At 43.5% G+C, this 71,799-nt stretch overlaps 4 protein-coding genes and 3 long non-coding RNA genes across 7 annotated transcripts in view; 2 read left to right on the forward strand and 5 right to left on the reverse strand.

The window, feature by feature from the left end:
- The window catches only part of LOC123726777 (uncharacterized), a 1,647-nt gene extending 1,499 nt beyond the window's left edge, over positions 1-148 (reverse strand). Inside the window, exon 1 of the long non-coding RNA XR_006758919.1 lies at positions 40-148. This is a non-coding gene — a long non-coding RNA (uncharacterized lncRNA). The remainder of the gene's footprint in view (positions 1-39) is intronic.
- Positions 149-150: 2 nt separating this feature from the next.
- LOC123726776 (zona pellucida sperm-binding protein 3-like) lies at positions 151-3,118 on the reverse strand (the record flags this gene model as incomplete). The annotated part of the gene is made up of 8 exons (XM_045694777.1): positions 2,628-3,118; positions 2,419-2,534; positions 2,226-2,329; positions 1,229-1,406; positions 933-1,050; positions 698-783; positions 377-573; positions 151-215 (listed from the first exon to the last, which is right to left on the reverse strand). Coding segments are annotated over exons 1-8 (1,278 nt in total), but the record flags the coding sequence as incomplete, so codon positions are not given.
- A 4,941-nt stretch (positions 3,119-8,059) lies between these two features.
- Positions 8,060-9,695, reverse strand: LOC123726778 (uncharacterized). Its single transcript, XR_006758920.1, has 4 exons — positions 9,597-9,695; positions 8,892-9,026; positions 8,689-8,817; positions 8,060-8,315 (listed from the first exon to the last, which is right to left on the reverse strand). It is a non-coding gene; the product is annotated as an uncharacterized lncRNA (long non-coding RNA).
- LOC106570258 (zona pellucida sperm-binding protein 3-like) lies at positions 9,693-12,683 on the reverse strand. The gene is made up of 8 exons (XM_045693699.1): positions 12,193-12,683; positions 11,976-12,091; positions 11,783-11,886; positions 10,786-10,963; positions 10,489-10,606; positions 10,254-10,339; positions 9,934-10,130; positions 9,693-9,772 (listed from the first exon to the last, which is right to left on the reverse strand). Exons 1-8 carry the CDS (start codon positions 12,604-12,606, stop codon positions 9,693-9,695), a joined length of 1,293 nt encoding a protein of 430 aa, XP_045549655.1. The 5' UTR covers positions 12,607-12,683.
- Positions 12,684-18,830: 6,147 nt separating this feature from the next.
- Positions 18,831-50,950, forward strand: LOC106570259 (cAMP-dependent protein kinase inhibitor alpha). Its single transcript, XM_014142374.2, has 3 exons — positions 18,831-19,076; positions 50,129-50,304; positions 50,513-50,950. The coding sequence occupies exons 2-3, from the start codon at positions 50,160-50,162 to the stop codon at positions 50,593-50,595; spliced, it is 228 nt and encodes a 75-aa protein (XP_013997849.1). The 5' UTR covers positions 18,831-19,076; positions 50,129-50,159; the 3' UTR covers positions 50,596-50,950.
- A 19,857-nt stretch (positions 50,951-70,807) lies between these two features.
- Positions 70,808-71,799, reverse strand: part of LOC123726779 (uncharacterized) — a 2,157-nt gene continuing 1,165 nt past the window's right edge. The window contains exon 2 of the long non-coding RNA XR_006758921.1: positions 70,808-71,006. This is a non-coding gene — a long non-coding RNA (uncharacterized lncRNA). The remainder of the gene's footprint in view (positions 71,007-71,799) is intronic.
- Positions 71,421-71,799, forward strand: part of LOC106570260 (stathmin) — a 7,916-nt gene continuing 7,537 nt past the window's right edge. Inside the window, exon 1 of the mRNA XM_014142376.2 lies at positions 71,421-71,561. The gene's annotated coding sequence lies outside the window, so the exon portion shown is untranslated. The remainder of the gene's footprint in view (positions 71,562-71,799) is intronic.

The raw sequence follows: 71,799 nt of genomic DNA on the forward strand, positions 1-71,799 counted from the left end.
CATAAGGAATAAGATTATGCCATGTCAGAGTCAAATTACCTCTCTTGAAGTCCATGCCACTCCAACGACTGCCAGGTGATACGGGCTTCCTGTCCCCTGTTGAGGCAGGGAAGCCAGGTATATCGATACCTCCACTCATCCGTGGGATAGAGATGTACGCTTCTGTTTACTTGGGAGGACCATTATGGGGCCCAAAGTAGTATCCTGGCCCCATACTAAAAGGACAACACATTCATTAAACACACCTTTGCAGTCAAGACACTTTCAATTAGTCTTCCCTCAATTTCCATCTCAACCATATTGGAGAAGGTCCCAGCCCTGCAATGTGTTTTGAGAAGGTAGTGACAGAATAGAGGGATTAAGATGTCAAATACACCTTTCTTGGCCTTCATCCCAATACTCCAATTGTCACCAGAGACTGGGGGTTTGTTGCGGTAGATACGAGGTTCAAGTTGGCTACCACCTAGTCTTGGACTGAGGGGACGTTGTGCTGGAGCTTGATCAACCCCCTTCTGTCTACTCAGGCTTAGACAATGCCCACATAGCAAATCATTCTCATCAGCAGACCTCCATCTGAAATGTATGAAAGATCTACTCATGGACCAAGAACACACCATTTTTTTTAAAATGCTATGGTTATTCCAGTGAATAGGTCACAGCCCAGTAACAGTAGCTAAGGAAATGTGACTTATCCCACCTGCCATCAATGAAGGAGCATGCCTTGTTGCTAGGCTCTGCATGGTCCATGACAGGGACTGCCATAAGGTGGCAGGTGATGTACAGCTGTAAAAAAAACAGGATGAGCAAAACAAAGATGCAGAATCACAGTAGCCTACATAATGTCTGTAAATTATGTAACTGTAGAATAATTTTACTACAGTAGCCGTAATGGCCTCTACAATATCTGTTCTTTTTTTAAATACCGCCCTCACCTCTGCCCCGTCCTCCTGGTAGAACCTAAAGGCATCAATGTGGAACCCGAGCTCGTTGTCCTGGGTTCTACGCATGAAACCAGAGCGGGAACCAGGCAGCTGGGAATCCGTCAAGCACCTGGAGGGAGATACATATTGGGGCATCTTCCTTAGTAACCAATTAAGAAGTCTCAAAGAAACCGCCAAGCACCAGTTGACTACTTTAAAAATGGTGGAAGCCCTCAAATGGCATATTCTATCGTTCTCTACGGGCCAGCCGGAGAATAGTCGTTCTAAGCCATTTTCCCCCTGCTTACCCATCACTCTCAATGAAGACATATCTAGGGACAGAGTTGCTATCAGGGTCCAGTGTGGCCACGCAGCTGCTAACAAACACCCTGAGCCTGGTGTGGTGAGCAACCCTGACAGACGCCTCAATGTTGATGGGATCACCCAGGAAGTAGACTCCAGAACCCCGCTCATAGAGCCAGTCACCTGGAAAGGAAATGGCAGTAAAGACAGGTTATCCAATAATGAACTAAAGGAGCCTAACATTACTCCTTATAGTCCAAGGACCATCTGTTTAGATGTGAATTGGCCCTGGCAGCTAAAGCCTCTATTGCAGTATAGTTCAAGAAACAAAGCCCTCTTGCATATCGCATCAAAATCACTTCACACGCGCAACACTTAGTTACTCTACACCATTTAGTTGTAGCCGACAGTATTTCAGTGACAACACGTTTGTGGCGTCAATCTTCCGTTTATACACAGGTGTTTGAAGATGCAGATAACTAATTAGCACAGGTACGCCTCTGTCTTCTGTATGTCAACCATTAACAAGCACTGTCACATGGAAATATGTCCGTGTGGGAGGGAACCCTATAAAAACGTGTAGTAATTGAACTTTCTTTGAAAATGTGTCGCTGATGTGAAAGACCGTACTGCAAGCGATGCGTTTTAAAGTTACGAACGCGAGTCGCTATTAAAACTACCCCGGCCAGAACTTATTGTCAATAGGCGCTAAACTAGTGAGCATCTAATATTGGATTCAAATGAGGGGTTTGTTAACAGGGCCATGTTTAGTATGCAAACTGTATAACGTTGCAGATAGAAGTGTCCCCCATAAGTTGTCTGATGTGATTCCGTATTTTGCATGTCAGAAGAGCATTTGTGCTACATAGTACATTTATATTTGAACATTCAATTCACGGGTTTTACCAAGCTTCTGGGAGAGCGCCATTGTACCCTTTAGATTATCTGAATGTTCAACAAAATAGTACCCTGCGAAGTGCAGCCCAGGATTCATATACCCACTTGTCATAAGCTTCAATGAGAACTGCAGGGTGTCTTCAGCAGACACTGTGGCGGTGAAAGGGATCCAGGTCGGCTGGAGAGAATAACTGTCCAAACTGTACTTCCTGAAACAGAAAGTACAGGCCGGTAAATAAACCAATAGGTCAACGCAGGATTCATATGATCATCATACAACAGTATAGCCTAAACTCACCTTTCATAATGACACTCAATTGGGATTACAGCACCAACCATTCGAATAACCCCATCTGGTGTGGTTCTGGGTGTATATCTGAGGAGGTTTGTGTAGATCAATGAGTCTTCGGTTATCTGTGGATTCACAAAGCAGCATTTAAGAGAAGGTTGTTTCAAGAAGTCAACTACTAGAGAAAAAAAAAAAATATATATATATAGGTATATTACCAGGTTCTTGGTTCCACAGTCCGAAAGTGCTGCAAATATTCTGTACTCATCTCCGGCTGCTGACGCTGTTGCCCTACAGGGCTCTTGGTCTTGGTACTGTTCAACTCCAAGTCGCAGGTCATCCACGTCGATTAGATTACCGAGTTGAAACAGATCAGCCTTCACGACTATCTCCATGTAGTCTGAATGGCACGTCACAGCGACAGTTTCTACTCGAATTGGCCTTGAAACTGTTTGTTGGAGTGGAGGCTGTTTAAAGCGGGGACGATTGTCAAATTGCGGTGTTCGCCTTGGAAGTTGTTGCCATGTGTCAGTGCTATAAGTATATGACAAAGCAGGAGAGATTAAGAAGTTTTCCACAAGTAAAAACCAAACCAGTTGCTTGAACAATAACCTGAGCGCGTTTGCCATCATGAGTCCCACGCCAACAACTACTGTGACTCTGTAGGTTAGAGGACAGCGTGCCTCTGCTATGCTACAATTGATGAAACAGAGGTAGCTTTTAACAACCAACCAGGCTGCACACCTGGGCTGGATTACGCCCTAATTGGGCCTTGCATCTGATTAGTCAAGATCTTTAATTGGCACGCATGTTCAAATCAAATCACATTTTATTTGTCACGTACACATGGTTAGCAGATGTTAATGCGAGTGTAGCGAAATGCTTGTGCTTCTGGTTCCGACAGTGCAGGAATATCTAACAAGTAATCTAACAGTTCCCCAACAACTACAACTAATACACACAAATCTAAAAGGGGTGAATGAGAATATGTACATATAAATATATGGATGAACGATGGCCAAGGTGCAATAGATGGTATAAAATACAGTACATAAATATGATATGAGTAATGTCATATTACACCATGAGTCGTTAATCATGAAGCATACACCTCCGTCCTTCCTCTTCCCAGAGAGGTGTTTATCTCTGTCGGCGCGATGCATGGAGAAATCCGATGGCTGAACCGATTCCGACAACATATCCCGAGAGAGCCATGTTTCCGTGAAACAGAGAATGTTACAATCTCTGATCTCTTTCTGAAAGGCAACCCTTTCTCGAATTTTGTCTACCTTGTTGTCAAGACACTGGACATTGGCAGGTAGTATACTCGGGAGCGGTGGGCGATGTGCACTTTTACGGAGCCTGACCAGGAGGCCGCTCCGTCTGCCCTTTCCGGCGCTCTTGGGTCAGCTTCTGGGATCAGATCAATTGTCCTGGGTGGTGGTCCAAACAGAGGATCCGCTTCGGGAAAGTCATATTCCTGGTCGTAATGTTGGTAAATTGGCGTCACTCTTACATCCAGTAGTTCTTCCCGGCTGTATGTAATAAGACTTAAGACTTCCTGGGGTAAGAAATAATACATTAAAAAAACCAAATACTGCATAGTTTCCTAAGGACTCGAAGCGAGCCGACCATCTCTGTCGGCACCATCAGAGGAACGCGTTCTTGTTTGCCACGTTCCTCTGCCCAGGCGTGGCACGTGATACGTGGCAGATCTTAAAACGCCTGGATACGTATTTTACATATCAGCTAACACATCATATGTTATAGCAATCTGTAGTGACGGGAAACCAAATCTTTCTGTAGGCTTCAGCGCTTTCACCAAATTGGGCCCAAAAACGGTTAATTACTCGGAGGTCATTGTCTGTTCACAATGCACATTAGTGACATCTGCTGGTCAGCAATAAATATTTTAGATTCTTCAAAGTAGCCACCCTTTGCCTTGATGACACCTTTGCACACTCTTGGCATTCTCTCAACCAGCTTCACCTGGATGTTTTTTCTTGAAGAAGTCTTGAAGGAGTTCCCACATATGCTGAGCACTTGTTGGCTGCTTTTCCTTCACTCTGCGGTCCAACTCATCCCAAACCATCTCAATTGGGTTGAGGTCGGGTGATTGTTGAGGCCAGGTCATCTGATGCAGCACTCCATCACTCTCCTTCTTGTTCAAATAGCCCTTACACAGCCTGGAGGTGTGTTGGGTCATTGCCCTGTTGAAAAACAAATGATAGTCCCACTGAGCGCAAACCAGATGGGATGGCTTATTGCTGCAGAATGCTGAGTTAGCCATGCTGGTTAAGTGTGCCTTGAATTCTAAATAAATCACAGACAGTGTCACCAGCAAAGCACCATCACACCTCCTCCTCCATGCTTCACGGTGGGAACCACACGTGGAGATTTCCGTTCACCTACTCTGTGTCTGACAAAATCGCGGCGGTTGGAACCAAAAATCTCATATTTGACCCATTGCTCGTGTTTCTTGGCCCAAACAAGTCTCTTCTTCTTATTGGTGTCCTTTTGTAGTGGTTTCTTTGCAGCAATTCGACCATGAAGGCCTGATTAACGCAGTCTCCTCTGAACAGTTGATGTTGAGATGTGTCTGTTACTTGAACTCTGTGAAGCATTTATTTGGGCTGCAATTTCTAAGGCTGGTAAGTCTAATAAACTTATCCTCTGCAGCAAAGGTAACTCTGGGTCTTCCTTTCCTGTGGCGGTCCTCACGAGAGCCAGTTTCATCATAGCGCTTTATGGTTCTTGCGACTGCACTTGAAGAAATGTTCAAAGTTCTTGAAATGTTCCAGATTGACTGACCTTCATGTCTTAAAGTAATGACGTCCTTTCTCTTTGCTTATTTGAGCTGTTCTTGCCATAATATGGACTTGGTCTTTCACCAAATTGGGCTATCTTCTGTATACCACCCCTACCTTGTCACAACACAACTGATTGGCTCAAACGCATTAAGGAAAGAAATTCCACAAATGAACTTTTAACAAGGTGGCAGGTAGCCTAGTGGTTAGAGCGTTGGACTTGTAACCGAAAGGTTGCAAGATCGAATCCCCGAGCTGACAAGGTAAAAATCTGTCGTTCTGCCGCTGAACAAGGCAGTTAACCCAGTGTTCCTAGGCCATCATTGAAAATAAGAATGTGTTCTTATCTGGCTTGCCTAGTTAAATAAAGGTAGAAAAAAAGGTACACCTGTTGATTGAAATGCATTCCAGGTGACTACCTCATGAAGCTAGGTGAGAGAATGCCAACAGTGTGCAATGCTATCATCAAGGTGGCTACTTTGAAGAATATAAAATATATTTGGATTTGTTTAACACCTTTTTGGTTATTCCATGTGTTATTTCATAGTTTTGCTGTCTTCAGTATGATTCTACAATGTAGAAAATAGTAAAAAATTAAGAAAAACCCTTGAATGAGTAGGTGTGTCCAAACTTTTGACTGGTACTGTATATATGTATAAACCTTTTTTGGTCGGGGGCCCCTAAGCGACCGCTTATGTCTGGAGCTGGCCCTGACCTTCCAAGGTGGTTTGAAATCAGATACAAATTTGATTCCCGGCCATGCGACTTGTGTCTAGCGATCAAATCTGATCTATTTGCCCTCGTGGTTTATAGACTGCTATTTTACATATCTTGTTGCTTGCTAGTTACTCGGTTGACAGTTTGACAAGAACATGTATTGCTTACAGACAAATTAGTGAATGTGCTAGAAAGCTACCTAGCTAGCTAGTTGACTGCTGTGGCGAGCCATAAAGGACTCGTATTGAAAATAGTTTCACTTTCCTTTGAGGCTTTAAGTGTTCTAACACTATGACTTTGAACATTCAAAGTAACTGGGAACATCCATGGTAGGCTTTGTTGTCACCTTAGCTTGGAGAGTCAGCATTCCAAAACAACACAGCAGCACCCACCCGTAGCACGTGCTCCAGCAGGTATATTTCACTGGTCACCCCCAAAGCCAATTCCTCATTTGGTCGCCTTTCGTTCCAGTTCTCTGCTGCCAATGACTGGAACGAATTGCAAAAGTCACTGAAGCTGGAGACTCATATCTCCCTCACTAACTTTAAGCACCAGCTGTCAGTGCAGCTCACAGATCACTGCACCTGTACATAGCTCATCTGTAAATAGCCCATCCAACTACCTCATCCCCATACTGTTATATTTTGTTGGTCCTTCGCACCCCAGTATCTCTACTTGCACATCTCACTCGTGTTTAATTGCTAAATTGTAATTATTTTGCCACTATGGCCTATTTATTGCCTTACCTCCCTTGCACAAATTGTATATTGACTTTTTTTCCTATTGTGTTATTGACTGCATGTTTGATTATTCCATGTGTAACTCTGTGTTGTCTCACTGCTTTGCTTTATCTTGGCCAGGTTGCAGTTGTAAATGAGAACTTGTTCTCAACTAGCCTACCTGGTTCAAAAGGTGAAATACATTTATTTTTTAAGACAGATGTGAGCACTAGGCCTTGCAGTGTGGCCTAAAAGGCAAAACCGATCCATTGATAAGCTGTTCTATCCTCCGATGCGCTTTGGGAATATGGGCCTAGAACCCTAAGGCCATTGGCTGCATTTAAACAGGCAGCCCAATTCTGATCCTTTTTCACTAATTGGCCTTTTGACATCCGATCTGAAAAAACATTTTGCGATTGGTCTTGACCAATTAGTAGAAAAAGATCAGAATTGTGCTGCCTGTCTAAATGCAGCCATATAAATTGTGTGAATTGGCACCCGATAATTTCTCATCTCTTGTTGAAATCAGAATAGGTGCTGTGGCAATCTCGTGTGCATTTCTGACCGTAGCGCCTGCCCAACTAGATGCTTAAGCGTTGCATCCAGTGGTTGTGCCGCGTCCAACAGTGCATCAGATTGCTGTATGTGGTTACCCGAGTTAAATACATTACCAGGCATTTTAAGATCTGGCATACATCTGCAATGTAGTCAGGGAGGAACTTGACCAAAGCCTTTCCATTGACTTTGAGGCTAGGCGTACACCAGACTAAACCCAAAAACTTGGGTTTTAGCACCAAATTATCCTTGTGGTTAATAATGGAAGTCTCACAACAACCAAAAAATAAAAAATAGGGGGCGGGGTTTAAGGAAAAGGACCAGTTAGAAATGCCAGTGCCGATTTCTGGTTCCAGGCCGCCAGTGGAGGTTGAGGGAAGAACGGCGCGAATGGCAAACACGGGTTTGATACCATTCCACTGCAGTTACCACAAGCCCGGTCTCCCCAATTAAGGGGCCACCAACCTCCTGTGCAGTCCACCCCTTCCTCAGACCCTTTATAGCCGGAGTTCACATTGCAAGCCCAATTTCTCAGAATGCCCTGTAACTTACATGCTCAATCAGGAACCTTGGGACAGAGTCCCATTAATCCAGGATGTGCTGTCTGGCTATGCAAACACCAATACAGACCAAAGACTACGCTAGGAAATGTCAGTTGGCAGCAACATGCAACAGTGAAGGGGCTCCATACCAAGTGCAACATTCTTGTTGGTTGAGCCTACTACTGAATATGCCCCCTGATCATGTGTTGCCCTTCTACATTGCTGGGCACTCACTTTAACAAATGAAGGCAATATTTCAGATTACTCTAGCATGTAGTGCATAATGGTGAAGACAGAAAGTCAGTCGAAGTAGCATTAAATCATTTATTTTTCAAAGAGATTAACAGGCATCATCTCAGTGTTGTGGTAGTCTCTTCACTGGTTGAGTTCGCCAGGAGCAGATGTGGTGGTGCTTATGTCACTTTGTTGTAGGGGCATCCTCCTTGTGTGCTGGGACATCAGGACTGGCACCAACCTCAGTGAGTTGGAGTGTGCTGCTGCTTGGAGCAAGTCTATTATGGGCCACCACGACAACAGCGCCTTCCAGTTCTAGAAATAGATATGGACTGGGAACATATTCCTTCTTTATGAAACCACATCAAAAGCTCTGAAGTCAGATATTTAAAAGTGATACTGGCAAGTGCCATGTGCAGGTTGACATTTATTGAGACGGTATTGTCCTGGAGGCAGAACTTAGCGATTACCACTAGATGGAAAGTCAAAGTTGGCTACATTGTAACAATGTATGCTTTTTTGGTTTTAATTTAATGTTAAGCATTAGGGTTGGCAGTGAGGTTAATGTTTAAAAATCATATTTTATTACTTTGTGGCTGTGCCAGCTAGTGAACATTCTGCGGAGCCATCCCAATAAGTGCTAACCTGCTTGCCATGTGCAGGTTATTTCCCTCTAAAATAGCAGTACCATCATCCCATACATACCCTTTCAATAGGTTCCAATCTCATTCTGATCCTTCTCTTCACCCAGACCCTCTTTCTCTGTGGTAACCTCAAGGTCTCCAATGGGCTCAGGTGTAGGAATCAACTCAGGGTCTGGGGTGGCCTCCAGCTCTGAGAACAGACTATTTAGCACAGAGCCTACATGCAATTATCATACATGCAAAACAGTAAAGTACAGTCATTACCTCTTTGGGCAATTAGTTCTTTCTGCTTGATGAAGCCATCATATGTTGCAGAGCTAACGAGACCGTGCTTGTTGTTGGGTCCGACCCTCGGGCCCAAGGGACTAGCCGCATTTTGGGATTGGGCGAAATAAGGTCCTGGAATTAAATGTAACAGATTAACACAGCCAGTGTTGGCAGAATTGCTAGCCTATAGGGATAGGAAAAGACAGGTGTCCGAAGTGGCACCCGATGACCTATAGAGTGCACTACTTTTGGCCAGTGCATCATGGTCTGGGCAATAGTCGAGACATCCTGGTTGCCTCCCACACATTTTAAAAAACTGGCTTCACACTTCTGTACCTACTGGAATGCGAGTTTGGCATAAGTCTGCCTATGTCACTACCTGATCCGCTTGAATACATACAAAATAGTAGCTGCAAGATGGAGATCAGTTCTTTTTAATGAGTGCATTATGCAAGTGGCTAGTTTGCCTCAACTACCTTCACTAAAACCACTGCAAAGGTATTCCCTGCAAAATTTGGTTTCAAATCATGACGTTCTGCTATGTCTGCCTCGTGATTTGTTGGGAGAAGTTGCCAAACGAGTCAGTCATTGAAGCCAGACCCTAGTCACTGCTGTTGCCTAGGGTTGGGTTATCAAGACTACCTGTTCAAAGGTAGTGCACTACATAAGGAATAAGATTATGCCATGTCAGAGTCAAATTACCTCTCTTGAAGTCCATGCCACTCCAACGACTGCCAGGTGATACGGGCTTCCTGTCCCCTGTTGAGGCAGGGAAGCCAGGTATATCGATACCTCCACTCATCCGTGAGATAGAGATGTACGCTTCTGTTTACTTGGGAGGACCATTATGGGGCCCAAAGTAGTATCCTGGCCCCATACTAAAAGGACAACACATTCATTAAACACACCTTTGCAGTCAAGACACTTTCAATTAGTCTTCCCTCAATTTCCATCTCAACCATATTGGAGAAGGTCCCAGCCCTGCAATGTGTTTTGAGAAGGTAGTGACAGAATAGAGGGATTAAGATGTCAAATACACCTTTCTTGGCCTTCATCCCAATACTCCAATTGTCACCAGAGACTGGGGGTTTGTTGCGGTAGATACGAGGTTCAAGTTGGCTACCACCTAGTCTTGGACTGAGGGGACGTTGTGCTGGAGCTTGATCAACCCCCTTCTGTCTACTCAGGCTTAGACAATGCCCACATAGCAAATCATTCTCATCAGCAGACCTCCATCTGAAATGTATGAAAGATCTACTCATGGACCAAGAACACACCATTTTTTTAAAATGCTATGGTTATTCCAGTGAATAGGTCACAGCCCAGTAACAGTAGCTAAGGAAATGTGACTTATCCCACCTGCCATCAATGAAGGAGCATGCCTTGTTGCTAGGCTCTGCATGGTCCATGACAGGGACTGCCATAAGGTGGCAGGTGATGTACAGCTGTAAAAAAAACAGGATGAGCAAAACAAAGATGCAGAATCACAGTAGCCTACATAATGTCTGTAAATTATGTAACTGTAGAATAATTTTACTACAGTAGCCGTAATGGCCTCTACAATATCTGTTCTTTTTTTAAATACCGCCCTCACCTCTGCCCCGTCCTCCTGGTAGAACCTAAAGGCATCAATGTGGAACCCGAGCTCGTTGTCCTGGGTTCTACGCATGAAACCAGAGCGGGAACCAGGCAGCTGGGAATCCGTCAAGCACCTGGAGGGAGATACATATTGGGGCATCTTCCTTAGTAACCAATTAAGAAGTCTCAAAGAAACCGCCAAGCACCAGTTGACTACTTTAAAAATGGTGGAAGCCCTCAAATGGCATATTCTATCGTTCTCTACGGGCCAGCCGGAGAATAGTCGTTCTAAGCCATTTTCCCCCCTGCTTACCCATCACTCTCAATGAAGACATATCTAGGGACAGAGTTGCTATCAGGGTCCAGTGTGGCCACGCAGCTGCTAACAAACACCCTGAGCCTGGTGTGGTGAGCAACCCTGACAGACGCCTCAATGTTGATGGGATCACCCAGGAAGTAGACTCCAGAACCCCGCTCATAGAGCCAGTCACCTGGAAAGGAAATGGCAGTAAAGACAGGTTATCCAATAATGAACTAAAGGAGCCTAACATTACTCCTTATAGTCCAAGGACCATCTGTTTAGATGTGAATTGGCCCTGGCAGCTAAAGCCTCTATTGCAGTATAGTTCAAGAAACAAAGCCCTCTTGCATATCGCATCAAAATCACTTCACACGCGCAACACTTAGTTACTCTACACCATTTAGTTGTAGCCGACAGTATTTCAGTGACAACACGTTTGTGGCGTCAATCTTCCGTTTATACACAGGTGTTTGAAGACGCAGATAACTAATTAGCACAGGTACGCCTCTGTCTTCTGTATGTCAACCATTAACAAGCACTGTCACATGGAAATATGTCCGTGTGGGAGGGAACCCTATAAAAACGTGTAGTAATTGAACTTTCTTTGAAAATGTGTCGCTGATGTGAAAGACCGTACTGCAAGCGATGCGTTTTAAAGTTACGAACGCGAGTCGCTATTAAAACTACCCCGGCCAGAACTTATTGTCAATAGGCGCTAAACTAGTGAGCATCTAATATTGGATTCAAATGAGGGGTTTGTTAACAGGGCCATGTTTAGTATGCAAACTGTATAACGTTGCAGATAGAAGTGTCCCCCATAAGTTGTCTGATGTGATTCCGTATTTTGCATGTCAGAAGAGCATTTGTGCTACATAGTACATTTATATTTGAACATTCAATTCACGGGTTTTACCAAGCTTCTGGGAGAGCGCCATTGTACCCTTTAGATTATCTGAATGTTCAACAAAATAGTACCCTGCGAAGTGCAGCCCAGGATTCATATACCCACTTGTCATAAGCTTCAATGAGAACTGCAGGGTGTCTTCAGCAGACACTGTGGCGGTGAAAGGGATCCAGGTCGGCTGGAGAGAATAACTGTCCAAACTGTACTTCCTGAAACAGAAAGTACAGGCCGGTAAATAAACCAATAGGTCAACGCAGGATTCATATGATCATCATACAACAGTATAGCCTAAACTCACCTTTCATAATGACACTCAATTGGGATTACAGCACCAACCATTCGAATAACCCCATCTGGTGTGGTTCTGGGTGTATATCTGAGGAGGTTTGTGTAGATCAATGAGTCTTCGGTTATCTGTGGATTCACAAAGCAGCATTTAAGAGAAGGTTGTTTCAAGAAGTCAACTACTAGAGAAAAAAAAAAAATATATATATATATATATATAGGTATATTACCAGGTTCTTGGTTCCACAGTCCGAAAGTGCTGCAAATATTCTGTACTCATCTCCGGCTGCTGACGCTGTTGCCCTACAGGGCTCTTGGTCTTGGTACTGTTCAACTCCAAGTCGCAGGTCATCCACGTCGATTAGATTACCGAGTTGAAACAGATCAGCCTTCACGACTATCTCCATGTAGTCTGAATGGCACGTCACAGCGACAGTTTCTACTCGAATTGGCCTTGAAACTGTTTGTTGGAGTGGAGGCTGTTTAAAGCGGGGACGATTGTCAAATTGCGGTGTTCGCCTTGGAAGTTGTTGCCATGTGTCAGTGCTATAAGTATATGACAAAGCAGGAGAGATTAAGAAGTTTTCCACAAGTAAAAACCAAACCAGTTGCTTGAACAATAACCTGAGCGCGTTTGCCATCATGAGTCCCACGCCAACAACTACTGTGACTCTGTAGGTTAGAGGACAGCGTGCCTCTGCTATGCTACAATTGATGAAACAGAGGTAGCTTTTAACAACCAACCAGGCTGCACACCTGGGCTGGATTACGCCCTAATTGGGCCTTGCATCTGATTAGTCAAGATCTTTAATTGGCACGCATGTTCAAATCAAATCACATTTTATTTGTCACGTACACATGGTTAGCAGATGTTAATGCGAGTGTAGCGAAATGCTTGTGCTTCTGGTTCCGACAGTGCAGGAATATCTAACAAGTAATCTAACAGTTCCCCAACAACTACAACTAATACACACAAATCTAAAAGGGGTGAATGAGAATATGTACATATAAATATATGGATGAACGATGGCCAAGGTGCAATAGATGGTATGAAATACAGTACATAAATATGATATGAGTAATGTAAGATATGTAAACATTATTAAGTGGCATGGTTTAAAGTGACTAGTGATTGGGTCTCCATGTAGGCAGCAGCCTCTCTGAGTTAGTGACTGCTGTTTAGCAGTCTGATGGCCTTGAGATAGAAACTGTTCTTCAGTCCCTCGGACCCATCTTCAATGCACATGTACTGACCTCACCTTCTGGATGGTAGCGGTGTGAACAGGCAGTGGCTCGGGTGGCTGTTGTCTTTGATTATCAGTTTTTTTGCCTTCCTGAGGTTGAAGAGGCGCTGTTGCGCCTTCTTCACCACACTGTCAGTGTGGGTGGACCATTTCAGTTTGTCGTTGATGTGTACGCCGAGGAACTTAAAACGTTCCACTTTCTTCACTGTTGTCCCTTCGATGTAGGTGGTGGGGGTGCTCCCTCTGCTGTTTCCTGAAGTCCACGATCTTCTCCTTTTTTTTGTTGACGTTGAGTGAGAAGGTGTTTTCCTGACACCACACTCCGAGTGCCCTCACCTCCTCCCTGTAGGCTGCCTCGTCGTTTTTGGTAATCAAGCCCACTACTGTTGTGTCGTCTGCAAACTTGATGGTTCTGTTGGAAGCGTGCATGGCCACGCCGTCGTGGGTGAACAGGGAGTACAGGAGGGGGCTGAGCACGCACCCGTGTGGGGCCCCAGTGTTCAGGGTCAGCGAGGTAGAGATGTTGTTTCTTACATTCACCACCTGGGGGTGGCCCGTCAGAAAGTCCAGGACCCAATTGCACAGGCGGGGTTGAGGCCCAGGGCCTCCAGCTTGACGATGAGCTTGGATGGTACTATGGTGTTGAATGCTGAGCTGTAGTCAATGAACATCATTCTTACATAGGTATTCCTCTTGTCCAGATGGGATAGGGAAGTGTGCAGTGTGATGGCGATTGCATCGTCTGTGGACCTGTTTGGGCGGTATGCAAACTGAAGTGGGTCTAGGGTGGCCGGAAGGTGGAGATGATATGATCCTTGACTAGTCTCTTAAAGCACTACAGGATGACAGAAGTGAGTGCTACGGGGCGGTAGTCATTTAGTTCAGTTATCTTTGCCTTCTGGGGAATAGGAACAATGGTGGCCATCTTGAAGCATGTGGGGACAGCAGACTGGGATAGGGAGCGATTGAATATGTCTGTAAACACACCAGCCAGCTGGTTTGCGCATGCTCTGAGGACGCGGCTAGGTATTCCGTCTGGGCCAGCAGCCCTGCGAGGGTTAACACGTTTAAATGTTTTACTCACGTCGGCCACGGAGAAGGAGAGACGCGGCACAGTTCTTGTTAGCGGCCCGTGGCGGTGGCACTGTATTATCCTCAAAGCGGGCAAAGAAGGTGTTTAGTTTGTCTGGAAGCGTGACGTCGGTGTCCGTGACGTGGCTGGTTTTCTTTTTGTAGTTCGTGATTTCCTGCAGACCCTGCCACATATGCCTCGTGTCTGAGCCGTTGAATTGGGCCTCCACTTTGTCCCTGTACCGGCATTTCGCTTGTTTGATTGCCTTGCGGAGGGAATAACTACACTGTTTATATTCAGCCATATTCCCAGACCTCTTTCCATGGTTAAATGCGATGGTTCGTGCTTTCAGTTTTGCGTGAATGCCGCCATCCATCCACGGTTTCTGGTTAGGGTAGGTTTTAATGGTCACAGTGGGTCCAACATCTCCAATGCACTTCCTTATAAATTCACTCACCGAGTCAACGTATAGGTCGATGTTATTCTCTGAGGCTGACCGGAACATATCCCAGTCCGCATGATCAAAACAATCTTGAAGCGTGGATTTCGATTGGTCAGACCAGCGTTGAATAGTTCTAGTCACTGGTACATCCTGTTTGAGTTTCTGCCTATAACACAGTAGGAGCAAGATGGCATCGTGGTCAGATTTGCCGAAGGGAGGGCTTTATATGCATCGCGGAAGTTAGAGTAGCAGTGCTCGAGTGTATTACCCCGGTGCAGAGTGCAATCAATATGCTGATAGAATTTAGGTAGCCTTGTTCTCAAATTTGCTTTGTTAAAATCCCCAGCTACAATAAATGCAGCCTCAGGATATATGGTTTCCAGTTTACATAGAGTCTAGTGAAGTTCCTTTAGGGCCATCTTGGTGTCAGCTTGAGAGGGAATGTACACAGCTGTGAAGATAACTGACGAGAATTCTCTTGGAAGATAATATTGCCGGCATTTGATTGTGAGGAATTCTAGTTTGGGTGAGCAGAAGGACTTGAGTTGCTGTATGTTGTAATGATTACACCATGAGTCGTTACTCATGAAGCATACACCCCCGCCCTTCCTCTTCCCAGAGAGGTGTTTATCTCTGTCGGCGTGGATGCATGTAGAGGCCCGGTGGCTGAACCGATTCCGACAACATATCCCGAGAGAGCCATGTTTCCGTGAAACAGAGAATGTTACAATCTCTGATCTCTCTCTGGAAGGCAACCCTTGCTCGAATTTCGTCTGCCTTGTTGTCAAGACAGTGGACATTGGCGAGTAGTATACTTGGGAGCGGTGGGCGACGTGCACGTTTACGGAGCCTGACCAGGAGGCCGCTCCATCTTCCCTTCTGTGGCGCCGTTGTCTTGGGTCAGCTTCTGGGATCAGATCCGTTGTCCTGGGTGGTGGTCCAAACAGAGGGTCCGCTTCAGGAAAGTCGTATTCCTGGTCATAATGTTGGTAAGTTGGTGTCACTCTTATATCCAATAGTTCTTCCCAGCTGTATGTAATAAGCCTTAAGACTTCCTGGGGTAAGAAATAATACATTTAAAAAAACAAAAGACTGCATAGTTTCCTAAGGACTCGAAGCGAGGCGACCATCTCTGTCGGCACCATCAGAGGAACGCGGTCATCTTTTTGGCCGCGTTCCTCTGCCCAGGCATCGCTGATACGTGGCAGATCTTAAAACGTCTGGATCGTTTTTTTACATATCAGCTAACACATCATGTGTTATAGCAATCTGTAGTGATGGAACACCAAATCTTTCTGTAGGCTTCGGCGCATTCACCAAATTGGGCCCCAAAACGGTTAATTATTAGGAGCTTCATTGTCTGTTCATTATGCACATTAATGACATCAAATCAAGTCAAATGTATTTATATATTCCTTCTTACATCAGCTGATATCTCAAAGTGCTGTACATAAACCCAGCCTAAAACCCCAAACAACAAGCAATGCAGGTGTAGAAGCACGGTGGCTAGGAAAAACTCCCTAGAAAGGCCAAAACCTGGGAAGAAACCTAGAGAGGAACCAGGCTATGAGGGGTGGCCAGTCCTCTTCTGGCTGTGCCAGGTGGAGATTATAACAGAACATGGCCAAGATCTGCTGGTCAGCAATACATTTTTTTGATTTTAGGTTCTTCAAAGTAGCAACCCTTTTCCATGATGACACCTTTGCACACTCTTGGCATTCTATCAACCAGCTTCACCTTCCGCCTTTTCTTTAAGAAGTTCCCACATATGCTGAGCACTTGTTGGCTGCTTTTCCTTCACTCTGCGGTCCAATTTATCCCAAACCAAATCAATTGGGTTGAGGTCGGGTGATTGTTGAGGCCAGGTCATCTGATGCAGCACTCCATCACTCTCGTTCTTGCCATAATATGGACTTGGTCTTTAACCAAATAGGGCTATCTTCTGTTTACTACCTCTATCTTGTCACAACACAACTGATTTGTTCAAACACATTAACAAGGAAAGGAATTCCACAAAGGAATGTTAATTGAAATGCATTCCAGGTGACTACCTCATGAAGCTGGGAAATGGCACTCCACACTACCCTTTCCCACCTGGACAAATGGAACACCTATGTGAGAATGCTGTTCATTGACTACAGCTCAGCATTCAACACCATTGTTCCCACAAAGCTTATCACAAAGTCAAGGACCCTGGGACTTAACACCTCACTCTGCAATGTATCCTGGACTTCCTCACGGGCCGCCCCCAGGTGGTAAGGGTAGGCAACATCACGTCTGCTATGCTGATCCTCAACACTGGGGCCCCTCAGGGATGTGTGCTTAGTCCCCTCCTATACTTCCTGTGACCAAACACGACTCCAACACCATCATAAAGTTTGCTGACGACACAACAGTGGTATGCCTGATCACGGACAATGATGAAACGGTCAAAAGGGAGAAGGTCAGAGACCTGGCAGTGTGGTGCCAGGACAACAACCTCTCCCTCAATGTGAGCAAGGCAAAGGAGCTGATTGTGGACTACATGAAAAGGCGTGCCGAACAGGCCCCCTGGAGCATTGGGCCAGTAACCGAAAGGTTGTTTGATCGAATCCATGAGCTGACAAAGGTAAAAATGTGTCGTTCTGCCCCTGAACAAGGCAGTTAACCCACTGTTCCTAGGCCATCATTGTAAATAAGAATTTGTTGTTAACTGACTTGCCTAGTTAAATAAAGGTTAAATTAAATTTTTAAGCAAAAAAAACATTGATGGGGCTGTAGTGGAGGGGGTCGAGATTTTCAAGTTCCTTGGTGTCCACATCACCAACAAACCATCATGGTCCAAACACACCAAAACAGTCGTGAAGCGGGCACGACAAAACCTATTCCCCCTGCAGGAGACTGAAAAGTTTTGGCATGGGTCCCTAGATCCTCAAAAAGTTCTACAGCTGCACCATCAAGAGCATCCTGACCAGTTGAATCATCCCCTGGTATGGTAACAGCTCAGCATCTGACCATAAGGTGCTACAGAGAGTAGTGCGTACGGCCCAGTACATCACTGGGGCCAAGTTTCCTGCCATCCAGGACCTATATACTAGGCGTGTGTCAGAGGAAAGCCCAAAAAATTGTCAAAGACTCCAGCCACCCTAGTCATAAACTGATCTCTCTGCTACCGCACGGCAAGCGGTATCGGAGCACCAAGTCTAGGTCTAAGAGGCTTCTACACAGCTTCCACCCCCAAGCCATAAGACTCCTGGACATCTAATTAAAATGGCTACCCAGACTATTTGCATTGCCCCCCCCTTCTACGCTGCTGCTACTCTCCATTATTATCTATTCATATCTCAATATCAAATCATTTCTGGGTAACAATTACTGTAAGTACCTTACTGTGATTGTTTTCAATAAAAATGGTCAAAAGGAAACAAATACATTCTCAGCAAAGAGCATTTTCTCAATAATTTTGCTAGGACTATCTGGTAGTGGTCTGAGTAGTGAGGGGAAAACTGAAACCTAGCTGTTATTGGCAGAGGTTTATTAACTCATTTACCACAGGCTATTACTCCATCCCACCAAAAACAGGCATTTCAGGCAGTCTTTTCAAACATCTCTTATAGTAAAAGGCCATTATCATTATTTTCACAATTTCACCGATTTATTCCAACCTCATAGTCTGAAAATATATATAAAACACATTGAAATATTTTTTTGACTGCACTGGACCTCCAAAGAAGGTGCTAATTAGGCCTAATTCATCCTTTATTAGTGATTATGATTATTAGCCCATTCATTACCCCCGTACATCTTGCAGGCCACAAATGCATTTTATCAACAAATCTTGAAGACCTGTGTAAACAGCCCACAGCGATTAGGACGCCGGATAAATCCCGAAACACAATCCACATTCTCTCAGTTCCGCTATTGGACAAAACTGCGCCTGTACCATTTTGGGGGGCTGGTTGTTATTTGCTCATCATTATGGCTTTTATTGGCCATGACTTCATATAACCAAAATAAAACATTATTTTCAACTGAATATATTTTATGTAAGGTAAAAAAGGTTAAAGATATCACATTTGTTAACGTTTAGAAAACCCTGTAGCCATTGTGCGCCCCTTTAAAAAATATTGGTACGGTCTTTTCAATTGCGCTGCGAGCGTACATTGAGGCACAAGAAGAACGGAAAACCTGATGCGTATAACATGAAGTGGACCAATGTCGGTGGTAATTGATCGGTTTATTCTACTTTAAGAAAAGGAAACACCACACTACGGCATAATTTCATTTTTTCCCCGCGAAGAGGAGGATGGTGGCCGGGTAGTCACAACTTCGGACTCGCTGCTGTTCCTTGGCACGCGCACTGATCCAGTTGGTGAGGTGAGTGCTACTAGTAGCCCAGTGGAGATGGAGAATGATAGGCTACATTGTTGTTATATTGTTGCACATCATAACCACCTGAATGGGATGTGAGAGGAATAGTTGTAGTCTGCAATGTCACACGTTTTTTGTAAATCTAAATCCAATATAGGCTATGGAATAGTGCGTCAACAGCAAGCGTTATGCTTTTTACCTAGAAATCAGAAGTAGGCCATTTCAGAGCTACAATATCTTCAAAATGTATTATTTTCTTAATTGTCAAATATATGCGCAATAATATATGACCGTTGGACCAGCTGTGGTATCTAACGTGGGCCTTCTATGGCAATACAAGCATTTAGAATGGAATGACTGAGAACGTGAAGGTAGGGTTAGGCCTTTCTTTAATGTTTCTTTATTACTTGACGACAGTGGCCTACTGATCTGTCACTTATAGATGAGCACGCGTAGTGCTGCCTTTAGGGCTGATGAAGCAAAGCTTTCAGCTTTGTTCCAATGTGTAATTGCCCCAACGTGGCCGGCCAAAGGGTACTACGGTACTGTGCCTAACTGCAGGGGCGGTTCTGGCGGGGGGGGGGGCAGCCCCTGTGACAACAATTTTGCACCCCCTTGTGGCCCCCCTAAATGTGGAGTATGAAATCATTTTTACATACCTAATTTTTGCAATCGTTCTTTTTTTACATCCGTTATTAGACAGTGGTAACGCGGAACACTAATGATTATGAACATGGTCTTTTGCCTGCTAATGCCTGCAATGCAGTGAAGAAAATGATATGACAACAATAACGTCTAATATAACTGGCCCCTCTAACAGTAAAGCTGGCCCCAGCTTGGCCCCCCCAGTTGAAATGGTCTAGAAGCGCCACTGCCTAACTGACCATCATAATGCTGTATAATAACGGCAATTGTTGATATTCTCCAACAGAATTATACATATTTAGACCAAGTTGGTAGTTTTCATATATGCTTGCTCCCTCAGCCCTCTAAACTGGTTTTCATCTGCTTCTCCACGGTTCTCTGACAGGATTTTAGAGTGAAAAAACAGAATGTAAAACATTTTGTGACATCTGTCTCCATGGGGGCCATGAGCAGTGATTTGTGCGCTGGGGACCCATAATTATTACAGTCTAGCCTGCCTCAGACTGTCTTGTTTGTTTATCATGTCAACCTTGGAGACACAAATGTCAAGATAGAAAACACAGGAAAAGTTAGCCTGGGGCACCATGATGGCTTATTTGAGCAGCTCAGCTGAATCTGACAAGGCAAGCTGGATCAAAACTGTAATCTTATGAGGCCTGTATACAAGCCTGCTCTTTCTGAAGCCATTGGCTTGAAATGAGATCAGATAGCAGTTTATTGAACTCTTCCTCTGCTGTGTGTGTCACAGGTGGCTGCTGAGGGGAGGATGACAATAATGACTGGAATGTAATGATCAATACTATTCCCTTTATTCCCTTCCAGCCTTTACAAAGAGCCCGTCCTCTCCAATTAAGGTACCACCAGCCATGTGTGTGCTTCTCTGAGTCTGTTTACATATCTGGAGTGCTTTCATCATCTCTTTTGTGATGGATAGAAGAAAGAACAGATCTTAGAACTAGAAGGGACAATGACCCAGGAGACCAATATCACAGTGTCTGTGTAGTCTGCTGTCAGTTTGGTGTGTGGGTTAGTCAGACAATGACAGAGCTCCCATCTCCCCATGGTGCCACTGCTTTTCAGACACAACTTCTCTCCTGTAGTGCAGGAAGTGAAATAACTAACAGTGACACTCCTTTTAGTTTTTTAGGCGTAGTCCTTTCAACAACCACTATTTCACACCTGGCAAACAGTTTGACCACGTCCAGCTGGTCACCTGGAATAATATACATAGAATGAAAGATATGGACAGTAGGCTACATATGTTGTGAAATGACAGACTGGCTCTGGCTGGTTCTTTATCAGTGAAGTGGCTGACTGTGATACTTCATTAGTGACCTCTGACCAGTTACAGCACCACTCACTCACTCCTCTCAGGACTCACTCCAGGCTCAAGTGACATTTCAGATGCAAGATAAAGCATATTCTGTGTATCCCAGGGAATGGAACAGAGGCTGTTATTGTAATCAGCGAAACCACTTAAACTCATCCTTCCTCTCTTTCTCTCTCCCCCTCTTCTTCCTCCTCCTCCGTATCATCAGCCTTCTGCCCATCTGGCCCTCTTAAGACGTTTGGAGGTCTTCTTCCATTAAAGGACCAATGCAGCCATTTTTTATATCAAGTCATTTCTGGGTAACAATTTAGTACTTTACTTTACTGTAATAGATTTCCATTTAAAATGGGCAAAAATAGCTTTTTGGCAACTTTCTCAAGCAATACTAATTTTAATAGGACGGTCTGGGAGTGGTCTGAGTGGGGAGGGGAAAACTGAAATTGGTCAATTAACCAGTTTACCGCATGGTGATGTCACCATGGAAAGCCAAAACTCCCGCTAATGCAAACCTCCTGATTAGAAGGTCCTGTGTAGATAGTTGCTGTTGGAAAATACAATCACAAAATAACATTGATCAAATGTTTTGACACTTTAACAGTGTTAGTTTCATCAGCTGTTGTACAATATGACACAAAACAAAGGGGAAAAAACAGAGAGTGGTGAGTGTCCCTTATAAAAGAGACTGACTATGGGTTACTGCTGCTCCCTCTCACTCTGCCTAGGCCCTGGGTGGGTGGTCCTGTAGCGAGAGATAGAGAGAACCTTAGCTAACACTACCGTTCTATACTCCATATTCTAACTGATCTCATTGCGGTGGTGGTCAGCTGGTTTTATAAAAACAAGCTGATGTTTCCATCACTACGTGAGCTCCTGTGTAATGTGATGGAGGCCACACACACAACCACTCACCACCCCCCACCATTAAGTGAGCTGCTGTGTGATGTGATGGTGGCCACACACACAACCACTCACCCCCCCACCACTAAGTGAGCTGCTGTGTGATGTGATGGTGGCCAGCCGGGAAGATGCTTCATTGCCTTTTACTCGTGTGTGTGTGTGTGTGTGTGTGTGTGTGTGTGTGTGTGTGTGTGTGTGTGTGTGTGTGTGTAATCCCACTACCTCATACTCCTCCTGTTGTCTGACATGAGGTGGTTATGAAGACCAATAGTTTTTTATTTCACCTTTATTTAACCAGGTATGCCAGTTGACAACAAGGTCTCATTTACAACTGTGACCTGGCCAAGATAAAGCAAAGCAGTGCGACATAAACAACAACACAGAGTTACACATATACAAACCTACAGTCAATAACACAAAATAAAATAAATATAACAATCTATGTACGGTGTGTGCAAATGTAGGGAGGTAGGCAATAAATATGCCCTAGTGGTGAAAATAATTACAATTTAGCATTAATACTGGAGTGATAGATGATGATGTGCAAGTAGAGATACTGGGGTGCAAAAGGGCAAGAGGGTAAGTAATAATATGGAGATGAGGTAGTTGGGTGTGCTATTTACAGATTGGCTGTGTACAGGTACAGTGATCGGTAAGCTGCTCTGGCAGCTGATGCTTAAAGTTAGAGAGGGAGATATAAGACTCCAGCTTCAGAGATTTTTGCAATTCTTTCCAGTCATTGGCAGCAGAGTGAATTTACTGCACTGTGGTGAACAGTTGCTGTAAGGAAGATGATCTGTAGGCCTATGAAGGGATGGAGGGGATAGACAGGCTTTGGGGTGTCCTTGTAACAAGATGACATGTTGTTTGTCAGATGTCACTATGTAGTTCAACACAGTGCAGTGAATTCACTTCACATTGATGTGAGGCTTCAGCCTTCTCAGTTTGGTTACTAGACCACTGTGTGTGTGTGTGTGTGTCTGTGTGTGAGCAGCGAAATAAATGCTAGTATTTTATTACTATTGTATTGTATTGACCAGGCCAGTGACCTAAGAATGGCAACCCAGTCAGTGATTGACTGAAGCGGAAGGTTGTTGACCTTTGCTGTGACCTATGGCAGGGTGGCGTTTCAGAAGGGATGTTTTCATTTTACCCGTTGGTACATGTCAGTCAAGGTTCTCCAGGGGATCTGTGATTTCACTGAGAGTAAAACACATATATTAACACACACACACACCAGCACAAGCACAGCAGACAAATATTTATCCTCTATTTGATAGGTACACTGTAGAGGGCAGAGTGATTATAGTAAGGGAGGAGTCCTCTGCCTCTCCGGAGAGGAGGATGAGTTGGCTGCTTTGCTCTTTGGGTTAGGCTGAACTTCACCCGTCAGTCCGTCCGTCCACTCCCCAGCACAAGTATGAGTATGTGTGTGTTTTCGTGCGTGTGTGTGGCACTCGCCAACAGCCTCTGATGGGCACAGACAGCAGCTGCACAGACAGCTGTAACTCAATAGGCTTCCACTTACAGCAGGCAGCGCAAACGCACACACATTACTCCCTACGTGGAATTCCAAATGAAGGGCCTCCAGTCTGACCTGTCTCTCTGAGATTGCTCAATGTCAATCCCCCTGCTGCAGCCGTCCCGTGTGTGTGCGTTTACAGTGTATTTATCAAATCAAACTTTATTTGCCACATGCGCCTGAAGGGTAGACTTTACTGTGAAATGCTTACTTACAAGCCCTTAACCAACAGTGCAGTTCAAGAAGAAGAAAATATTTACCAAGTAGGCTAAAATAAAAAGTAATAACAAAAGGTAACACAATAACGAGGCTATATACAGGGGGCACCGGTACCGAGTCAGTGTGCAGCGGTACAGGCTAGTTGAGGTAATCTGTACATGTAGGTGGGGGCGAAGTGACTATGCATAGGTAACAAACCACGAGTAGCAGCAGTGTACAAGATGGGGGGGTCAATGTAAATTGTCCGGTGGCGAGTTTTATGAATTGTTCAGCAGTCTAATGGCTTGGTGGTAGAAGCTGTTGAGGAGCCTTTTGGTCCTAGACTTGGTGCTCCGGTACCGCTTGCCGTGTGGTAGCAGAGAAAACAGTCTATAACTTGGGTGACAGGAGTCTCTGACAATTTTATGGGCTTTCCTTTGACACCGCCTATTGTATAGGTCCTGGATGGCAGGAAGCTTGGCCCCAGTGATGTACTGGGCCGTTCGCACTACCCTCTGTAGCGCCTTACGGTCAGATGCCGAGCAGTTGCCATACCAGGCAGTGATGCAACCAGTCAGGATCTGGGGGCACATGCCAAATCTTTTTAGTCTCCTGAGGGGAAAAAGGTGTTGTCGTGCCCTCTTCACGACTGTCTTGGTATGTTTGGACCATGATAGTTTGTTGGTGATGTGGACACCAAGGAACTTGAAGCTCTCGACCCGCTCCACTACAGCCCCGTCGATGTTAATAGGGGCCTGTTCCGCCCGCCTTTTCCTGTAGTCCACGATCATCTCCTTTGTCTTGCTCACATTGAGGGAGAGGTTGTTGTCCTTGCACCACACTGCCAGTTCTCTGACCTCCTCCCTATAGGCCGTCTCATCGTTGTTGGTGATCAGGCCTACCACTGTTGTGTCGTCAGCAAACTTGGTGTTGGTGTTGGAGTCGTGTTTGGCCACATGTTTGGCCACAGCTGAGCTGTAGTCGATGAACAGCATTCTCACAAAGGTGTCCCTCTTGTCCAGGTTTAGAAAGGGCGGTGTGGAGTGCAATTGAGATTGCGTCATCTGTGGATCTGTTTGGGTGGTATGTGAATTGGAGTGGGTCTAGGTTGTCCGGGAGGATGCTGTTGATGTGAGCCATGACCAGCCTTTCAATGCACTTCATGGCTACCGATGTGAGTGCCATGGGGCGGTAATCATTTAGGCAGGTTACCTTCGCTTCCTTTGGCACAGAGACTATGGTGGTCTGCTTGAAACATGTAGGTATTACAGACTCAGTCAGGGAGAGGTTGAAAATGTCAGTGATGACACTTGACAGTTGGTCCGCGCATGCTTTGAGTAGACGTCCTCGTAATCCATCTGGACCAGCGGCTTTGTGAATGTTGACCTGTTTTGTTCACATCGGCTACCGAGAGCATTATCACACAGTCATCCAGAACAGCTGGTGCTCTCGTGCATTCTTTTATTTCGATTTTTTTATCTCTCCTTTATTTAACCTTCCTGGGCAAGGTGGGACGTTTGCGTCCCACCTAGTCAACAGCCAGTAGAATCGCGTGGCGCAAAATACAAATACCTCAAATGCTATAACTTCAATTTCTCAAACATATGACTATTTTACACCATTTTAAAGACAAGACTCTCGTTAATCTAACCACACTGTCCGATTTCAAAAAGGCTTTACAGCGAAAGCAAAACATTAGATTATGTCAGGAGAGTACCCTGCCAAAAAATAATCACACAGCCATTTTCAAAGCAAGCATATATGTCACAAAACCAAAACCACAGCTAAATGCAGCACTAACCTTTGATGATCTTCATCAGATGACACTCCTAGGACATTATGTTATACAATACATGCATGTTTTGTTCAATCAAGTTCATATTTATATCAAAAACCAGATTTTACATTAGCATGTGATGTTCAGAACTAGCATACCCACCGCAAACTTCCGGTGAATTTACTAAATTACTCACGATTAACGTTCACAAAATACATAACAGTTACTTTAAGAATTATAGATACAGAACTCCTTTATGCAATCGCGGTGTCAGATTTTAAAATAGCTTTTCGGCGAAAGCACATTTTGCAATATTCTGAGTACATAGCCCGGCCATCACGGCTAGCTAATTTGACACCCACCAAGTTTGGCCCTCACCAAACTCAGATTTACTATAAGAAAAATTGAATTACCTTTGCTGTTCTTCGTCAGAATGCACTCCCAGGACTTCTACTTCAACAACAAATGTTGTTTTGGTTCCAAATAATCCATAGTTATATTCAAATAGCGGCGTTTTGTTCGTGCGTTCAAGACACTATCCGAAGGGTAACGAAGGGTGATGCGCCCGCGCGTATCGTGACAAAACATTTCAAAATATTCCATTACCGTACTTCGAAGCATGTCAAACGCTGTTTAAAATCAATTTTTATTCGATTTTTCTCGTAAAATAGCGATAATATTCCGACCGGGAGTTGTTGTTTTAGTTCAAAGACTGAAAATGTAAAATGGACTCTTCACGTGCACGCTGCCACCCGTCTCATTGTTCTCAGATCGACCACTATCCAAATGCGCTACTGTTTTTCAGCCATGGACTGCAAAGTCATCATTCAACGTTCTGGCGCCTTCTGAGAGCCTATGGGAGCCATAGAAAGTGTCACGTTACAGCAGAGATCCTCTGTTTTCAATAAAGAGGCTAAAGAAGGCCAAGAAATGGTCAGAGAGGGCACTTCCTTTTTGGAATCTTCTCAGGTTTTGGCCTGCCATATGAGTTCTGTTATACTCACAGACACCATTCAAACAGTTTTAGAAACTTAACCTCTATGGGCTAGGTGGGACGCTTGCGTCCCACCTACTCAACAGCCAGTTGAATCCTGTGGCGCGTTATTCAAATCCTTAGATATGCTATTACTTCAATTTTTCAAAAATATGACTATTTTACACCATTTTAAAGATAAGACTCTCGTTAATCTAACCACACTGTCCGATTTCAAAAAGGCTTTACAACGAAAGCAAAACCTTAGATTATGTCAGCAGACTACCCAGCCAGAAATAATCAGACACCCATTTTTCAAGCTAGCATATAATGTCACATAAACCCAAACCACAGCTAAATGTAGCACTAACCTTTGATGATCTTCATCAGATGACAACCCTAGGACATTATGTTATACAATACATGCATGTTTTGTTCAATCAAGTTCATATTTATATCAAAAACCAGCTTTTTACATTAGCATGTGACTAGCATGTGACTAGCATTCCCACCGAACACTGCCGGGGAATTTACTAAATTACTCATGATAAACGTTCACAAAAAGCACAACAATTATTTTAAGAATTATAGATACAGAACTCCTCTATGCACTCGATATGTCCGATTTTTAAAATAGCTTTTCGGTGAAAGCACATTTTGCAATATTCTCAGTAGATAGCCCGGCATCACAGGGCTAGCTATTTAGACACCCAGCAGGTTTAGCACTCATCAAAGTCAGATTTACTATAAGAAAAATGTTCTTACCTTTGTTGTCTTCGTCAGAATGCACTCCCAGGACTTCTACTTCAATAACAAATGTTGGTTTGGTCCAAAATAATCCATCGTTATATCCAAACAGCGGCGTTTTGTTCGTGCGTTCTAGACACTATCCTATTTAAAATCAATTTTTATGCCATTTTTCTCATAAAAAAGCGATAATATTCCGACCGGGAATCTGCGTTTAGATAAACAGACAAAGGAAAAGAAACCATTCGGTCGAAGCGGGCACGCGCCTAAGCCCATAGTACTCTGAGTGGCCACTTGCCAAAAGCGATAAAGTGTTTCAGCCAGAGCCTGCCTCGATATCGTTCAACGTTTTCCCGGGCTCTGAGACCCTATGGAAGACGTAGGAAGTTTCACGTTATTGCACAGATCCTGAGTCTTCAATAAAAAGAGCCAAGATGAAACACTACTTCTCAGACAGGCCACTTCCTGCTTGAAATCTTCTCAGGTTTTGGCCTGCCATAGGAGTTCTGTTATACTCACAGACACCATTCAAACAGTTTTAGAAACTTTAGGGTGTTTTCTATCCAAAGCCAATAATTATATGCATATTCTAGTTACTGGGCAGGTGTAGTAACCAGATTAAATCGGGTACGTTTTTTTATCCAGCCGTGCAAATACTGCCCCCTATCCCCAACAGGTTATGGGTGTTTTCTATCCAAATCAAACAATTATATGCATATTCTAGTTTCTGGGCAGGAGTAATAAACAGATTAACCCCTGGTTGGGCTCGACATCCAGCGAAAAATCCTAACCCAATTAGCATAACAAAATGTAATATTTTTTTTTTCAAATATAGGACTATGTTATATCGTTTTATAGATACACCTCTCCTGAATCGAACCACGTTGTCCGATTTCAGCAAAAGCAAAACATTAGATTATGTTAGAGGAGTATATCGTAAAAGTAGCCACATAGCCATTTTCCGACCAACCACATGCATCACAAATAACCAAAAAACAGCTAAATGCAGCACTAACTTTGGCAAACTTCATCGGATGACACTCCTAGGACATCATGTTACACAATACATGCATTCTTTTGTTCGATAAAGTTCATATTTATATATAAAAACAGCATTTTACATCGGCGCGTAACGTTGACTAACTATTTTCCCTCAAATGCATCCGGTGAAACCGCTACAATTTACTAAATTACTATTCGAAAAAATTTTTAAAATGTAATATTGTCATTCTAAGATTTATAGATGAATATCTCTTGAAACCACCTGTAATGCCAGATTTAAAAATAACTTTACTGGGTAATCACACTTTGCGATAAAAGGGGATGCGATACTCAGAAAAATAGGCTAGCGTTACAGGTCAGCGCCATCTTGGAACAATTGCATATCAAATCTAGTCTTGTATGCTATTGTCAATAATCCCTCACCTTTGATTATCTTCATCAGAAAGCACTTCTAGGAATCCCAGGTCCACAACAAATGTATTTTCGTTCGAAAAAATTCATCCTTTATGTTCCAATTGCTTGTTCTTGTTAGCGCGTTCTGAAGGCTGCACCAAAAGTTCCGACGTGCGCGGGACACCTCTTTTTTTCATTTAGGTTCGTTCAAACATGTCAAACGTTGTATAACATAAATCTTTAGGGCCTTTTTCAACCAGAGCTCCAATAAGATTCAAGGGGGAAGATTGCATTGTCTTTCAAAACGTTTCGAAAGGGGAGGGTAGCCAGGGGCGCCGGCTTCATAATGGTGATGGCCCTCTCCATGTGACCACGTTCCACAGCGTGTCATTCAGTCAGTTTTCACAGTAGGAGACTCAAACCACTTTGTAAAGACTGGGGACATCTAGTGGAAGCAATAGGAAGTGCTCAATGAACCATTGCTCACTGTGTGATTTATAAGCAACGAGATGAAGTTGAGTCCGCAATTCAGAATTCCACTTCCTGTTACGATCGGTCTCGGGGTTTTGACTGCCATATGAGTTCTGTTATACTCACAGACACCATTCAAACAGTTTTAGAAACTTTAGGGTGTTTTCCATCCACAAGTATTAATTATATGCATATCCTAGCTTCTGAGTTTGAGTAGGAGGCCATTTAAAATGGGGACGAATTATTTTCAAAAATCGCTGTAGCGCCCCCTATCCTAGGCGAACGACAAGAGGTTAAATCGGGTACGTTTTTTATCCGGCCGTGAAAATACTGCCCCCTATCCATAACAGGTTAATGTCCCGATGGTAGGATAATGTTAATAGTTGGTCATTTATTTTATTTTGTAATGATTGCATGTTAGCAAGGAGAATGGAAGGCATTGGGAGTTTACTCGCTCGCCTCCGGATTCTCAGAAGGATGCCCGATCTGCATCCCCTTTCCGGCGTCTTTTCTTCACGCAAAAGGCGTGGATCTGGGCCTGTTCCAGTGAAAGCAGGATATCCTTCTCGTCAAACTCGTTAAAGGTGAAAGTTTCTTCCAGTCCACGGTGAGTAATCGCTTTTCTGATGTCCAGAAGTTATTTTCGGTCATGAGACGATAGCAGCAACATTTTGTGTTCCACAATAAGTAAAACAATTAGTTACACAAAACGCAAAAAAAAAAAATGTGCACAATTGGTTGGGAGAATGTAAAACATCAGCCATGTTCTTCAGCGCCATCTTGATTTCCGTCAGGATGAGAGGCTTTTTTTTAGTTATTCAGTAAGTACTAAGCCATCATCCAAAGATCAATAGGACTAGTCCTTTTATAATTCTGAATGTTCAGACAAGACCATGCATATCAAATGGCACGCTATTCCTAATGTAGTCCACTACTTTTGTCTAGGGCCCATATGGCTCTGATCAAAGGTAGTGCACTATATAGGAAGTACTGTGCCGTTTGGGACCTAGGATAATGTATAATGATGGAGAATCCAGTGTTGATCTCATTAGATCATTTGTAACCTGTTCTCTAACTCTCCTGAACAGTTCGTCTGACAGACATTGTTTATGTTTACTAGGCAGCAATAATATATTCTAAAGAGCTCATTTCATAGATTGCCTAAGGTAGGGTCTGTTAAGTGAGTCTCAGGCACAATGATGGGTTCAATTGGATTTCAATTGGTACTATTAATTAGGCTTTTATTAATAAGGGCTTGCATTGAGTGACCTGAAGATCCCTCTTGAATCTCTGACAAAAACAGAACAACAATATAGTCGATGTAAGAGGGTGAGTGGGGTGATATTGGTGTGTGTGTGTGTCTACAGTGTAGTTATACCATCAGGATGAGAGAAGAGGTGTGTGTGTGTTCTGATCTTTTGTCTCTGTGCCACTGTCCCTCTGTCAGCCCAGCGCTGTTGTCAGACACTGCCTGCGGGCCATGTCTCTCTCTCTGTGTGTGTGTGTGTGTGTGTGTGAGTGGCCCTGTCCAGCAGGAGAGAGAAGCACGTGCAGGCCAGACAGAGAGAAGAGATGTGACCCACGGCACAGCACAGCGCTGTTTACATGTCTGTTTAGACAAGGGACGGAGGAATGTGGCGAGAGGGGACAGCCTTGTCTTGTACACACTCTTGCAAGAGGCTGTGGGCTAAAATATTGATGTGTGATGGTTGGTTGTTGCTACTGGCACAGGCTGCCCACCTACTGTTGTCACATCCTGGGGACTCCGACTCTCCAAGTCTCCTCTTCTCTCTGTCATCTCTTCTCCAAGTCTCAGATTCAGCTCACTCTCGCCATTGTGGTTGTTGACCCCCTTTTTACTCCATAAAGTTCTCAGGGTGGCATTTTCCTCTCGCAATCGCACACGCTATGAGTAAATGCACCATAACATTTTAAATAAACGAGAGAGCTGATACTGCAGCTTGCAATTGCATTGAGTGTAATATGAGTTTTGTCTGTCATCTCCACTAACCGTTAGCGCAATAGTTTAACTATCTCATTACGCTTGTGCCATGTCAACCTTTGCCACATCGTTGATCAAATCGCTCAATGAAACGCAGCTAAAGTATTTGAAAGAAAACAAATAGTTATGTTATGGAGCGGCGCCAGACTGGCTCTAAAGCCCTCTGGAAATATGCTAATGAGTTAGAATGACCATGGATGCAGCGTTGTGATTGACCCTCTGGAAAGGAGCACAATGGATCTCTTGTTTGGTGATCACGAGGGCACTCTGCATCCACACACACTCTTTCTGCTTCATTTGTCATGTTTTTGACAGTTTGTTTTTATGGGTTAGAACACACTTTGAACCCCAGAGTTAATCATTGTTAACTTCTGACGTCTCTAAGAAGAAAGACTTTATGGTTTGATGATAAGGGCCTCTTGAACCTGATCACCAGTGTTCACAAGGAAGGAAATATAATGCTACATGGGATGATTGACAGATAACAACCAAGATATGGCATCTGGTCTGTCCCAGGCGAAAAATACGTCTTTATCTAGTTGTTATCTGATGTCTTTTCTACCAGGACCAGGTTACAACCTGACAATTAACTAGTTATGAAGTTTTATTACTAATGTTGCCTTCTGGATATTGTGGGATAAAGAACAGGAGTAGCAGATTGATTATCTCGCTCCAAACAACTTGTTCTTATAGTGGACACTTCAGTGTACCACCTTTTCTGAGGGCACACTTGTTAAACTTGTAGCTAGAGGTGGCTCATCTAGGTGGGTGGTAGCCTGAGGCACAACCAGGTAGCTAGAAGAACAGTCACATTCAGCCTTTAAGATCTCCTGTGAGAGAGAGCCACCAAATGCAAGTCTCCTCTGATTTGTCTTCGTCTGAAAACTTGTGAAACATGAGAGAAGCGAGATGCTGTGTAAACGTTCTGGGGATCAGTGGCGAGCGAGAGGTCTACTGGGACGTGTGAGTCTGGGGGGGTGTGATCGAGCTGTCTCACTGGATCGGTCTTCCTCTCTTTCGCCATCTTCTCTTCCTCTACTCTCCTCCTCATGGCTTTCTCTCTTCCTTTCCTCTCTTTCTCTCTGTGAATGCACTGAAAGATGCAATATTGATTGGGCTTCACCCAACAGACTGTAAAAATAATGACCCATGAATCCCCTGAAACAAAGGACAACCAGTCAGTGTAAACAGAGAATGTAAAGAATATCTCTGTCCCTGTCTCTCTCATTATCACTCTCATTGTCTCTCCCCCCTTTTGCGCTCCTTCACTTGCTCGCTCTCAACCCCCCTGTTTCTGCAGGGCTTCACCTTCCATCCTATGGAGAGGCTGATTGCAATGCTGCTGTTACCATGGCAGCCAGTGGAACACATTAAGCTTTATAATAACACAGAGCGGAGAAAGGGAAGAAAATAATCAAGAGCATGAGGAGGAAACTATAAATAGAGAGAGCAGTAATCCCTAGCATCATTTATTAAACCGTAACTTCAGATGGCTGTGTTGGCTTTGTAACACATAATTTCCCTTGCAGCTAGTACAGTATACACACTGTCCCTTCCCAGAGTCCCCTATCAAGTCAGTCAGTTTTGACAACGAGGGCTGATTCCAGTAATGTAGCATAGCTACTATGGTGTTTGTGACCTCATTCATCTATCCTGAGCTCCACTCTCATATTTAAGGATAAATAATGACACACGCCCAGTCATCTAGGGACAGTCAGACTGAGATGTGGCACGCGGGTGATTTTGTATTTTTTATTGTTTATTATTGGATCAGAAATGTATTAAATCCAAAGCTCTGACAAAGCCGTTCATTTCAGATTCTATTTTATGACTCAATTTTGTTCTATTCTATATTGTTCTATTCTATTTTGTTACATGAGGTCTGCAGTTGTGAGGTCAGTTGGATGTACTGCCAAATTCTCTAAAATGTATTTTTAACCTCTTACATCTAGACGTTCCGCTAGCGGAACACCTGCTCCAATATCCAATGATAGGCGTGGCGCGAATGACAAATTCCTCAAAAATACAAAAACGTCCATTTTTCAAACATATGACTATTTCACAGCATTTTAAAGACAAGACTCTCCTTTATCTAACCACACTGTCCGATTTCAAAAAGGCTTTACAGCGAAAGCAAAACATTAGATTATGTCAGCGGAGTACCCAGCCAGAAATAATCAGACACCCATTATTCAAGCTAGCATATAATGTCACAAAAAACAACACCACAGCTAAATGCAGCACTAACCTTTGATGATCTTCATCAGATGACACACCTAGGACATTATGTTATACAATACATGCATGTTTTGTTCAATCAAGTTCATATTTATATCAAAAACCAGCTTTTTACATTAGCATGTGACGTTCAGAACTAGCATACCCCCCGCAAACTTCCGGGGAATTTACAAAATTACTCACGATAAACGTTCACAAAAAACATAACAATTATTTGAAGAATTATAGATACAGAACTCCTTTGTGCAATCGAGGTGTCCGATTTTAAAATAGCTTTTCGGTGAAAGCACATTTTGCAATATTCTCAGTAGATAGCCCGGCCATCACAGGCTAGCTATTTAGACACCCACCAAGTTTAGCCCTGACCAAAGTCAGATTTACTATTACAAAAGTTTGATTACCTTTGGTGTTCTTCGTCAGAATGCACTCCCAGGACTGCTACTTCAATAACAAATGTTGGTTTGGTTCAAAATAATCCATTGTTATATCCAAATAGCGGCGTTTTGTTTGTGCGTTCAAGACACTATCCGAAGTGTAAATAAGGGTCACGAGCATGGCGCATTTCGTGACAAAAGATTTCTAAATATTCCATTACCGTACTTCGAAGCATGTCAACCGCTGTTTAAAATAAATTTTTATGCCATTTTTCTCGTAAAAAAGCGATAATATTCCGACCGGGAATCTGCGTTTAGGTAAACAGACAAAAGAAAACAAAGCATGGGGTCGACGCGGGCACGCGCCTGAGTCTCACAGTACTGTGACCAGCCACTATCCAAACGCGCTACTTTTTTTCAGCCAGAGCCTGCAAAGCCACGATTCAGCTTTTTGCCGCCTTCTGAGAGCCAATGGGAGCTGTAGGAAGTGTCACGTAACAGCAGAGATCCCCTGTAATGGATAGAGATAATCAAGAAGGCCAAGAAATTGTCAGACAGGGTACTTCCTGTAAGGAATCTTCTCAGGTTTTGGCCTGCCAAATGAGTTCTGTTATACTCAGACACCATTCAAACAGTTTTAGAAACTTTGGAGTGTTTTCCATCCAAAGCTAATAATTATATGCATATTCTAGTTTCTGGGCAGGAGTAATAATCAGATTAAATCGGGTACGTTTTTTATCCGGCCGTGAAAATACTGCCCCCTAGCCATAACAGGTTAAAGGCACAGTCAACTTAGTGTATGTAAACTTCTGACCCACTGGAATTGTGATAGAGTGAAATAATCTGTCTGTAAACAATTGTTGGAAAAATGACTTGTGTCATGTACAGAGTAGATGTCCTAATCGACTTGCCAAAACTATAGTTTGTTAACAAGAAATTTGTGGAGTGGTTTAAAAACGAGTTTTAATGACTCCAACCTAAGTGTATGTAAACTTCTGACTTCAACTGTACTTACTACCTCAACTAACCGGTGCCCCTGCACATTGACTCCTTATTGGTACCCCCTGTATATAGTCTTTCTATTGTTATTTTACTGCTGATATTTTTAATTACTTTTACCTCTTATTCTTATCCTTTTTTTTAACTACATTGTTGATTAGGGGCTCGTAGGTAAGCATTTCACTGTAAGGTCTACCTGTTGTATTTGGCACATGTGACTAATAACATTTGATTTGACATGCAGTTAGTTAAAGGCCCTGTGAGTAATTGCCACCATTTATTATCACTTACTTTTAAATGTAGTGTATCCAGGTTTTTGGATCTACATTAAGGGAAGTGAGCCCCACTAACTCCATGTCAGAAGCCTATTTAGCTCTCTATGCTTAGCAGTGTTGTAACAACCCTTGCCCTCTGACGATTTGAATGAAGAGGTCTTTTATCAAATTTTATTGGTCACATACACATTTAGCAGATGCTATTGTGGGTTTAGCAAAATGCTTGTATATTGCCTGGCTGTAGTATTGTCTTCTACACAGTACACACCACAGATATTGTCTGACGAAACAATCCTATTTATTATATAGGTCACCATTTCTATACAAAATGGTCCCTCCCAACCAAGACCTAGTGGGGTCGTTATTCTAAGCCTCCACTGCAGATGCTGTGCATTATTCAGATTTGGTTCAGAAGTGTTCCATTGCTAGACTAGAAATGTGTTTATTATTTTACTTTTTTTATACAGCAACGTATAGAGCAAAACATACTATATTCCTTTTCAACTGTCATTGATTGCTGTGGATTGTAGTATTACACACATCTGAAGCAGCCAGCCCTGGATAACACAAACATCTCTGGATAACAGTAGACTTGTTTCCTGTCTCTGTCAGCCAGCCAACCCTGGATAACACACACATATCTTGAGCGCAGTAGACCTGTTTCCTGTCTGTCAGCCAGCCCTGGATAACACATACTGTACTTCTCTGGAGACCATCAGACTTGTTTGGAGTGCGTCTGTTTGTCAGCCTTCCCTATTGCATGATGGTCCTGCTTGGCCCTGATTAGTCCTGTTGTCTCCTGCCTGCTTGTAATGTGTCTTATGATTTCAGCAGGCAGACCGAGACAGGCCTCTCCTGTAATGCATGTAGCCATGAAGGCAGCTGTAGACCTGCCCATGCTAATTGCAGCTTGTCTTCTCTGCTTCTGGAGGCTGGTAGGGCCACACAAAGAGAAGCTCTGACATGTGAAGGCCTGAGAGGGGAAGAGGAAGAAACTGTCCTCCTGCCTCCCTGGACGCCTACACACACACTTAACGGGCTGGAGACAGAGGGCAGAGCTTAGCACACACACAGCCACACATTCATATCCACTCCCTACTGTCTCTGTAGGGGGTGCCAATTGAAAAGCCTGGGAATGTGATGTGTTATAGTACCCTACTGAAGGACCTGGGGTGAGATGTCTAGTATCCTATTGAATGTAAAGCAATTTCAGTTGGAGAAAAACTCACATTTTAAATGTATTATCGTTATTTTCACTATGAAATAGGCCAGGGTCAAAACAGAGAAATGGAGGCTGGAGGGAGAGTTTCTATATGAGATTGTGGAGAGAGACGAGGACAGGATGAGTGGGAGTGATGTACAAGTGGGAGGGATTTGCAAGTGGGAGAGCGAGAGAGAGGTGTGAAGTGTGAGAGAGAGAGAGCAGTGTGAGAGAAGTGTGAGAGGTGTGAGAGAGCAGTGTGAAGTGTGAGAGAGAGCGAGAGAGAGGTGTGAAGTGTGAGTGAGAGAGCAGAGTGAAGTAGAGAGAGAGCAGAGTGAAGTAGAGAGAGAGAGGTGTGAAGTAGAGAGAGAGGGGTGTGAAGTGTGTGAGAGAGAGGGGTGTGAAGTAGAGAGAGAGGGGGGTGTGACGTGAAGGATAGAGGGAGAGAGAGGGGTGAAGTGAAGTAGAGAGCGGGGGTGTGAAGTGTGATAGAGAGAAAGAGGGAGAGAGGTGTGAAGTGAAGTAGAGGGGTGTGAAGTGTGAGAGAGAGTGAGAGAGAGAGAGAGAGAGAGAGAGAGAGAGAGAGAGAGAGAGAGAGAGAGAGAGAGAGAGAGAGAGAGAGAGAGAGAGAGAGAGAGAGAGAGAGAGAGAGAGAGAGAGAGAGAGAGAGAGAGAGAGAGAGAGAGAGAGAGAGAGAGAGAGAGAGAGAGAGAGAGAGAGAGAGAGAGAGAGAGAGAGAGAGAGAGAGAGAGAGATGTGTGACGTGACATCCAAACAGAGAGAGAGAGAGAACAGAGAGAGAGAGAGAGATGTGTGACGTGACATCCAAACAGAGAGAGAAGGATCAGAGAGAGAGAGAGAGATGTGTGACGTGACATCCAAACAGAGAGTTCGTGACATCCAAACAGAGAGAGAGAGAGAGATGTGTGACGTGACATCCAAACAGAGAGAGAGAGAGAGAGAGAGTGTGTGACGTGACATCCAAACAGAGAGAGAGAGAGAGAGATGTGTGACGTGACATCCAAACAGAGAGAGAGAGAGAGAGAGATGTGTGACGTGACATCCAAACAGAGAGAGAGAGAGAGAGAGATGTGTGACGTGACATCCAAACAGAGAGAGAGGTGTGTGAAGTGACATCCAAACAGAGAAAGCTAAGAAAAGTTTCAAAGGTTTGTTGATGGGACAGAACCATAAATGCCTGTTTGCAGATCTTGACAGTTGAAAAACAAGAGCAAATGTAATGTTTAATACTAAACGATGGCACATATGGAAAAGGGTTATTTGCAACCATTTCCCTTTCTCAAAAAAGAGAGGCATCAGCCAAGGATGTCAGATCAGCATTTTTGAAGAAGCTGACCAGAGCAACACGTATCAAACAGTAAAATTATTTAATAATGGAACTGCATTGATACAAGGCAATGATTCAAGCCTCCAGGCTTTTGAGAATAGATTTGCTACCCTAAAAGCAGAAGCTGAAATCATCTCAGAAACTGAGGAAAAAGTCAAGGAGGGAGATGGAGAAAAGCAGGCCCCAGCAAGAAGCCCTCAGTGTCCCTCTTCCTACCTCACCTGCAGCAGACAGAGCCAAGGACATGCCTACAACACCAAGAACTCCTGCTATGCAACGTTTCCACAACACCCTCTCTGTAGTCGAAGCAGAGGTCATAGAACTCAGAGAGAACAAGCTTCAAGAGGAGGACACTGTCCAAAAACTAAAAGAAGAGATGAAACAGTTCAGGGAGGAGAGCAGAGCATATATTGCTAAATTCGAAAGCAGAATGGACAAACTGAGTCAGACAAATGATGACCTCAGAGACCATCTGAGCACAACAGGAAAGGAGCTAGAACAAAGAGAGGGGTACATTGACACCCTCAACCAGCAGTGAGTCATTATGTCCTCTGCCTCTAGAGAACATGTCGACCAGCTTGGCATAACACAAGCAGAACCTGAGACCAGCATGGCCTCCACCACACAGCCTGATGACACTGCACCAGCCTACCAGTCTGCTCCAGCCCAGATCAGCTGGAGGGGGACAGCTGGATCAGGACAGTATCAGAACCTTTGCCAAGGACCTAAAAGATGCAACATTTGGCAGGGACCCACACACCCATCACCCCAGCAACAGAAGTCCCCCGCCTCACCTTCTGAAACAACAGTACCTCCACCATCCCCAGGAGAAAAGAGCCAGACACGGCTTATTACAGCACAGCTCTACTAGACCAGGTCCATCACAACACAGCTCTACTAGACTAGGCCCATCACAACACAGCTCTACTAGACTAGGCCCATCACAACACAGCTCTACTAGACTAGGCCCATCACAACACAGCTCTACTAGACCCGGCCCATCACAACACAGCTCTACTAGACTAGGCCCATCACAACACAGCTCTACTAGACCAGGCCCATCACAACACAGCTCTACTAGACCAGGCCCATCACAACACAGCTCTACTAGACCAGACCCATCACAACACAGCTCTACTAGACCAGGCCCATCACAGCTCTACTAGACCAGGCCCATCACAACACAGATTTACCAGACCAGACCCGCCTCAGGACAGCACGACTAGACCCATCCCATCACAACACAGCTCTACTAGACCCGTCCCATCACACCACAGCTCTACTAGACCAGGCCCATCACACCACAGCTCTACTAGACCCATCCCATCACAACACAGCTCTACTAGACCCATCCCATCACACCACAGCTCTACTAGACCAGGCCCATCACAACACAGCTCTACTAGACCTGGCCCATCACAACACAGCTCTACTAGACCAGGCCCATCACACCACAGCTCTACTAGACCAGGCCCATCACACCACAGCTCTACTAGACCCGTCCCATCACAACACAGCTCTACTAGACCCGTCCCATCACACCACAGCTCTACTAGACCAGACCCATCACAACACAGCTCTACTAGACCCGGCCCATCACAACACAGCTCTACTAGACCAGGCCCATCACAACACAGCTCTACTGGACCAGGCCCATCACAACACAGCTCTACTAGACCAGGCCCATCACAACACAGCTCTACTGGACCAGGCCCATCACAACACAGCTCTACTGGACCAGGCCCATCACAACACAGCTCTACTGGACCAGGCCCATCACAACACAGCTCTACTGGACCAGGCCCATCACAACACAGCTCTACTGGACCAGGCCCATCACAACACAGCTCTACTGGACCAGGCCCATCACAACACAGCTCTACTGGACCAGGCCCATCACAACACAGCTCTACTGGACCAGGCCCATCACAACACAGCTCTACTGGACCAGGCCCATCACAACACAGCTCTACTGGACCAGGCCCATCACAACACAGCTCTACTGGACCTGGCCCATCACAACACAGCTCTACTGGACCAGGCCCATCACAACACAGCTCTACTGGACCAGGCCCATCACAACACAGCTCTACTGGACCAGGCCCATCACAACACAGCTCTACTGGACCAGGCCCATCACAACACAGCTCTACTGGACCAGGCCCATCACAACACAGCTCTACTGGACCAGGCCCATCACAACACAGCTCTACTGGACCAGGCCCATCACAACACAGCTCTACTGGACCTGGCCCATCACATCACAGCTCTACTAGACCAGGCCCATCACAACACAGCTCTGACCACTACTCCAGGTTGGGACAGAACACTGTCCTTCAGAGAAGTACACCACATGATGCAGTCCACACCATGTATCATTCAGATCATCAGCCTACATATGCTGAGGTAACCTCTGGCAAAAGACACCTAGAACAATCAGAGATAGGAGAGGTGCGCCAACTACTGCAACTAATATGCAGACCACTGAGCTAAGACAGACCCTTTAATTCACACACGCACACACACACAAAGGGTTGCAGATTGCATTGTACTTATTTTTTGTGCAATCTTATTCCATTCTTATTAATTTGTTTACACCTATTAATTTTATTGGCACCGGTATTATAATAATAATTATATGTCATTGTGTGTGTGTATGTATGTATGTATGTATGCAGCCTTCCCTGTAGCTCAGTTGGTAGAGCATGGTGATTGCAACGCCAGGGTTGTGGGTTCGATTCCCACGGGGGGCCAGCACAGAAAAAAAGAGCTGGATAAGAGCGTCTGCTAAATGACTAAAATGTAAAAAAAAAAATGTAAATGTATGTATGTGTATATATAATGTCCCTCAGGCTATAGAGAAAGTTTACTACCATCAATCAAACATAAAAATGTTAAACGGGGCCGAGACTCAGGTGGAATCATCATTTGGCATAAGCAGGACTTAGCACTGAATGAAATGTAAAAAGGTACCAGTCATATTGGGCTAAAACTTAACAAAGGTACAATCTATTGTGACAATGATGTATACATATGTGCAGCTTATGCTCCTCCTTCAGATTCATCATATTATGATGATCAGTTTTTTGACAATCTCCATACAGAAATCATTACATTTCAGGCAGAGGGTAAAGTGCTTCTTTGTGGAGATTTCAATGCAAGAACAGGTTCTGAGCCTGACTACACTGATGCGGGAGGTAACCAGAACACTGGTACCAACTGAGCCACAGCTTCCCTGTGGCTCAGTTGGTAGAGCATGGTGTTTGCAATGCCAGCATGGTGTGTGCAACGCCAGGGTTGTGGGTTCGATTCCCACGGGGGGCCAGCACAAAAAAAATGTATGAGATGTATGCATTCACTACTGTAAGTCGCTCTGGATAAGAGTGTCTGCTAAATGACTAAAATGTAAATGTCAAATATTTGGACACCCCTCCTTGTACAGTAGCCCTATTATAAATAATAGAAACAGTCCTGACCAAATGCTGAACAAAAATGGGAAGGAGTTAGTGCATCTCTGTCGAGCCTTAGGCCTGTACATGCTTAATGGAAGAATCAGAGGGGACTCTTTAGGTCAGTTTACTTACTGCTCACTGACATTGACCCCTCCTCCATTAGTGCATTCACTGTCAGACCACAGACACCATTGTCAGATCAACGTGTTTCTGAATAAATTAACCGGCAATACTCATTCAAAAAAACAGCCCAATAAACTCTACAACATAAACCAATCGTACAGATGGGCTCCAAACAGTGCAGAGAGAAACATTGAACTCAAATGAAATGATGAACTCTATAGAGTTTTTCAATAACTCACAATACCAAAAAAATAAAGATGGTGTTAATTCGGCTACTCAAAACATCAGCTGCATATTCCAAAAAGCAGCATCGAAAGCAAATTTGAGAAAGCCAAAGAAATGCAACATCAGAAACAAAAAACTAAATGTTTCTGACAAATGGTTTGATAATGAATGTAAAACAATTAGAAAACACCTAAGACAAATGTCAAATGAAAAACATAAGCTGCAAAACAACCCAGAGCTACGATATGAATACTTTGAAACTCTGAAACAATATAAACAAACACTGAAACGCAAGAAATTGAATTATACCAACAAGACACTTGATGAAATTGAAAACGCAATTGACCAAAATCAGTTCTGGGACATGTGGAACAATTTAAGCACAACAAAGCCACAGGAATTAGCCATACAAGATGTTGGAATTTGGAAAACTTATTTTGATAATCTATACAAAAACATCCCACAAAAAGACTTACAACAGAATCAATTAGAAATTAAAGAAAAATTGAACATCCTTGAATCAGTCAATAAAAACAACCAAAATCCATTAGATTACCCAATAACCCAACAAGAACTAAATGAAAAGCTCAAATATATTAAATCAAAGAAGGCTTGTGGTCTAGACAACATCAGAAAGTAAATGCTGAAAAACAACACACCTGAGTTGCAAAATGCTGTGCTTATATTGTTCAACATGGTTTTAACTTCTGGCTACTTCCCTGATGTCTGGAACCAGGGGCTCATCCATATCCACAAAAGTGGAGACAAATCAGACCCCAATAATTACAGGGGAATTTGCGTAAACAGTAACTTGGGAAAGGTTTTCTGTAGCATTTTGAATTCAAGAATTCAAACCTTTCTTCAAGAAAAAAAAATGTAATAAGTAAATGTCAAATTGGCTTTCTCCCTAACCATCGCACTACTGACCATATATACACCTTACACACACTAATTAATAAACACGTCCGCCAACAAAAAGATGGCAAAATCTTTGCTTGCTTTATTGACTTTAAAAAAGCATTTGATTCTATTTGGCACGAAGGGCTATTCTACAAAATTCTCCAAAGTGGGCTTGGTGGTAAGGTGTATGACTTAATAAAATGTATGTACACAGAAAACAAGTGTGCAATAAAAACCAAAGAACAGAATTCTTTTCACAACGTCGAGGTGTGAGACAAGGCTGCAGTTTAAGTCTAAATCTTTTCAACATTTATATCAATGAATTAGCAGACATGTTGGACCATTCTCCAGCCCCAGGACTCACAAAATTTGACACAGAGGTGAAATTCCTGCTATATGCTGATGACTTGGTACTTCTATCACCAACCAAAGAAGATCTTCAACAGAACATTAATATTCTAGAGCAATATTGCCATAATTGGGCCCTGGCAGTAAATTTCCAAACAACGAAAATCATGATTTTCCCCCCAAAAAATATGTCAGAAACACAAATATAAATTCACCCTGAACAACACCATAATTGAACACACAAAAAATTACACCTACCTTGGTCTGACCATATCTGCATCGGGAAACTTTAATATGGCAGTGAATGCACTCAAAGAAAAAGCCCGCAGAGCATTGTATGCAATAAAAATGAAATTATTCAAAATCAACATCCCAATTAGAATTTGGACCAAAATATTTGACAGTGTAATCCTACCAATAGCTCTTTACGGAAGTGAGGTTTGGGGGCCACTCAATAAACTGGAATTTAAAAGTCCAGAGAAATACACCAACTAATGCATGTAGGGCAGAATTGGGAAAAGATCATTAAAATTTTGGTCCAAAGTCCAAATTGAAGTCTGCAATTTAAAGCACTTCAAACCCAAGAGCTGAGCCCAGAAACGAGCCCTCTCAGTCAGCTGGTGTTGGACCTCACCAACCAAGCTGACACCAGCACTGCTTCAAAAGAAAGAATTCAAATAAACAAAATCATGAACCAGTCAATAGAAACTGGCAGACATAAAAAGACATGGCTACCCAAAGAGGAGCGTGTATGTGGTCACTGCACAACAGGGGAGGTAGAGACAGAGATGCACTTTCTCCTTTACTGTGATAAATATTCCTCACAAAGAGATTCATTATTCACAGAAATGACTACATTTATTCACAATTTGAACTTATTAAACCCAGAGGAAAAAGTAAAAATACTCATGGGCGAAGGAGCAATGGCTCCTCTTGCAGCCAAATATGTATTTGCCTGCCATAGCCTGAGGGACACTGAATAATAACATCTGCATAGTAAGCAGTAACTTACTTATTATTACTATTATTATTGTTGTTTATCATTCCAAATAGTAGTGGTATGGGTGGTAATGGTAATGATAGCAGTTTAGTGATGGTGGTAGTAGTAGTGGTAATGATGATAGTAGTTGTAGTACTGATGTAATGGTGAAGATGACCGTTATTTAGTTATAAGTTAGTTGTAGTTTAATTTTCCATATTTATATTTTTATATTTATTACATTACATTCTACTATTGACTGTTACCATTTTATTGTTATTATTTTTGTATTATTATTTACTGCCATTTTATATTATTATTTGTTATTGTTTATAATTGTATTACAATGTATATTGTATACATTGTTGCTTTGGCAATATTGACAATCTTTTTCATGCCAATAAAGCAGCTTGAATTTGAGAGAGGTGTGAAATGAAGTAGCGAGAGAGAGGTGTGAAATGAAGTAGCGAGAGAGAGGTGTGACGTGAAGTAGCGAGAGAGGGGTGTGAAGTGAAGTAGTGAGAGGTGTGAAGTGAATTAGCGAGAGAGAGGTGTGAAGTGAAGTAGCGAGAGAGAGGTGTGAAGTGAGGTAGCGAGAGAGGGGTGTGAAGTGAAGTAGTGAGAGAGGTGTGAAGTGAATTAGCGAGAGAGAGGTGTGAAGTCGAGAGATGTGTGAAGTGAAGTAGAGAGGGAGAGAGAGAGAGAGAACAACTGTTTACAAAGGGCCGTCTTGTGCATGCACACATCTCCTTACCCATGTCAGAACATTCAACTGCTGTGTCATTATGTTGACATGGTATGAGGACTTACTGATCCTCCCACCTTATGACAGTGTTTACCTGACACCAGTCAACATTTGACCGGCGAGGAGGTGTGTTTGGGTGTGTGATTGCATGAAAGGGTTGTGTGATACCAGGACACAGTGATTATGATGACGTCATATTGAAACTAGGCCACGACAAACCAGTGATGGATAGGAGGAGGAACCATTAGGCTTACACAAGTGCTCAGGGCTAACAGATGGCCAACCTGTGGCCCCTGTCCTTTAATGTGTGTGTGTGGCCCCTCAATATGGTTGTGGAGACAGGGATTGTACTGAAGAAGACTGGGTTATTTTAAGAGAACTGAATACTGACAGAGAAAGAGAAGAGGGAATGGTTCATTTGCTTGCCAGAGGTGGTTTTTCACCCGTTGCCATAGAAACAGCAGCTCAGTGTGTGTGTGTGTGTGTGTTTGTGTAGAAATGCATGTGCACATTGTGCAATTTTTTTTCTTCCTATCGCTGTGTGTGTCAGGATTGGGCTCAATTCAGAATTGAATTCTTGACTTTTTTCAAATTTAATTTTGAAGTAGTTAACAGGATACTGAATTGCAATTTAAAGGAAATTCAATTGAATTCAGTGAAATTAAATTAAAATGCCTCTGATTTCTTTATTAGGTGTTGTCTAAACAAACAGTTTATTAGGTACACCCATCTAGTACCAGGTCTGACCCCCCCCTTGCCTCCAGAACAGCTTGAATTCTACGGAGCATGGAAAGGTTGCTCAATTGTTATCAAGGGACCTAACGTGTGTCAGGAAAACATTCCCCACACCATTACACCACCGCCACCAGCCTGTACCGTTGACACCAGGTAGGATGGGGCCATGGACTCATGCTGCTTACGCCAGATCCTGACTCTGCCATCAGCATGACGCAACAGGAACCGGGATTCATCGGACCAGGATGTTTTTCCACTCCCCAATTGTCCAGTGTTGGTGATGGCGTGCCCACTGGAGCCGCTTCTTCTTGTTTTTAGCTGAATGGAACCCGGTGTGGTCGTCTGCTGCAATAGCCTATCCGTGTCAAGGACCGATGAGTTGCGTGTTCCGAGAGGCCGTTCTGCACACCACTGTTGTACTGCGTCGTTGTTTACCTGTTAGCTTGCATGATTTTTGCCATTCTCCTTCGACCTCCCATCAACGAGCTGTTTTCGCCCACAGGACTGAGGCTGACTGGATGTTATTTTGTTTGTCGCACCATTCTGAGTAACCCCTAGTCATGCATAAAAAGCCCAGGAGGCCAGATGTTTCTGGCATACTGGAACCGGTGCGCCTGCCACAGATGATCATACCATGCTCAAATTCGCTTGGGTCACTTGTATTCCCATTCTAACGTTCAATTGAACAGCAACTGAATGCCTGCTTTATATAGCAAGCCAAGGCCACGTGACTCACGTGCCTTTAGGAGCTAACCATTTTTGTGAATGGGTTGTGTACCTAATAAACTGGCTAATAAAAAGTTTACATCTTGAACATAAATTAAAAAAATAGAACAAACTCTTATTTTCAATCACAGTCTAGGAACAGTGGGTTAACTGCCTTGTTCAGGGGCAGAATGACAGATTTTTTTACTTGCAGCTCAGGGATTCGATCTTGCAACCTTTCGGTTACTAGTCCAACGCTCTAACCACTAGGCTACCCGTGTATACAGTGAGGGGAAAAAAGTATTTGATCCCCTGCTGATTTTGTACGTTTTCCCACTGACAAAGAAATTATCAGTCTATAATTTTAATGGTAGGTTTATTTGAACAGTGAGAGACAGAATAACAACAAAAAAATCCAGAAAAACGCATGTCAAAAATGTTATAAATCGATTTGCATTTTAATGAGGGAAATAAGTACACTGCTCAAAAAAATAAAGGGAACACTTAAACAACACAATGTAACTCCAAGTCAATCACACTTCTGTGAAATTAAACTGTCCACTAAGGAAGCAACACTGATTGACAATACATTTCACATGCTGTTGTGCAAATGGAATAGACAACAGGTGGAAATTATAGGCAATTAGACACCCCCAATAAAGGAGTGGTTCTGCAGGTGGGGACCACAGACCACTTCTCAGTTCCTATGCTTCCTGGCTGATGTTTTGGTCACTTTTGAATGCTGGCGGTGCTTTCACTCTAGTGGTAGCATGAGACGGAGTCTACAACCCACACAAGTGGCTCAGGTAGTGCAGCTCATCCAGGATGGCACATCAATGCGAGCTGTGGCAAGAAGGTTTGCTGTGTCCGTCAGCATAGTGTCCAGAGCATGGAGGCGCTACCAGGAGACAAGCCAGTACATCAGGAGACGTGGAGGAGGCCGTAGGAGGGCAACAACCCAGCAGCAGGACCACTACCTCCGCCTTTGTGCAAGGAGGAGCAAGAGGAGCACTGCCAGAGCCCTGCAAAATGACCTCCAGCAGGCCACAAATGTGCATGTGTCTGCTCAAACGGCCAGAAACAGACTCCATGAGGGTGGTATGAGGGCCTGACGTCCACAGGTGGGGGTTGTGCTTACAGCCCAACACCATGCAGGACGTTTGGCATTTGCCAGAGAACACCAAGATTGGCAAATTCGCCACTGGCGCCCTGTGCTCTTCACAGATGAAAGCAGGTTCACACTGAGCACGGAGTCTGGAGACGCCGTGGAGAACGTTCTGCTGCCTGCAACATCCTCCAGCATGACCGGTTTGGCGGTGGGTCAGTCATGGTGTGGGGTGGCATTTCGTTGGGGGGCCGCACAGCCCTCCATGTGCTCGCCAGAGGTAGCCTGACTGCCATTAGGTACCGAGATGAGATCCTCAGACCCCTTGTGAGACCATATGCTGGTGCGGTTGGCCCTGGGTTCCTCGTAATGCAAGACAATGCTAGACCTCATGTGGCTGGAGTGTGTCAGCAGTTCCTGCAAGAGGAAGGCATTGATGCTATGGACTGGCCCGCCCGTTCCCCAGACCCGAATCCAATTGAGCACATCTGGGACATCATGTCTCGCTCCATCCACCAACGCCACGTTGCACCACAGACTGTCCAGGAGTTGGCGGATGCTTTAGTCCAGGTCTGGGAGGAGATCCCTCAGGAGACCATCCGCCACCTCATCAGGAGCATGCCCAGCCATTGTAGGGAGGTCATACGGGCACGTGGAGGCCACACACACTACTGAGCCTCATTTTGACTTGTTTTAAGGACATTACATCAAAGTTGGATCAGCCTGAAGTGTGGTTTTCCACTTTAATTTTGAGTGTGACTCCAAATCCAGACCTCCATGGGTTGATAAATTGGATTTCCATTGATTATTTTTGCGTGATTTTGTTGTCAGCACATTCAACTATGTAAAGAAAAAAGTATTTAATAAGATTATTTATTTCATTCAGATCTAGGATGTGTTGTTTAAGTGTTCCCTTTATTTTTTTGAGCAGTATATTTGACCCCCTCTCAATCAGAAAGATTTCTGGCTCCCAGGTGTCTTTTATACAGGTAACGAGCTGAGATGCTCCTAATCTCAGTTTGTTACCTGTATAAAAGACACCCGTCCACAGAAGCAATCAATCAATCAGATTCCAAACTCTCCACCATGGCCAAGACCAAAGAGCTCTCCAAGGATGTCAGGGACAAGATTGGAGACCTACACAAGGCTGGAATGGGCTACAAGACCATCGCCAAGCAGCTTGGTGAGAAGGTGACAACAGTTGGTGTGATTATTCGCAAATGGAAGAAACACAAAAGAACTGTCAATCTCCCTCGGCCTGGGGCTCCATGCAAGATCTCACCTCGTGGAGTTGCAATGATCATGAGAACGGTGAGGAATCAGCCCAGAACTACACAGGGGATCTTGTCAATGATCTCAAGGCAGCTGGGACCATAGTCACCAAGAAAACAATTGGTAACATACTACGCCGTGAAGGACTGAAATCCTGCAGCGCCCGCAAGGTCCCCCTGCTCAAGAAAGCACATATACATGCCCGTCTGAAGTTTGCCAATGAACATCTGAATGATTCAGAGGACAACTGGGTGAAAGTGTTGTGGTCAGATGAGACCAAGATGGAGCTCTTTGGCATCAACTCAACTCGCCGTGTTTGGAGGAGGAATGCTGCCTATGACCCCAAGAACATCATCCCCACCGTCAAACATGGAGGTGGAAACATTATGCTTTGGGGGTGTTTTTCTGCTAAGGGGACAGGACAACTTCACCGCATCAAAGGGACGATGGACGGAGCCATGTACCGTCAAATCTTGGGTGAAAACCTCCTTCCCTCAGCCAGGGTATTGAAAATGGGTCGTGGATGGGTATTCCAGCATGACAATGACCCAAAACACATGACCAAGGCAACAAAGGAGTTGCTCAAGAAGAAGCACATTAAAGTCCTGGAGTGTCCTAGGCAGTCTCCAGACCTTAATCCCATAGAAAATCTGTGGAGGGAGCTGAAGGTTCGAGTTGCCAAACGTCAGCCTCGAAACCTTAATGACTTGGAGAAGATCTGCAAAGAGGAGTGGGACAAAATCCCTCCTGAGATGTCTGCAAACCTGGTGGCCAACTACAAGAAACGTCTGACCTATGTGATTGCCAACAAGGGTTTTGCCACCAAGTACTAAGTCATGTTTTGCAGAGGTGTCAAATATTTATTTCCCTCATTAAAATGCAAATCAATTTATAACATTTTTGACATGCGTTTTTCGGGATTTTTTGTTGTTATTCTGTCTCTCTCACTGTTCAAATAAACCTACCATTAAAATTATAGACTGATCATTTCTTTGTCAGTGGGCAAACGTACAAAATCAGCAGGGGATCAAATACTTTTTTCCCTCACTGTATATTGTATATACATGCATAAACAATAGATTTTCAGGACAAACTCTTAAAATGAATGATCAAGGAAAACAAAACCTGTATGTGAATATTCAAAGTTATTATATTTCATTAATTACTTAGATTTTGTTCAATGGGGGAATACTACATTTCCCAGAATGCAGTAGTTTTTCTCAAGTTGACCCTGAGGCCTTCAGAAATAAGTTAAACAAAAGAAATGGTTGAAAATATAATGGTATATTCTAAGCACTAAAGTTAAGAGTATATTAACGTTATTTCCAGAGAAAAGGGATATATTCTTTGGTATCTGGAAGTGTGACCTGTCAGATTCAATGAAACTTATGTTCTATGACTGAGTGTAACTTTATTTGAATTGCACTGAATTAAATTCTTCCTGATACTTGAATTCAAATTCTACGTCCTATGGTGTGGCCAATTAGAATTTCGACTCATGGGTTGAGTGGAAGTCAATTCTGAATTGAGTCCAACCCTGGTGTTTAGCTGTGTGCACCCCCGCAATAGCGTGAGACCGAGGATGTAATTCTGCCTGTCGCTTATGTAGCTTAGAGAATGCAAAACAGACTCCCCAACTACAGCGGTCACCATGAGAGCAGGCAAGCAGGCAGGCAGCCAGCCAGCCAGTATGTACAAAGAGGAGAAAGCTATTGTTTCCAGCCATGTCCCAGATGAAACTGACAAACGGATGATGTCCATCTGAGCTGCATGATGTCTGATGAAAACAGCCCTGTGCTAGCTGAGGTGGAACATTAGAAGATAAATGTCCTATGAGATGTGTTACCTGTTTTTTTGGGAGGGACAAAAATTGAAATGCTTGAGCGGTGCAAAAAAACAAGTGAGTAATCTGAGGTCTTCACAATATTACAAGGACTCCCTCCAGTGGACAAAAACGGCACTAGAAAATAGTTCATCCTGAAGAGTAGATATTTTTGGTGTGACTATATTATTTCTTTACCCTCTTTCTCTCTCTCTCTCCCTCTCCCTTCCTTCCCCCCCATTCCCCCTCTCCCAGGCAGCAGTAGCAGGGTTCTGATCCTGAGGAGATGACGGAGGTGGTAGAGCCCAAGCTGGACTTTGCATCCTCGGGTCGCTCGGGGAGAAGGAATGCCCTACCTGACATCCTGGGTTCACCGGCTGGGGTCAACCCCACTGACCTGCAACTCAAATTGTCCGAGCTCCACCTCACAGGTGGGTTAGCTTAACCTGTTTTTTGTGTTCTGTGTCTCTCTCGGTCTCGGTGTCTAATTTAGTAGATGTAGGCCTAAAACAAAATGATTTGCCCAGGGTTCCAGGTTTTGTTCACAAAATAGGATTTTAAACCCATGGGTCTTTCCTGGTGAAATTAGGTGAAAAATGCTAACTAACTGCAGTCCTGTGGGTTTGTCTCTCTGTCTAGATGGTCTGGGAGAAGCCCAGTCTCCCACGGCAGAGGAGGCCCCACCCCCTACAGAGAGCTCTGAGAGGAATGAGGGATCATAAGGCTGTTTACCTCCTGTGAAGCCGATGAGAACTGGAGAAGAGGGATGGATGGGTGGACCGATGAAGGAGAGTGATGGGCCTGTTTTGAACAGCAGCTGAGCTGCAGAGAGAAGGATGTTGATAGGATGGACAGGGAATGGTCTCTATCACCCAATCTGAAAAGACTCTTAAGAAAAGTGTTGGTGTGTGTGGGTGGAAAGATCACCTCTACTCCAACACACTGCCATGAGAAACAAAGGATGTATGCTGATTATATACTGTTGTACGCTACACATTTTTATGATTCAATCAAGACTCAAAACATTCAGCAACGGAGAAGTCGCAAGTGAAAAAATAAAAAATGTACAATATCCTACTGGTGTCTATTAGTTGGCCACTGATTCAACACAGCCAATCATGTGGGACTATGGGCGGATCCTAGTGGCCAATAGTGGTTCAGAGCTTTCTGATTGGTCTGGAAGGGAAAGTAATAATGTATTATAATGTACTGGATGTGTATGAAGAACGAGGTGAGTGAGTTAACTGTATAACAAGAGGCAGCTGGCTTCCTCTTTCGGTGTCTCACACAGACATTGATGTAATCATGAATTCACATCTGACACTTTAATACAGAGGGCAGTGTGGTATGTACCGCATATATGGGTTTTTAAATGTTGTTCGAATGGTTTTAATGACAACCAATGGGGCTGTAAAGCTAATGGATCGAGATGATTACTGTGATTGCGACCAGAAGTGTTGATGTGTTTATTTGCAAAGGTTAGCTAGATGCTAAAGCTAACATTATGAGTAGCCTGACAATCCAATCCCTATCTTTTAAAACATTCCTGAAATGAACCTAAAATGGTTTCTCACTGCCAACCATGTACTGTTAAAGCACTCCGACACTGTTGGCGCATTTCCATACAGGATTTACCTCAGTGTAGGCTCAGACTTTTCTGTTTCCATCTACGCGGGAACCCGTGTCTCACTGGGCCTTGGTTCTGGCGGACCAGGTCTCACTTGTGGCCAAAGCCAGGCCGCTGGAACTTCAGCTGGAAATTACATAACAAACTGTGAACTTTAACACCTTCTCACAAAGTAACTGTTTTGATTATGCAGAGGCTGTTGATTCTGCTCTTCACTGTCAGCCCTAGCTATGGAAACAATTTCCCCTACTATAACATAAGGGTGTGTACACTAGTGTAACGCTGGTGTAACAGTTGAAAAGCAGCATGTGAAAACTGCTGTTGTGTTCCTCTATCAGCTCAAGGCTGTCTTTCATTAAAATGATTTATATTTTTCCAGACTTCTCAGAAAATGTGCCTGGTAGCAGTTTACACAAGAAACCTGCTTTGTTGTGTTCTATGGGTGCGTTCGTAAATTCGCTCTGGTTATCTACTCCGATTTCAGAGCACTTTCGTCTGAGGGTGCCAGAGCGCAGAATAAGTGATTAATTTACGAATGCTCAACACCCGTTGAATATGGCCGGTGTCAGTAGACGTCGGCAAAAAAGCGTAGTTAAATTGTTGCCAGCAGCATAGTTACAGTCACCAACACTCTGGATGACATGAAAACAGCCTAACCAGCTCTGACCATTTTACTCACCCTAGCAGAGTGAGGTGTTCTCTCATTTTAGTCTGGAAGTAGTCAACGTTAGCCAGTTAGCTTGGGTGCTTGACTGCCGTTGTAAGGTCAGAATGCTCGGATCAACCCTCCTCCTCTGAATTTAGGAACGGACAATCTGACAACACTCTGAATTTAGGAACGCCCGAGCACACTCTAGATTGAATTTACCAACACCCCCTATATCGCTGAAGTACTTTTAAACAGTATTTGGGCTATTAACACGTAGAAGACATGTCTACCAGGTCTTTGATGATAAACTGTATAGAGAAATGTCACATTTATCACAACAGTACATATGTTACTGATGTACCGGCTCAAAGAGGAACACCACCCACACTCACAGCAAGGCCTTGGAGATGGAACGCTTGTGCACTTGCAGTGTGGTCAGCATATGCCTGTTGTCTGGGCATGGGAGCAAGCACCAAGCAACACCACCAACAAAGTGTTGCATCATGTATGGAGATGGCAGCATGCCTTCTGCCTCCTGCTGCTCCACTCAGACACAGACGGACAGCCCGGGCATTCACACAGGCCCATTTCTTTACCCCCCTCCCCCTCCCCCACTTTTTTTCTTGAAGCCCCTAGTATTATCTAAGTAATGGTAATTCTGCACAAAAACAACAATTTAGACAGGCCCATCTGGCATTTGCCTGAACTGCCCTATGGCCAGTCCGTGCCTGCACCTAGCAGCCTGTCTGAGAGTACTTGTATCTGTTCTATTTCACTCATCAACACATTAATAGAGCTGTGAGAAGGGAGATATGCATGATCACGATAGACTAATGATATGAACACTCAGGACCAGATGCACGGTGAACAGAAGGACAGCCATATACAGTACTTAGTAATTAATGCCAATATATACTGTTTAACATTACAGGATGCCAATTATTACACTGTTGTATATATTGTGATATTACATGAGGAAGAGTATGTTCACTATATATACATGTGTTCATATAGTGAATATACATTCACGATACAATACAAGAGAATGAACATTGTATTATCAATTGTCTTTTTATGAAATGTTTGGGCTGTGTGTATCTTTGTATGGTTTTGTCTGAAATGCAAGCAACTGATGCTCATATTTGTGATGTACTTATTACTGGAGTCATTCATGTAATAACTCAAGGTAAATGCTCATTCTATGGGGAGGAAAAATCAGAGGTGTGTCTCGTAGTGTACTCTGTTCTCAGTTGTGGTATGTGCAGTATATTTTATTTAGCATAATTCCACATGTCGATTCTTTCAGGTGGGTAGGCAACATGATATAATAAATCCACAAAGCTTCACATAGATAATTGGTGTTTGCTGTTTTTCTTCTAAGACAGAGGTGGTTCTACAACTTCCGTATTGGAATACCTCAGTCCTGCTGCGAACACAGGAGTGACATTATGTTTTGCATATTGTAAAGTACACTACATGACCAAAAGTATGTGGACACCTGCTCTTTGAAAAACTCATTTCAAAATCATGGGCATTAATATGGAGTTGGTCCCCTAGTATGATGTAGGGATAAGATTTCCCTTCACTGGAACTAAGGGGCCTAGCCCAAACCATGAAAAACAGCACCAGACCATTATTCCTCCTCCACCAAACCCAGATTCGTCCGTCGGACTGCCAGATGGTGAAGCGTGATTCATAACTCCAGAGAACGCGTTTCCACTGTTCGCTTCAGTACACGGCGGCTGAGCCGTTGTTGCTCCTAGATTATTCCACTTCACAATAACAGCACTTACAGTTGACCGGGGAAGCTCTAGCAGGACAGAAATTTGATGAACTAACTTTTTGGAAAGGTGGCATCCTATGATGGTGCCACGTTGAAGTCACTGAGCTCTTCAGTAAGACCATTCTACTGCCAATGTTTGTCTATGGAAATTGCATGGCGGTGTGCTCGATTTTATTCAACTGTCAGCAACTGGTGTGGCTGAAATAGCCGAATCCACTCATTTGAAGGGGTGTCCACATACTTGTGTGTATATAGTCTATATTGGATCACTTAGATACCAAGTTGGAGATTGTAATTATTTTTGTAAAACACCCAGTGGACAAAACTGGTTCCAATGACATTACAAGCAGCTTTTCCCACTGCATGGGCATGGACAAGGGCTAAGGCTAACAGGGGAGTAAAGTACTTAAGTAGTAGTAGTTGTTTGGGGTATGTTTACTATTTTATATTTTTGACTACTTTTACTTCACTACATTCCTAAAGGAAATAATGTACTTCTGACTCCAGTTCACACACTTCTCAAGAGAACATCCCTGGTCATCCCTACTGTCTCTGATGTCTGAGTGTTGGAGTATGCCCCGCCTTAAAAAAAAGAACATGATTCCGTCTGGTTTGTTTAATGTGAGGAATGGGAAATGATTTATACATTTACTTTTGACACTTAAGTATATTTGGGCTCCGAGTGGCTCAGCTGTCTAAGGCATTGCATTTCAGTGCTAGAGGTGTCACTACAGACACCCTGGTTCGAATCCATAGGGTGGTGCACAATTGGCCCAGCGCTGTCCGGGTTTGGCCGGTGTAGTCAGTCATTGTAAATAATAATTTGTTCTTAACTGACTTGCCTAGTTAACTAAAAATAAATAAATATTTAAAACCAATTTGACTTTTACTGTAGTATTTTACTGGGTGACTTACTTTTACGCAAGTATTTCAATTGGGTACTTTTTCCACCACTGATGGCTAGAGATTAGGGATGGACTTGTCAGTGATGTTGTGTGTTAGTGTGTAATGTGGTAATGTGGCTCCCAGGGGGAGCCATTTCCATACTAACCACCCAGACTTCAGCATGTCGGCTTGTTGTGACAGTCTCTTTGTTATGTCTGGGGCACAAAGAGACACTGTCTGGAATAAGAGCTGTAACCAGATCGAATAGATAAATGTATCGGTCTTAACTAATTGAATGCCAAAGACCTAGAGAATGTTAGACTACTGCACATTCATTGTTCGCCCCCAATCCAACAAATAGAATGTTCATCACAACCAATGAAAATCATCAGGTGCTGAGTGTTGAGTTGCTGACACACCCTGTGTTGTCCTGATGCTCGCTCTAGTCTAGAAAGTGAATATGTTCTGCTAGGATCTACACCACTATTTTCTGCTTGCCTTTCAGAGTGTCTGCCTGCCTGTAATCGTTCCTTCCTGTCTGTCTGCTTGACTGTTTGTGTCTATCTGCCTGCCTGCCTGTCTGTCCGTCTCGATTGCATCAGCCAACACAGACACAGCAATGAACACACATAGACAACCATACAAAATATAGACAACAATAAAAACATCACCCATCTGTCTTCTATAATAACAGCTAGTGCCAAGCTAGGTCCTACTCCTTCCCTCTCTGCCACACTATCGACTGCCCCAGTGTCTTGTATTGAACTGTAATCCTCCCAAGCCAAAGGGACACATTCATATTTGAGGAGCTGCCTGTGTCTTTCTACAGTAATGAGTGGAGCAGAGCTTTGTCACATTTTTAACTCGGGGGATGTCAATGTTCTGTGTGCTGGCAAGATAAGCAGCCTGAGATGGAGACTGTATCAGTACCAAGTGAGGGAGGGAAGGAGGGAAGGAGGGGCACGATAGACACATTGTGTAGAGAAGAGATGTAATGATAATGGAAGTGTACTACTGACACTCCTCCAAATAAGAGTTGATCAGATTTGTCGTCCAAGATTCTATGACTGCACTAGGGTTAACAGGAAATGCAATCAATACATGTAGTTAAAACCATAAACCAATACAGACAGATTGAGGAAATGTACTATAATAGATTGGCTGAAATGTACTGTGGTTCTATTATGATCAGATTAATGTCATGTAACTAACAGATTTTAGTCAAACTTTCCAATACTTTTCGACATCAACTCAATGCTACAGAACTAGGATTGCTGCATCACCCTGCATGACCAGGGCATGTCTGATAAGACTGTATCAGAGGATGATCTAATAACTACACAGACCGAGAGACAGACCGAGAGAGAGAGACAGAAAGACAGACCGACGAACAGAGAGAGAGACCGACTGATAGAGAGAGACAGAGAGAGTTGGGGTTCGGGAGATGGAAACAGCATGAGACAGAGAGAGTTGGGGTTCGAGAGATGGAGACATTGAGGGAGAAACAAAGAAACCGAGCGATCTAGAGCTGTTGCTCAGGCTGGCACTGGTGCCATGGAGATGAGGGTCAGAGAGAGAGTGTGTGTATGCCAGCCTTCTCAGAGCAGAGCAGAGTGGAGCAGCCTTCTTATCACGTGTAGCTCAACGTGCCATCCATACCCAGCACAGCCTCGGCAGGAACAGGGAGGAAAGAGAGAGACGAGACATAGGGAGGATAGAGAATGTGTAAAAGGGAAAGCAGTGGGAGACAAAGAGCAAGAACGACAGAAAGACAGAGAGAGTGAGAGAAAGAGGTTTCTTTGTGGTAACATTTTGTACATTTGATTTCTACTTTTATATCCAGTAAGACTATTCACAGTGGATACTAGAGATGCAGTCCATTGATCATTTCAGGCACCAGAGCAGTAGTGGATGGGATGTCCATATAACCTCCCATAGAGTCCACCTTTTAACTGACAGCCATATCTATTGGCCAGTCTTGTGTTCAGTGCCCTTTTCAAAAACAAATTAGACTGTTGCACACTCCTCAGTGTTTGGGTAAGTGTGACCAAAACATCATTATGAATGATGGCTGATACCTAGGCCCTAATCCTCTCATACAAGTGTCTGGACGATTCCAACTGGGAAGATAACGGGGGTACAAGATAAGTCCAAAACATTTCTCTACCACTAAAAACAAGGTTGTTGTTAGGGATGTGTTTTCTTTTATCCTGTGAAGCAGACTCAGCAGGTGAAGGTATTCTTTTCAAAAAGGCATTTATGAAATATCTGCAGGTTTGATGATTTTGGCTCCCCTCCTCATCTTCCTCCTTCTCCCTGTTCTCCTCCCTTTCCGCCACCACCCCTTCTCCTCCTCTCCACCAGAGCCATGCTTGGCAGTGACTTCATCCTTTGTCCATATACAAAACACAAAGCTGTGAACACGGCCCACATCCACATAGACACACACAACTGAGGCGGCAGACAAATCAAATCAAAGTTTATTTGTTACGTGCGCCGAATACCACAGATGTAGACCTTACAGTGAAATGCTTACTTACAGGCCCTAACCAACAGTGCAATTTAAGTAAATGACATCATCCCTCCTCGCATGGGGCGGAGGCTGGCAGCGTCAGCTTGGCATCGCACTGGGGTGGCATCTCTGTCGGTGTGTGTGTGTGTGTGTGTGTGTGTGTGTGTGTGTGTGTGTGTGTGTGTGTGTGTGTGTGTGTGTGTGTGTGTGTGTGTGTGTCGCTCTCATCACATAAGCTGTGTCAGACAGCCTCAGTTTAGCATCGCTCTCATACAGCAATGCAAAATACAGATTATCTTGCCCTATTCACATCCGACATCTCGGATATCCCCAACCTTGGAGAAACGGAAGCCTAAGAAGCATTCAAAGATTGTGGAAGAAAGCCCTCTGGCTCAAGAGACTATTTTCATATGGTATCAAATCATTATCGCTAAAATAACATGCCTTATGCGTAAAATGCCAAAGATCAATGTCTTGCACAAATCTTAGAAAACATTGGAAATTGTCTCCGACATTATTGAGATTAAGGGTCTGTCAATAACAACATTTTGATCCAAGTTACATCAATAAATTAAACTATTATCTTAGATTACAGAGTCCTGATAGCAACTGTCAATACCACTTAGCCTGCTCTAGAGGGGACAACACCTGCTGTCATGGTGATTATTCCCATCCATTGTGACTGTCCTGCTGGTCTACATGGTGACCGATTGTAGCGCTAGAATATTGATTGACTCCATTTACGCTGTGTTCAACAGCAACAGCTTCCCCCATTGGGAATTGGAATGAATCAAGGTACAATCCCTATGCAAACACAGTTCCTCTCTGCTGCCACCAGACCTTCATTCACTCATGTGAATGAGAAGGGGAGGGGGAGAAGGGGAGTTCCTGACTGTTTTTCAGGTTGAGGAGAGACTAAGGGGCTGCTAGGCCCAATAAAAACCATGAGTAACCATATGGGACAGGTTGGGTACAAAATGTGTGCCCAAAGCTGTGCAATCACTTTGTTTGTCTCTCCCTTTGGGTTGTAACAGTTCAGAGACATTCCTTTGGGAGAATGTACCTCTTATTAAATACACCTGCTATTCCGGGCCGCTAAAGAGATCTGTCATGTTGTGATGGAGCTGAATTTAGTGCCACCCAAAAGCCCTGGTGATGTGGTCAGATTATACTTTGAAATGGTAGACTAGAGTACCCCATGCCAGGAGTTAACATGACATCTGGACCTCACCACACCAGAAGTTCTAAATGGCAGCTGTATCTCTTACTGTAATATTAAAGTCTGTTGGTATAATAATGTCAGAATCAGAGTAATACATCCAGATTGGATTACAATTTGAACCACTCAGTGTAGGTAGCAAAACAAAAGGATATTTCTTTGTATTTTTAATCTCTACAACCCTGTGTAAAACTGATTAAACTGATACCACCAAACTCTGGCTGCATTGATTCTGGCTCAAAAGGGCTTAGAGTAATATCCAAAGATAAGTGATATCATAGGATAAGAGTGATATCACTCCTAAATTGCTCTCTGCCATATGTCTCCATTCACCCCTAAAGACTTTAGTGGTTGTTAAGTTGTAGCATTACAGCCATCTGTACTTTATATCACCCCTGTACTCTCTTCTGTCAATACCCTTGTGGTTACCACCTCCTCATTTGCTCCTCCCTTTTCATCTTCCTTCTCCTCTCTTCCCTGTCTACCTCCTCCTTCCTCCTAATATCTTTACCTCCCTTTGCTTTCCTCTTCCCTCCACGTCCCCCCATTCTGCCCTGACATCATTGTCCCAGAGGAATGCTGTGATGGTAACGAGCCCTGATTCAGCAACGTGACTCCAACCCCACCCCTCCTGCACTATCATTTAGTCAGCCTCTCTCTCCCTCAAGGTCTCTGTCTTTATCTCCCTCTCTTTATCTCCCCCTCTCTCTGTACCCCAGCCTACCCATCCATTGAGCCAGCCAGCCTCTCTCTCTCGCTCTCTCTCCATAGGCCCTCACCCCCCCTCCCTCTACCTCTCTTTCACTCTCTCTCTCTCCCTCCCCCCTCCCCTCCATCTCTCCGTGCTGTGAGCTCCCCTGCCTCCAGCAGGCTCCAGGGCTCAGACAACTCCTAACATGAAGCAATAACCATTTCCCAAGTGGGTCAGGCTCTCACTTCACTGCTGTATGTTTGGTACCAATACTGCAGGGTTCTTCCCTGTTTCTGGGGCATAGAGGAAGCCAGCCAGGGAAGCACTAAAATGAATATGTATCCACGTTATGTGTATCAGTATCACTTTAGGTCAAGGATGTAATTTGAGCACTTTCTACAGAGTTGGTGTTTTTTTATGGTTTTGACTATATAAGGTAAACAGACATTTCTCAAGTTGCATTTTCTACGTTATTGCAAAAGGCCAAACATCATCAAAGAGCAAGACGCACAACATAGCTGAATATCCTGATACGTCTACAATAACAGAGATGTAGGTCAGACTGTAATATGGTTATACTGTGTTTTTAAAACAAGTAGGCCTTATGCATAACTAGAAATGCTGATGGAGAACAATTTCAGTGTTAAGGTCCAATGCAATTATCATTAATGCTTTGCTTAGTGAATTATTCATGAACTCATTTAAGCTATCAACCTCTGATCAATAGATGTGTTTGCTTGTTTACTTCTTCTTCAAGGTCTAATCTCCTAGAAGGAGGACGTGGACATCATGCAGCAACACAGTGTGGTCTAGAAATAGCCCTGTCAATGGAAAAACACTGCAGTGTGTTATCACCATCCCACTCCACACAGAGACAATCAGCTATGCCATGCCTTGAGAGAGGGAGAGAGAGACTGGGAGAGAGAGGGGGGGAGAGAGACAGAGAGAGACTGGGAGAGAGAGACAGAGAGAGAGACTGGGAGAGAGACTGTGAGAGAGAGAGAGTCCGTCCCATCTGTTGCTCCTCATTAGGCAACAGGCCCAAGACGTGACCATTATCTGTGAGCTGCAGCGACGGGGGCTCGAGGACATGGCGTATATGTGTTGTGTGTATGTGTCAGATCAGGGAGAGTAATATAGAGCAGATCAGCTAATGGGACAGAGACACCAGGATGATGCCCCTGTCTGACGCCTGCCCTGAGTCATCAAGAGGTCATATCACTAATCTGGGGCTGTGATAGGGCAGCTTTGGCCTCATCCTCAACAACCTGAGGGCATAGGGGGACCTCAGTCACTCCTCCAAATAATGCCACTGTCACGTCCTGACCAGTATAAGGGGTTATTGGCTATTGTAGTTTGGTCAGGACGTGGCAGGGGGTATTTGTTTTATGTGGTTCGGGGTTTATGGGATATGTATTTATGTAAGAGGGGTGTTTGATTTATGTGTTCTGGGGTTTTTGGGTAATGTTCTTGTTTTGTATTTCTATGGTTTTCTATGTTGTGTATTTCTTTGTGTTGGCCTGGTATGGCTCTCAATCAGGAACAGCTGTACATCGTTGTTGCTGATTGAGAGTCATATTTAGGTAGCCCTGTTTCACCTGTCCCTTTGTGGGAAGTTGTTTTTGCATTGCTGTGCGTAGCATGCATTACTGTGCGTTTTCTTGTTGTGTGTTTTCAGTGTTCTAATTAAAAAAGTAAAAATGAGCACTCAACCCGCTGCGCCTTGGTCCAGTTTATACGACGACCGTTACAGCCACTATATTTAGTGTTCAAGTATTGACATTGAGGTGTTTGAGCATGACATGAGGTCATAGTATTTACTACAAGGGTAAAGGGTATACAAAAAAGGCCTGAAATGATTGAGCACATTCATTTTTTGTCAACAGGTATTCTAGGTATAAGTCTTTAAACATGCAACCTACATTCTACCATAAAATGCATTAGCTTATCCAGATTTCCTTAGTGTTTTATCCAAATACTTTTAGTAAAGGTGTGATGACCTAATTATTATGGCCTTCCTTGTGGCTCAGTTGGTAGAGCATGGTGTGTGCAACGCCTGGGTTGTGGGTTCGATTCCCACAGGGGGCAAGAAATGTATGCATTCTACACTACTGTAAGTCGCTCTGGATAAGAGCATCTGCTAAATGACAAAAAAATGTAAAAAAATATTCTAAATTGTATCAAAAATCAAAATAAATCTCACCCAGATTTCATTGTAAACCATTTTGGGCTGTTCAGTGGAATATTAGAATCACATAAATAAAAAAGCAAAATTGTAGCCATTGCTATTACATTTGCATATTCAGTCTAATTTAAGACCAAGCAGTTTGTCCTCCTCTACTTTGGTCCATATGGACAGCACGGGATGTATTTCTGTGTGTTTACATGTGCCGTGCAGTGCAGTGCAGTGCATTGTGGACACACTGACATAAACACTGAAATACACTCACACATGGGTGCCTGGAGAGTGAATGGTATAGCTAGGGAGGTGGGGGCTGGGAAGCAGCTCACAGGCTCCCAAGTAGAGAAAGGAGAAGCTGAGAAGGATATTATGTAACACTCGTTATATAAGTTATAGTTGTATCTAAACACCATATAGATGTTTCCGTGCCTCTTATATACAATATTTGCAAAAATGATATTGTTATGCTGGGTAAATCCATACAGCATAGCTGCAGTCGCAGAAATCCAAGATGCTGTAACTGAGTTCATAGATGCTTCAAGCTACCTGCACATGTAATAGCCACCTCTCTTTCTCTGAGGACTTAGCCAAACATCACATCAGCCTTGTCCTTAAACAGACCATTACAACATGAGGCCATGTTTGACCAGACTGGGAACTGGGACTACTTCATCCCCACTTCTTAGAAGCAGTGGGTCATCTCCAGCCACAGCACATAGAGCCAGGCCTGAGTGCTCCTGAAATTTGATTTTTTTCCCCCCTTGTCTCGCAGGGTTATGCTTCCTGATCAGCTGCTGCTGCTGTGTGTGTGTGTGTGTGTGTGTGTGTGTGTGTGTGTGTGTGTGTGTGTGTGTGTGTGTGTGTGTGTGTGTGTGTGTGTGTGTGTGTGTGTGTGTGTGTGTGTGTGTGTGTTATTGTCTGTGTAGTGATACTAGAAAATACTGCTTCACAGTGGTAGCCTTCCAGGAGAACCACAGACCACTAACCACCCACTGTGTTCTCCCTCATGCTACCAGTTGGCTTTTGTTTATCATTGTACACTTAGAAAAAAGGGTTCCAAAATGGTTATTTGGTCATCCCCAGAGGAGAACGCTTTTTGGTTCCAGGTAGAACCATTTTGGGTTCCATGTACGGTCGTGGCCAAAAGTTTTGAGAATGACACAAATATCAATTTCCACAAAGTTTGCTGCTTCAGTGTCTTTAGATTTTTTTGTCAGATGTTACTATGGAATACTGAAGTATAATTACAAGCATTTCATAAGTGTCAAAGGCTTTTATTGACAATTACATGAAGTTGATGCAAAGAGTCAATATTTGCGGTGTTGACCCTTCTTTTTCAAGACCTCTGCAATCCCCCCTGGCATGCTGTCAATTACCTTCTGGGCCACATCCTGACTGATCGCAACCCATTCTTGCATAATCAATGCTTGGAGTTTGTCAGAATATGTGGGTTTTTGTTTTTCCACCTGCCTCTTGAGGATTGACCACAAGTTCTCAATGGAATTAAGGTCTGGGGAGTTTCCTCGCCATGGACCCAAAATATTGATGTTTTGTTCCCCGAGCCACTTAGTTATCACTTTTGCCTTATGGCAAGGTGCTCCATCATGCTGGAAAAGGCATTGTTCGTCACCAAACTGTTCCTGGATGGTTTGGAGAAGATGCTCTCGGAGGATATGTTGGTACCATTCTTTATTCATGGCTGTGTTCTCAGGCAAAATTGTGAGTGAGCCCACTCCCTTGGCTGAGAAGCAAACCCACACATGAATGGTCTCAGGATGCTTTACTGTTGGCATGACACAGGACTGATGGTAGCGCTCACCTTGTCTTCTCTGGACAAGCTTTTTTCCAGGATGCCCCAAACAATCGGAAAGGGGATTCATCAGAGAAAATGACTTTACCCCAGTCCTCAGCAGTCCAATCCCTGTACCTATTGTAGAATATCAGTCTGTCCCTGATGTTTTTCCTGGAGAGAAGTGGCTTCTTTGCTGCCCTTCTTGACACCAGGCCATCCTCCAAAAGTCTTCGCCTCACTGTGCGTGCAGATGCACGCACCACCTCACACCTGCAGATGCACGCACCGCCTCACACCTGCCTGCTGCCATTCCTGAGCAAGCTCTGTACTGGTGGTGCCCTGATCCCACAGCTGAATCAACTTTAGGAGATGGTCCTGGTGCTTGCTGGACTTTCTTGGGCGCTCTGAAGCATTCTTCACAACAATTGAACTGCTCTCCTTGAAGTTCTTGATGATCCGATAAATGGTTGATTTAGGTGCAATCTTACTGGCAGCAATATCCTTGCATGTGAATACCTTGTTTTGCAAAGCAATGATGACGGCACGTGTTTCCTTGCAGGTAACCATGGTTGACAGAGGAAGAACAATGATTCCAAACACCACTCTCCTTTTGAAGCTTCCAGTCTGTTATTCGAACTCAATCATCATGACAGAGTGATCTCCAGCCTTGTCCTCGTCAACACTCACACCTGTGTTAATGAGAGAATCACTGACATGATGTCAGCTGGTCCTTTTGTGGCAGGGCTGAAATGCAGTGGAAATGTTTTTGGGGGATTCAGTTCATTTGCATGTCAAAGTGGGAATTTGCAATTAATTGCAATTCATCTGATCACTCTTCATAACATTCTGGAGTATATGCAAATTGCCATCATACAAACTGAGGCAGCAGGCTTTGTGAAAATTGATATTTGTGTCATTTTCAAAACTTTTGGCCATGACTGTAGAACCCTTTGTGCAAAGGGTTATATCTGGAACCAAAATAGTTATACCTGGAACTAAAAAGCTTTCCAGGGAACAGCTGAATAACTCTTTTAGGCTCTAGATAGCACCTTTGTTTCTAAGAGTGTAGGCTAGAGAGCCACCATGCATTTAACCCCTAGTGTGTGTTTGTGTGCATGTGTGCGTGTGGTCTAACTTTACTAAAAAAAAAAGTCCCCATAAGGATAAAACAATGAACATTTGACAAGTGGGGACATTTCGCCGGTCCCCAAAAGGAAAGATGATATTTTAGGCTTAGGGGTTAGGTTTATGATTAAAATTAGGGTTAGGAGTTAGGTTTAGTTTTAGGGTCTGGGGTTAAGGGTTAGATTTAGAGTTAGGGGTTAAAGAAAATAGAATTTTGAATGGGAATACATGTTTTGGTTCCCACTTGGATAGTAAAACAAATGTGTGTGTGTGTACCAGTTAGCCTCTGTTTCATCTCTAGGCTACAGATCCACCATGCAGTTTTCCCTTCGCACCTCACAACCTGAAGTCAGATAACCTCCATTTAATTGTGTAAATGGGATTTAAATTACCAGAACTCACACCGTACAAGAGACTAGAGGAATCCTTATGCTGCCGAACAGCAACAAAGACCTGTTGTACAGAATTTGTTTTGTGAATGAACGACTACATAGTGGACCTAACCTAGTTAAAGAATTCCCATGGTTCGCATACTTTTTTAATGGGATGTGTAAAAGGAAATGAAACATGGATTAATCTGATAGTTTTGGAAGACCCACAAGGATATTTTTGGTGGACCCAAATGTACATTTTTGTTGTTTTAGTTTGTAGATGAGCAACAACTATAAACTGCTTTAATCTGGTGTAAACACTTGAACCCTCAAATAAACACAAGGCTTTATAAAGAGAGAGACAGACAGCCTCATCTAGTCCCCAAATCCCCTGCCACACACATGTCACATCTGCACATATTGGTCACTGATGTCACTGTCTGTCTTTTTCCTGTGGTGGAATAGAGGACCAGACCAATCAGTGGGGGAGACCAGAGATGGCAGGTTGGGAGGGAGACACTGACAGGCTGGCAGGCACCATCTGCTCATTCTGCTCTCCAGGGCACAGATGAGGCACCCCTCCTAAACCATTTGTACAGGAGCAGACAATGCAGCAGATCCTTTTTTTTAAGTATCCTTAATTAAACCAGGGAACTCGGACACATTGTGATTGAAATCTCTCCTTGATTGAGGTGCAAAATAAACAAATATTTTCTCATACTATGCTTGTTTATTTTACAAGTACACATGGCATGTGATTTGTTTTGATGGATGGCAATGCCAGATCAATCAACAGAATGTGCCTGATCATGTAGGTTCTGGCTTTGTCACAGACAGGGGATGGATGTATCCATGGATAGATATACAGTTCAAATGATGAGGCCATACCAGAAAGGTCAAGTTAACTCAGCGATTATAGCAAGACAATTTAAATGGGTAGCATGCTGAACTACAGCAGTTCAATCAATGAACACTGACTTCACTGGCCTGGAAAGAGAGAGCAGGATCCTCTCTGTACAGTCACGCAAACTCTGGAAAGATCTCACAAAATGCCATGACAATACAAAAGCTTTGTATTGAAAATGCTTTATGTATGTATATTTTAGTTATTTTTAGTTGATATATGTTTAGTTAGTTTTATCGAGACCGAATTACAATCAGTGCATTCAACTAAGGTATGTACAACTGATATAGAATGCAATTGGTTAAATAGTGAGCTAGAAATGAAGTGACACAAACAGCAAAATTGCAATCTAAATATAAACTCAGGGAAGTGTAAAATATTCAGAGAGCTCGACATCACAGCCTGAACAAAATCAATGCCTCTTCTAAATCTGGGTTATTGTTTTCCTTTGCCATCAGGATAGAGAATCGAGCTAAAAATATAATGAAATGAAATAGTTTGTCGTTTCACATTGATTGAAGTTTAATTCTGCTTCTATCCCAACACTAACATTTACATAACCACCTTTCTTTTTGTGTGTCTAATACAGAGGCCTTGAATGTATTCAATCACAAAACATAAGTTTCATCTTGCCCATGAATCTTATAGCTACTGGTGCATGTAGGAAGAAGATACTGTCCGAAGAAGTATGTGGCTTAGTTGGTAAGAGCATGCATGGTGCTGGCAATGGCAGGTCATGGATTCAATTTTGGCAGGGATCATACTAAAAAGACTACTGACATTATGGGAGACAGAATACATTGTTCTACCACTGACCACCATCATTCATAATTAGTCACCATCATTCAATCCTAATTATGCATTAGCTGGATGATGGTAGATGGGTGTAGACAATGAGAAAGGGGGATGTAACGCCTGTTAACCATCTTGCCTGAAGGGGACCACCATATGGTGACTTGAAAGGATGGCAAACAAGGTGCCAAACAGATATTAGTCTGATATCTTAAAGAAATGTGATTCTTGCTTCTCTTTGAAGCATCATTGTCCAACAGAAGCATTGTGTTAACTAATACGTCAATAGCCTAAGTATTATGCCTTAACCTTATGTATGCTCTCACCCCCTTACCCCAATTTTCTAAGATTTGTCATGGAGTGATAGGGATAATCCCATAAACACAACATGTAAAAAACATGTCTCTCACTGAACCTAATTCCTTTTTTTCAGATAGATTAAGTGGGGGGTAAAGTTCCTTGCTGTTTATCCCTTTAATTATGTGATCAGTGTTAATACTACAGCTGGTTTTAAGCCTTACACAGTGCACACACGCACGCACAGCCACACACTCTCTCTTTCTCTCTCAACACAGCACAGCAGGACTGGGAATGCTGATGGAATACAAAACCATAGTGGGTTACAGCAGTATAAGCCACATCAGCAGAGAACACTGAAAGTAAACGGTGCTGCTGTCGCAAATGAAATCCTTCAACTCCAGTGCCTTCAGAAAGTATTCACACCCCCTGACTTTCTTCACATTTTGATGTGTTACAAACGTGGGATTAAAATGGATTGAATTGTCATCTTTGGTCAACGATCGACACAAAATACTATAATATCAAAGTGAAAGAAAATGTTGAACATTAGTTGAAAAAAAATTGGAAAATAAAACACTATATATATATCTTGATTAGGAAGTATTCAACCTCCTGGGTCAATACATGTTAGAATCAACTTTGGCAGTGATTAGAGCTGCGAGTCTTTCTGGGTAAGTCTCTAAGAGCTTTCAACACCTGGATTGTGCAACATTTGCCCTTAATTTTTTTCTGAATTCTTCAAGCTCTGTCAAATTTGTCGTTGATCATTGCTAGACAACTATTTTGAGATTTCCAAGCAGATTTAACTCAGAGCTGTAACTTGGCCACTCAGGAACATTCACTGTCTTCTTGGTAAGCAGGCCTTTCTAATCAACATGGCCCGGGTATCCTGGAATGATATTGACCTCATCCCGCCAGTAGAGGATGCCTGGTTATTCTTTAAAAGTGCCTTCCTCACCATCTTAAATAAGCATGCCCCATTCAAAAAATTTGAACCAGGAACAGATATAGCCCTTGGTTCTCTCCAGACCTGACTGCCCTTGTTGACCAGCACAAAAACATCCTGTGGCGTTCTGCATTAGCATTGAATAGCCCCCGTGATATGCAACTTTTCAGGGAAGTTAGGAACCAATATACACAGGCAGTTAGGAAAGCTAAGGCTAGCTCTTTCAAGCAGAAATTTGCATCCTGTAGCACAAACTCAAAAAAGTTCTGGGACACTGTATAGTCCATGGAGAATAAGAGCACCACCTCCTAGCTGCCCATTGCACTGAGGCTAGGAATCACTGAACACCACCGATAAATCCACTATAATTGAGAATTTCAATAAGCATTTTTCTACAGCTGGCCATGCTTTCCACCTGGCTACAGCAACTCGCCCAATCCTCCCCCATTTCTCCTTCACCCAAATCCAGATAGCCGATGTTCTGAAAGAGCGGCAAAATCTGGACCCCTACAAATCAGCCGGGCTAGACAATCTGGACCCTCTCTTTCTAAAATTATCTGCCGAAATTGTTGCAACCCCTATTTCTAGCCTGTTCAACCTCTCTTTTGTATTGTCTGAGATTCCCAAAGATCGGAAAGCTGCCACAGTCATCCCCCTCTCCAAAGGGGGAGACACTCTAGACCCAAACTGCTACAGACCTATATTTATCCTACCCTGCCTTTCTAAGGTCTTCGAAAGCCAAGTTAACAAACAGATTACTGACCATTTTGAATCCCACCATACCTTCTCCACTATGCAATCTGGTTTCAGAGCTGGTCATCAAATCAAATCAAATCTATTTATATAGCCCTTCTTACATCAGCTGATATCTCAAAGTGCTGTACAGAAACCCAGCCTAAAACCCCAAACAGCAAGCAATGCAGGTCCCCAAACAGCCACGCTCAAGGTCCTAAACGATATCATAACCGCCATCGATAAGAGACATTACTGTGCAGCTGTATTCATCAACCTGGCCAAGGCTTTCGACTCTGTCAATCACCACATTCTTATCGGCAGACTCAACAGCCTTGGTTTCTCAAATAATTGCCTCGCCTGGTTCACCAACTACTTCTCTGATAGAGTTCAGTGTGTCAAATCGGAGGGCCTGTTGTCCGGACCTCTGGCAGTCTCTATGGGGGTGTCACAGAGTTCAATTCTCGGGCCGACTCTCTTCTCTGTATACATCAATGATGTCGCTCTTGCTGCTGGTGATTCTCTGATCCACCTCTACGCAGACGACACCCTTCTGTATACCTCTGGCCCTTCTTTGGACACTGTGTTAACTAACCTCCAGGCGAGCTGCAATGCCACACAATTCTCCTTCCGTGGCCTCCAACTGCTCTTATATGCAAGTAAAACTAAATGCATGCTCTTCAACTGATCGCTGCTCGCACCTGCCGACCCGTCCAGCATCACTACTCTGGACGGTTCTGACCTAGAATATGTGGACAACTACAAATACCTAGGTGTCTGGTTAAACTGTAAACTCTCCTTCCAGACCCACAGTAAGCATCTCTAATCCAAAATTAAATCTAAAATCGGCTTCCTATTTTTGCAACAAAGCATCCTTCACTCATGCTGCCAAACATACCCTCGTAAAACTGACTATCCTAACGATCCTCGACTACAAAATAGCCTCCAACACTATACTCAACAACTTGGATGCAGTCTATCACGGTGCCATCCGTTTTGTCACCAAAGCCCCATATACTACCCACCACTGTGACCTGTACGCTCTCGTTGGCTGGCCTCTCGCTTCATACTCATCACCAAACCCTCTGGCTCAAGGTCATCTACAAGTCTTTGCTAGGTAATGCCCCGCCTTATCTCAGTTCACTGGTCACCATAGCAGCACCCACTCGCAGCACACGCTCCAGCAGGTATATTTCACTGATCACCCCCAAAGCCAATTCTTCCTTTGGCCATCTTTTCTTCCAGTTCTCTGCTGCCAATGACTGGAACGAACTGCAAAAATCGCTGAAGCTGGAGACTCTTATCTTCCTCACTAACTTCAAGCACCAGCTGTCAGTGCAGCTCACTGATCATTGCACCTGTATGTAGCCCATCTGTAAATAGCCCATCCAACTACCTCATCCCCATACTGTATTTATTTTGCTCCTTTGCACCCCAGTATCTCTACTTGCACATGTAACAGTTTAGCTTCCGTCCCTCTCCTTGCCCCTACCTGGGCTCGAACGAGGGACCCTCTGCACACATCACCAACAGCCACCCAAGAAGCATCGTTACCCATCGCTCCACAAAAGCCGCAGCCCTTGCAGAGCAAGGGGAACAACTACTTCAAGGTCTCAGAGCGAGTGACGTCACCGATTGAAACGCTATTAGTGCGCACCCCGCTAACTTGCTAGCCATTTCACATCGGTTATGCACATTCATCTTCTGCACATCTATCACTCCAGTGTTTAATTGCTATATCGTAATTACCTCTCCACTATAGCCTATTTTATTGCCTTATCTCCCTTATCTTACCTCATTTGCACACACTGTATATATACTTTTTTTCTGCTGTATTATTGACTGTATGTTTGTTTATTCCATGTGTAACTCTGTGTTGTTGTATGTGTCGAACTGCTTTGCTTTATCTTGGCCAGGTCGCAGTTGCAAATGAGAACTTGTTCTCAACTAGCCTACCTGGTTAAATAAAGGTGAAATAAAAAATAAATAAAAGAATAACATGATGCAGCCACCACAATGCTTGAAAATTTGGATAGTGGTACTCATGAATGTGATGTATTGATACACCATCCAAAAGTTTAATTAATAACTTCACCATGCTCAAAGGGATGTTCAATATCTGCTTTTCTTTCTTTCTTTTACCCATCTACAGTACCAATACGTGCCCTTTTTGTGAGTCATTGGAAAACCTCCCTGGTCTTTGTGGTTGAATCTGTGTTAGAAATGCACTGCATGACTAAAGGACCTTACAGATAATTTCATGTCTGGGGTACAGAGATGAGGTAGTCATTCAAAAATCATGTTAAACGCTATTATTGCAGAGAGAATGAGTCCATGCAACTTATGTGATTTGTTAATCAAATTTGCACTCCTGAACTTATTTAGCCTTGCCATAACAAAGCGATTGAATACTTATTGACTCAAGACATTTCAGCTTTTTATTTTTAATTAATTTGTTAAAAACAAACAGACAGAAGCTGTCTTCTTTCAGGATTGGGGTGGAGTCCTCTCAAGTCCTCTGACATCAGACAAATGGTTGATAAATGATGTATGACTGCAGCTTTCCGGCTCTGGAGGAAGTATGGGTCATGCCATTCCATGGATCCTTTGCAGTCATATATCTCTGTGTGATTAAAACAAAGTAGGACACAATGACAGTCAAAATAGTGCAGACAACGTGATGAAAACGTTCATAAATCGTATAGCTACCCTACAGTCCTCGAGAGCGCACAGTCGAGAACGTGCATCTGGTTAGTTGGAGCTAAACAATGAAGACTTATGTAATGGTGCACACCCTGAATCATCATACACTTCATTCAAGGCCTGACTGACTGATGTAGGTCAAAGTCACACTTGACATTTCTTCCCCAAAATACCCATATTTTTTATCAATTAAATTGAAACAATCAATGTATATGTTCATTCAAAGTTCATTATTCATTACCAAAGTAATTGACATTTTAGGAAGATACTCGTCTGTCTGTGTTAACGTCTAGAAAACACTAAAACTACAACTACCAGGAGTGCGGAGAGAGTAATAAACAGCCAATAGAATTGTAGAATTGGGTTTGACGACACACATTTGGGGCTTTTTATGCGCGAACTGGCCATGCTCGAGCATAGAATTCGCGGTTAAAGTCTGGCTGCCAAGGAACATTTTGTTTCACTGTTTATTAAGGTGGGTGTAATATACCTAACGTTATCCGTACCAAAAATATGACTTAAAGATTGTAATTGTAGGTAATCTTGCCTGATTTATGAAAGTGCTGGTTTTACCGTAAACATTTTTTTTTGTCAAGTGGTGATAGAATGTGTTACCTCGGCTTCAATCTTGTCGGTTCTTTTTTATTTATTTTTTATTATATATTTAACGTTAACTAGTAACCAACCTACAGTAACTAGTCAACGTTAAAGGT

This window comes from Salmo salar, chromosome ssa14, assembly GCF_905237065.1.
Source record: "Salmo salar chromosome ssa14, Ssal_v3.1, whole genome shotgun sequence".
In the NCBI taxonomy this organism is placed as follows: domain Eukaryota; kingdom Metazoa; phylum Chordata; class Actinopteri; order Salmoniformes; family Salmonidae; genus Salmo; species Salmo salar.

Excerpts from the sequence above, each read along its gene's own strand:
- LOC106570258 (XM_045693699.1), bottom strand. The coding sequence starts at position 12,606 with ATGATGGCAAACGCGCTCAGGTTATTGTTCAAGCAACTGGTTTGGTTT. Across the intron at positions 10,964-11,782 it reads CTCATTGAAGCTTATGACAA|GTGACTGGCTCTATGAGCGG; the intron begins GTGGGTATATGA and ends TTTCCTTTCCAG. Across the intron at positions 10,131-10,253 it reads TGCTCCTTCATTGATGGCAG|ATGGAGGTCTGCTGATGAGA; the intron begins GTGGGATAAGTC and ends CATACATTTCAG.
- LOC106570259 (XM_014142374.2), top strand. The coding sequence starts at position 50,160 with ATGACGGAGGTGGTAGAGCCCAAGCTGGACTTTGCATCCTCGGGTCGC. Across the intron at positions 50,305-50,512 it reads GTCCGAGCTCCACCTCACAG|ATGGTCTGGGAGAAGCCCAG; the intron begins GTGGGTTAGCTT and ends CTCTCTGTCTAG.